Source organism: Chiloscyllium punctatum, chromosome 29, assembly GCF_047496795.1.
Source record: "Chiloscyllium punctatum isolate Juve2018m chromosome 29, sChiPun1.3, whole genome shotgun sequence".
NCBI lineage: Eukaryota > Metazoa > Chordata > Chondrichthyes > Orectolobiformes > Hemiscylliidae > Chiloscyllium > Chiloscyllium punctatum.
The window spans coordinates 6,962,710-7,034,798 of NC_092767.1; the positions used below are offsets into that span (position 1 = coordinate 6,962,710).

The following is a 72,089-nucleotide window of genomic DNA, read 5'->3' on the forward strand; positions in this document are numbered from 1 at the left end:
GAGAGAGGAGGTGAAAGAGAGAGAGGCGTGAGAGCGAGGGGTGAGTGAGAGCATGGGGTGAGAGAGAGAGAGGGGTGAGAGAGAGGAGAGAGAGAGGGCGTGAGAGAGAGAATGGTGAGAGAGAGAAGGTTCGAGAGAGAGGGAGTGTGTGGGGGGGTGAAAGAGGGAGAGGGGTGAGAGAGAGGGGTTAGCGAGAGCATGGGGTGAGAGAGAGAGGTGAGAGAGGGGGCGAGAGAGAGAGAGAGGGTGAGAGAGAGGGGTGAGTGAGAGAGATGGGTGACAGAGAGGGGCGTGAGAGAGAGAGGGGTGAGAGAGGGGGAGAGAGATAGGGGCGAGAGAGAGAGGTGAAAGAGAGAGGGCTGAGAGAGAGAGTGGGGGAGAGAGAGAGGGGGGGGTGAGAGCGACGGGGGGTGAAAAAGAGAGGGTGAGAGATTGGGCATGTGAGAGAGAGGTGTGAGAGAGAGGGGTGTGAGAGAGAGAAAGGGTGAGAGAGAGGGGACTGAGGGAGTGTCATGAGAGAGAGGGGTAGAGAGAGAGGGAGAGAGAGGGGTGAGAGAGAGGGGTGTGTGAGAGAGACAGGGGTGAGACAGACAGGACTGAGAGAGAGGGGGTGAGAGAAAGGTGTGTGAGAGAGAGGGTGAGAGAGAAAAGGAGTGAGAGAATGAGGAGGTGAGAGTGGGAGAGAGAGGGCTGAGAGAGAGGGAGCGTGAGAGAGCGAGGTGTGAGAGAGAGCGAGGGTGAGAGAGAAAGTGTGAGATATAGAGTCTGGGTGAGATAGAGTTGGCGAGAGGGTTGGGCGAGAGAGATAGTGGGCAATAGAGGGAGTGTGCGAGGAAGAGAGGGGGTGAGGAAGAGAGGGGGTGAGAGAGAGGGGAGTGAGAGGGAGAGGGGCTGAGAGAGGGGTGAGAGACAAGGGAGGCGGGTTGGAGAGAGAGGAGTTGACAGAGAGAGAGGGTGAGAGAAAGAGAGGCTGTGAGAGAGTAAGGGCATGAGAGAAGGTAGTTGAGAAACAGTGGGGAGAGAGAGGTGGAGGGAGTGTGGGCAGTGAGTGAGGGGTTGAGAGAGAGAGGCAGGGAGAGAGGGGGAAGAGAGCGCGAAGGGGAGAGAGAGTGAGGGTGTAAATGATTGAAGGGTTGATAGAGAGGGAGTGAGAGACAGAGAGGGAGTGAGAGAGACAGACGGATGAGGGAGAGAGAGGGCTGAGAGTGAGGGGTGAGAGAGGTAGCGGTGAAAGAGAGAGAGGGGTGAGAGAGAGAGGGCATGAGAGAGAGAGGGTTGAGAGAGAGGGATGAGAGAGAGAGGGGTGAGAGAGAGACAGGGGTGAGAGAGAGAGGGGTGAAACAGAGGGGTGAGAGAGAGAGAAGGGTGAGAGTGAGGGGGGTGATAGAGAGTGTGTGTGAGAGAGAGGGGGATGATAGAGAAAGATGGAGTGTGAGAGAGTGGGATGAAGAGACAGAGGGTGAGGGATAGAGGGGTGAGAGAGTTTCATTCATTGAAACAACCTGCATGCATTCAGTCATTGTATCAAAATTCTATCATCCATTCAATGAAACAAACTGCACACATTCAGTCAATGAAACCGTACTGCACGTGTTTATTAAATGAGTACAGCTTCGCTCATTCAGTCAATGTCTCGAGCTTTCATTCAGTGAAACAAACTGCATTCATTTAAAAATTGAGGCAAACTTCAATCATTGATTCAGTGAATCAGATTTTAATCGCTGATTCTTTGAAACAAACTTAACTCATTTGTTTAGTGAACCCAACTGCATTCAGCCATGCAGTCAAACAAACTGCATGCCTCCATTCAATGAAACCGAGTGCACGTTGTAATTCAATGATTTGAGCTTCTCTCATTCAATCAATGTATCGACCTTAACGCTTTCAATCAATGAAACAAACTGCATTCATTCAATCATTGAATCAAACTTCAACCATTGAATTAAATAAAATAAACGTTCTTGATTGATTCAATGAAACAAACTTAACTCATTTGTTTAGTAAGTCCAACTGCATTCATTCATACAACCAAACCGCATGCATTCATTCAATGAAATAGAGTGCACGTGGTAATTCAATGAGTTGAGCCTCTCTCATTCAGTCAATGAATCAAACTTCAATCATTAATTCAATGTATCAGATGTTAGTCGTTGATTCTTTGAAACAAACTTAACTCTTTGTTTATTGAATCCAACTGCATGCTTTCATTCAATGAATCAAAATGCAATCATTCTGTCAATGAAACAGACGCCACGTGTTAATTCAATGAGGAGCTCTTCTCTCATTCTTTCAATGTGGCAAGTGTAACTCATAAATCAATGAAACAAACTGCACGTGTTATTTCAAAGAGTGGAACATCTCACATTCATTCAATGCCACGAGTGCAACGCATTCATTCAAGGAAACAAACTGCACACGTTCATAGAATAAAATAGACTGCACGTGTTAATTCAATGCGTAGAGCTTCTCTTATTTATTCAAGATCTCGAGATTAATGCTTTCATTCATTGAAACGAACTTCATGCATTCAGTCATTGAATCAAAATTCTATCATTCATTCAATGAAACAAACTGCACACATTTATTCAATGAAAGTGGCTGCACGTGTTTATTCAATGAGTCGAGCTTCTCTCGTTTATTCCATGTCTCGAGCTTAACGCTTTCATTCAGTGAAACAAACTGCATTCCTTCAAACATAACGTGAAATTTCAATCATTGATTCAATGAATCAGATGTTATTCATTGATTCTTTGAAACAAACTTAACGCATTTTTTCGTGCATCCAACTGCATTAATTCATACAATGAAACAAACTGCATGCGTTAATTCAATGAAACAGAGTGCACGTGCTAGTCCAATGCGTAAAGCATTTCCCATTCATTCTGTGAAACAAACTGCAAAGATTAATTCAATGAAACAGACTGCACTTGTTAATTCAATGACTAGAGCTTCTCTCATTTATTCAAAATCTTTACCATCTACCGCACTCTCTGACTTTGACCGTTTAGCCAGTTCTCTATCCAACTATCCAAACCTCCCTCTATCCCATGCCTCCTGACTTTCCACATAAGCCTACCATGGGGAACCTTATCAAATACCTCACTAAAATCCATGTACACTACATCCACTTCTCTACCCTCATCCACATGCTTGGTCACCTCCTCAAAGAATTCTGCAAGACTTGTAAGGCAAGTTCTACCCCTTACAATTCCGTGCTGCTAGTCCCCAGTCAAGCAGTGTCTTTCCAGATACTCATCAAGCCTCTCCCTCAGTGCCCTTTCCATTACTTTGCCTACCACCGAAGTAAGACTACCTGGCCTGTAATTCCTGGAGTTATCCCTATTCCCTTTTTTGTACAGGGACACAACATTCACCACTCTCTATTCCCCTGGCGCCACCACCATTGCCAGTGTCGACGAAAAGATCATTGCCAACGGTTCTGCAATTTCCTCTCTTGTTTCCCACATAATCCTAGGATATATCCCGTCAGGCCTGGGGTACTTGTCTATCCTCAAGTTTTTTTTTCAAAATACCCAGCGCATCTTCCTTCCTAACAAGTACCTCCTCTAGCTTACCAGTCCGTGTCATACTCTCCTCTTCAACAATACGGTCCCTCTTATTTGTAAATACTGAAGAAAAGTACTCATTCAAGACCTCTCCTATCTCTACCGACTCAATATACAGTCTCCCACTACTGTCCTTGATCGGACCTACCCTCGTTCTCGTCATTCTCATGTTTCTCACATATGCATAAAGGCATTTTGGTTATTCTTGATCTTCCCCGCCAAAGATTTTTCATGCCCTCTCTTAGCTCACCTGATCCCTTTATTCAGCTCCCTCCTGGCTATCCTGTATCCCTCAAACGCTCTGTATGAATGTTGTTTCCTCAAACTTATGTAAGCCTCCTTTTTCTGCCTTACTCACTTTGTCACCGTCACCCTGACCACCTCACACTCACTCCATCACTGTCACACTGAGCCCTAACACTCACTCCATCACCGTCGCCCTGACCGCCTCGCAATCACGCCATCACTGTCACCCTTACCCCCTCACAATCACTGCATCACCGTTACCCTGACAACCTCACACTCATTCCATTATCATCAATCTGACCCCTCCACGCTCCCTCCATCACTGTCACCCTGACTCCCTCACACTCACTCCATCACCGTCACACTGCAACCCTCTCACTCATGCCATTGCAGTCACACTGACTCCTCACACCCACTCCATCGCTGTCACACTGACCCCTCACACTCACTCCATCAATGTCACTCTGACCCCCACACATTCACTCCATCACCCTCACTCGGAAACACTCACACTTACTACATCACGTCACCCAGAACCCCTCAGACTAACTCGAAAAATGTCACCCTGACCCCCTCACACTCACTGCATCACAGATATCCGGACACACTCTCACTCGCTACACAACCGACACCTGGACCCCTTCACACTCACTCCATCACCGTTACCCTGACACCCTCACTCTCACTCCATCACCGTCATCTTCACTCTCTTACACTCCCACCATCACCGTCACCCTGACACCATCACACGCGCACCATCTCCGTCACACTGAAACCCTCACACTCACGCTATCACAGTCACACTGAACTATTCACACTCACTCCATCACTGTCACAGTGATCTCCTGACACTCACTTCATCACCATCACACTTACCCCCTCACACTCACTCCGTCACCGTCACCCTGACCACCTCACAATCACTCCATCATCGTCACACTGACCCTCTCACACTCAGTGCAAAACTGTCACACTGATCCCCTCACACCCACTTCATCACCATCACCCTGACCACCTCACAATCAATCCATCGCCGTCACACTGATACACTCACACTCACTGCATCACCGTCACCCGAACACCCATACACTCACTCTATCACCATCACACTGACCCCCTAACATTCACTCAATCACAGACACCCTGACACTCTCACACTCCCACCATCACTGTCACCCTGACACCGTCACACTCACGCCATCTCCATTACTGTGACTCTCTCACACTCACTCCATCACAATCAACGGAATCCCGTCACACTTAGTCCATCACTGTCATCCTGACCCCCTCACACTGAAACCTTCACCATCATCCTGATCCCCTCACACTCACTCCTTAACAGTCACCATGATCCCCTCACACTCACTCCATCACTGAGACACTGAAACCCTCTCACTCATGATATCACATTCTCACTGAACCCCTCAGACTCACTCCATCACCGTCACACTGGTCCCCTCATACTCACTCTGTCACCGTCACCCTGACCATCTCACACTCACTCCATCACCGTCACCCAAACCCCCTCACACTCACTCCATCAGTGGCACAACGATCCCCTAACACTCATTCCATTACCGTCACACTGAATCCCTCACACTCACGCTATCACAGTCACACTGAACCCTTCACACTCACTTCATCACCGTCACACTTACCCCCCACACTCACTCCGTCACCATCACCCTGACCACCTCACACTCACTTCATCACCGTCACACTTACCCCCTCACACTCACTCCGTCACCGTCACCCTGACCACCTCACACACACTCCATCATCGTCACACTGACCCTCTCGCACTCACTGCAAAACTGTCACACTGATCCCCTCACAGCCACTCAATCACCGTCATCCTGACATGCTCGCATTCACTGCATCACCCTCACCCGAATATGCACACACTCACTCTCTCACCATCACACTGACCCCCAACACTCACTCCATCACAGACATGCTGACCCACTCACACTCACTCCATCACCGTCACTCTGACACTCTCACACTCACTCCATCACCATCGCACTGACCCCCAACACTCACTCCATCACAAACATGCTAACCCACTCACACTCGCTCCATTACCGTCACTCTGACCCTCTCACACTCCTGCGTCACAGACATGCTGACCCACTCACACTCGCTCCATTGCCATCACACTGACCCTCTCACAATCACTCCATCACAGACATGCTGACCCACTCACACTCACTCCATCACCATCACACTGACCCCCTAACACTAACTCCATCACAAGCATGCTGACCCACTCACACTCACTCCATCACAGTCACCGTGATACTCTCAGACTCACTCTATCACGATCACATTGACCCCCTTTCATTCACACCATCACCGTCAACATGACCCCATCACACTATCTCCATTACCGCCACCCTGACCCCCTCACACTTGCTCCATCACCATTACACTAAACCCCTCACACTCACTCCATCACCGGCACCCTGACCACATCACACTCATTACATCAACGTCACACTGACCCTCTCACACTCAGTGCAAAACCGTCACACTGATCCGCTGACACTCATTCCATCACCATCACCCTGATGCCCTCACACTCACTCCATCACCGTCACCCTGACCCCTTCACACTCGCTCCATCACCATCACACTGACCCCTCAGACTCACTCCATCAATATCACCCTAACCCCCTCACACTCCCCCACTCACCATCACCCAAATTCCCAAACACTCACTCGATCACCATCACACTGATTCCCTCACACTCACTCCATCACAGACACCCTGACCCACTCACACTGGCTCCAACACCATCACCGGGACCCCTTCACAATCACTCTATCACCGTCACCCTGACACCCTCACTCTCACTCCATCACCGTCACCCTGACCCCCTCACACTCGCGCCAGCTCCGTTACCATGACTCTCTCACACTCACTCCATCACAATCACACGAACCCCGTCACCCCCATTCTATCACTGACAACCTGAACCCCTCAAACTTCAAACCTTCACCATCACCCTGATCCCCTCACACTCACTCCGTCACTGTCACACTGAAAGCCTAACAATCATGCTATCACAGTCACATTGAACCTTTCACAGTCACGCCATCAGCGTCATAGTGATCCCCTCACCCCCTCACATTCATTTCATCATGGTATCCCAGACTCCTCACACTCATTCCATAAACATCACCCTGATCCCTTCACATTCACTCCACCACGGGCAACCTGACACTGTCACACTCACTGCATCACCGTCACCCTGACACTCTCACACTCACTCCATCACCGTCACCCGAACACCTGCACACTCACTCTATCACCAGCACACAGAATCCCTAACACTCACTCCATCACAAACATCCTGACCCACTCAAACTCACTCTATCATCGTCACTCTGACCCTCTCACACTCACTCCATCACCGTCACACTGATACCCTAACACTCACTCCGTCACCGTCACACTGATCCCCTCACATTCACGCCATCACGGTCTCCCAGAACCCCTCACACTCACTCCATCACCGTCACCCTGACCACCTCACACTCACTCCATCACCGTCAACAAATTCCCTCACACTCACTCCAACACCCTGACCCCCTCACACTCACTCCAACACCCTGACCCCCTCACACTCACCACATCACCATCGCACTGATCCCCACACACTCACTCCAACACCCGCACACTGACCCCCTTACACACACTCCATCACGGTCTCCCAGACCATCTCACACTCACTCCATCACCGCCCTCCTGACCCCTTCACACTCACTCAAACACCGTAACCCTGACACTCTCAGACTCACTCCATCACCGTCACCCGGACACACTCACGTTCATTCCATCACCGTCACCTTGACCCCCTCACACTCAATCCAACACCCTGACCCATTCACACTCACTCCATCACTGTAACCCAAATCCCCACACACTAACTCCATCACTGTCACACAGATTCCCTAACACTCGCTCCATCAGCGTCCCCCTGACCCTCTCACACTCACTCCACCACCGTCACCCTGACTGCCTCACACTCACTCCATCACCGTAACCCAAATCCCCACACACTAACTCCATCACTGTCACACAGATTCCCTAACACTCACTCCATCAGCGTCCCCCTGACCCTCTCACACTCACTCCACCACCGTAACCCAAATCCCCACACACTCACTCCATCACTGTCACACTGACTCCCTAACACTCACTTCAACACTGACATGATGACCCACTCACACGCGCTCTATTACCGTCATCCTGACACACTATCTCCATGACTGTCACACAGATTCCCTAACACTCACTCCATCACCGTCACACTGACCCCCTCACACTCACTCCATCAGCGTCCCCTGACTCTCTCACACTCACTCCACCACCATCACACTGACCGCCTCACACTCACTCCATCACCGTAACCCAAATCCCCACACACTCACTCCATTACTGTCACACTGATTCCCTAACACTCACTTCAACACTGACATGATGACCCACTCACACGCGCTCTGTTACCATCATCCTGACACACTCACACTCACTCCATCACCATCACCCGAACCCCCTCACACTCACTCCATCGGTCACCCTGATTCTCTCACACTCACTATATCACCGTCACACTGACCCCCACACGTTCACTCCATCAGGGTCACCCTGACCCCATCACACTTACTCTATTACTGTCACCGTGACCCCCTCATAGTCACTCCATCACCGTCACACTGACCCACTTGCACTCACTCCTTCACCGTCACACGAACACCCACATACACACTCTATCACCATCACAATGACCCCCTAACACTCACTCCATCAGAGACACCCTGACCCTCTCACACTCACTCCATCACCGTCACCTTGACATCCTCACACTCACTCCAAAACACTCGCACTGACAATCTCACACTCACGCCTTCACGTTCTCCAGACCCCCTCACATTCTTCCATCACCGTCACCCTGACACACTTACACTCAATCCACCACCGTCAACCTGACCCCCTCACACTCTCTCCATCACCGTCTCCGAGACCCCCTCGCACTCTTCCATCACTGTCACCCTGACCCCCTCACATCACTCCATCACCTCACCCTGACACTCTCACACTCCTTCCATCAACGTCACCCTGACCCCATCACATTCGCTCCATCAGCGTCAACCCTGACCCCTGCACACTCACTCCATCACAGTCACACTGATCCCCTAACACTCACTCCATCACCACCACCCGAACCACCACACACTCACTCGGTCACCATCACACTGATCCCCTAACACTCACTCCATCACAGACACCCTGACCTACTCACACTCGCTCCACCACCATCACCCGGACCCCTTCGCAATCACACCATCACCGTCACACTGACACCCTCACTCTCATTCCATCACCGTCACTCTGACACCATCACACTCACGCCATCTCCGTTTCTGTGACTCTCTCACGCTCACTCCATCACAATCACCCGAAACCCGTCATACTCAGTCCATCACTGTCACCCTAACACCCTCACACTCAAACCTTCACCGTCACCCACTTCCCCTCACACTCACTCTATCACCGTCACACCGACTCCCTCATACTCACTCCGTCAGCGTCAACCTGACTACCTCACACTCATTCCATCACCGTCATCCTGACACTCTCACACTTACTCCATCACCGTCACACCGACCCCCTCACACTCACTCCATCACCGTCACACAAATCCCCTCACACTCACTCCAACACCCTGACACCCTCACACTCACTCCATCACCATCGCACTGATCTCCACACACTCACTCCAACACCCTCATACTTACACACTCACACTCACTCCATCACCATTTACCAGACCCCCTCACACTCACTCCATACCATCACCCTGACCCCCCATACTCACTTCATCACCGTCACCCTGACACTCTCACACTCACTCCATCACCATCACCCAGACCCCCTCACACTCACTCTCTCACCGTCAAACTGACCCCGCACACTCACTCCATCACTTTCACATTGATCCCCTAACACTCACTCCATCACAGTCACCCTAACACTCTCACACTCACTCCATCACCGTCACCCTGACACTCTCACACTCACTCCATCACCGTCAGCCTGACTCTCTCACATTCACTCGATCACGATCACCCTGACCCCCTCACAATCACTCCATCACACTTACCCTGACAAACTCACACTCACTCCATCACCGTCACGCGAACACCCACATACTCACCATATCTCCATCACACTGACCCCCTAACAATCACTCCATCACCGTCCCCCTGACCCTCTCACACTCACTCCCTCACCGTCACACTGATCCTCCAACACTCACTCCATCACCGTCAACTTGACATCCTCACACTCATTCCAACACACTCGCACTGACCCTCCAACGCTCACGCCATCATGTTCTCCCAGACCACCTCACACTCTCTCTATCACCGTCACCCTGACACCCTCACACTCACTCCATCACCGTCAACCTGAACCCCTCACACTCATTCCATCACCATCACCCTGACCCCCTCACACTCACTCCATCACCGTCACACAAATCCCCTCACACTCTCTCCAACACCCTGACACCCTCACACTCACTCCATCACCATCGCACTGATCCCCACACACTCACTCCAACACCCTCACACTTACCCACTCACACTCACTCCATCACCGTTTACCAGAAATCCCTCACACTCATTCCATCACCGTCAACCTGACCCCCTCACACTCACTCCATCACCGCCACACTGACCCCATCACTCACTCCATCACCGTCCCCCGACACTCTCACACTCCCTCCAACACCGTCACACTGATCCCCTAACACTCACTCTATCATGGTCTCCCAGACTCCTTCACACTCGCTTCATCACCGCCACCCTGACCCCTCGCATTCACTCCATCACTGTAATTCAAATCCCCACACACGAAATCCATCACTGTCACACAGATTCCCTAACACTCACTCCATCACCGTCACACTGACCCACCCACACTCACTCCATCAGCGTCCCCCTAACCCTCTCACATTCACTCCACCACCGTGACCCTGACTACCTCACATTCATTCCATCACCGTCATCCTGACACTCTCACACTCACTCCATCACGGTCACACTGACCCCCTCACACTCACTCCATCACCATCACACAAATACCCTCACACTCACTCCAACACCCTGACACTCTCACACTCACTCCATCACCATCGCACTGATCCCCACACACTCACTACAACACCCTCCCGTTTTCCCACTCACATGCACTCCATCACTGTTTACCAGACCCCCTCACAATCACTCCATCACCATCACCTTGACCCCCTCACACTCACTGCATCACCGTCACACAAATCCCCTCACTATCTCTCCAACACCCTGACACTCTAACACTCACTCCATCACCATCGCACTGATCCGCACACACTCACTACAACACCCTCACACTTACACACTCACACTCACTCCATCACTGTAACCCAAATCCCCACACACTCACTCCATCACTGTCACACTGACTCCCTAACACTCACTTCAACACTGACATGATGACCCACTTATTCTATTACTGTCACCGTGACCCCCTCATACTCGCTCCATCACCGTCACACTGATCCTCTGACACTCACTCCATCAGAGACACCCTGACCCTCTCACACTCACTACATCACCGTCACCTTGACATCCTCACACTCACTCCAAAACACTCGCACTGACACTCTCACACTCACGCCATCACGTTCTCCAGACCCCCTCACACACTTCCATCACCGTCACCCTGACACCCTTACACTTAATCCATCACGGACTCCCAGACCCCCTCGCACTCTTCCATCACCGTCACCCTGACCCCCTCACACTCACTCCATCACCTCACCCTAACACTCTCACACTCTTTCCATCACCGTACCCTGACCCCATCACACTCACTCCATCACTGTCACACTGATCCCCTAACACTCACTCCATCACAGACACCCTGACCCACTCACACTCGCTCCACCACCATCACCCGGACCCCTTCGCAATCACACCATCACCGTCACCTTGACACCCTCACTCTCATTCCATCACCGTCACTCTGACACCGTCACACTCACGCCATCTCCGTTTCTGTGATTCTCTCACGCTCACTCCATCACAATCACCCGAACCCCGTCACACTCAGTCCATCACTGTCACCCTAACACCCTCACACTCAAACTTTCACCGTCACCGTCATCCCCTCACACTCACTCCATCACCGTCACACTGAAACCCTCACATTCAAGTCACACTGAACCCTTCACACTCACTCCATCACTGTCACAGTGATCCCCTCACACTCACTCCATCACCGTCACACCGACCCCCTCACACTCACTCCGTGAGCGTCACCCTGACTGCCTCACACTCATTCCATCACCGTCACCCTGACACTCACACTCACTGCATCACCGTCACAATGACCTCCTCACACTCACTCCATCACCGTCACACAAATCCCTTCACACTCACTCCAACACACTGATCCCCACACACTCACTCCAACACCCTCACACTTACCCACTCACACTCACTCCATCACCGTTTACCAGATCCCCTCACACTCACTCCATCACCATCACCCTGACTCCTCATACTCACTCCATCACCGTCACCCTGACCCCCTCACACTCACTCTATCACCGTCAAACTGACCCCGCACACTCACTCCATCACTTTCACATTGATCCCCTAACACTCACTGCATCACAGTCACCCTAACACTCTCACACTCACTCCATCACCGTCACCCTGACACTCTCACACTCACTCCATCACCGTCAGCCTGACTCTCTCACATTCACTCGATCACGATCACCCTGACCCCCTCACAATCACTCCATCACACTTACCCTGACAAACTCACACTCACTCCATCACCGTCACGCAAACACCCACATACTCACCATATCTCCATCACACTGACCCCCTAACAATCACTCCATCACCATCCCCCTGACCCTCTCACACTCACTCCCTCACCGTCACACTGATCCCCTAACACTCACTCCATCACCGTCAACTTGAAATCCTCACACTCATTCCAACACACTCGCACTGACCCTCCAAAGCGGACACCATCACGTCCTCCCAGACCACCTCACACTCACTCTATCACCGTCACCCTGACCCCCTCACACTCACTCCATCACCGTCACCCTGACAGACTCACACTCACTCCATCACCGTCAACCTGAACCCCTCACACTCACTCCATCACCGTCAACCTGACCCCCTCACATTCACTCCATCACCGTCGCACTGACACCCTCAACCTCACTCCATCACAGTCTCCCAGACCCCCCACACTCACTCCATCACACTCACACTGACCCCCTCACACTCACTCCATCACCGTCATCCTGACTCTCTCACATTCACTCGATCACCATCACACTGAGCCCCTCACACACTCCATCACTGTCACCCTGATCCCGTCACAATCATACCATCACCGTCACACTGACCCCCTCATTCTCAATCCATCATCGTCACTCTGACACCGTCACACTCACGCCATCTCCGTTACTGTGACTCTCTCACATTCATTCCATCACAATCACCCGAACCCCATCAAACTCAGTCCATCACTGTCACCCTGTAACCCTCACACTCACTCCATCAACGTCACCCTGACCCCCGCACACTCACTCCATCACTGTCACACTGATCTGATTCCCCTAACACTTACTACATCACCGTCACTTTGAACACCTCACACTCACCCTATCACCGTCACTTGAACGCCCACACACTCACTCGTTCACCATCACACTGATACCCTAACACTCACTCCATCACAGAGACACTGACCCACTCACACTCGCTCCACCACTATCACCGTCACCCTGACATCCTCATACTCATTCCATCACCATCACTCTGACACCGCCACACTTGCGCCATCTCCGTTACTGTGACTCTCTCACACTCACTCCATCACAATCACCCGAACCCCATCATACTCGGTCCATCACTGTCACACTGAACCCTTTACACTCACTCCGTCATCGTCACCCTGACAACCTCACACTCATTCCCTCACCGTCACCCTGACACTCTCACACTCAGTCCATCACCGTCACACTGACCCCCTCACACTCACTCCATTACCATCAACCTGACCCCCTCACAATCACTCCATTTCTGTCGCACTGAACCCTTCATACTCACTCCATCACCATCACCTGACCCCCTCACAATCGCTCCATCACCGTCACAGTGAACCATTCATACTCACTCCATCACCGTCACACTGATCCCCTCACACTCGCTCCAACACCATCACCCTGACACACTCACAATCACTCAAACACCGTCACTCTGACACCCTCACTCTCACTCCATCAACGTCAACCTGACCCCCTCACACTCGCGCCATCTCAGTTACCGTGCCTCTCTCACACTCACTCCATCACTATCACACGAACCCCGTCACCCTCAGTCCATCACTGTCACCCTGACCCCCCACACTCACTCCTTCACCGACACCCTGATAATCTCACACTCACTCCATCACGGTCCTCCAGAACCCCTCACACTCACTCCATCACCGTCACTCTGACCCCCCATACTCACTCCATCACCATCACCATGACACTCTCACACTCACTCCAGCACCGTCACCCTGTAACTCTCACACTCACTCCATCACCGTCACACTGAGCTCCTCACACTCATTCCATCACTGTCACCCTGATCCTCTCACAATCACTCCATCACCATTACACTGACCAACTCACACTCACTCCATCACCATCATGCGAACACCCACATACACACTCCATCACCATCACACTGACCCCCTAACACCTACTCCATCACAGACACCCTGACCCACTCATTCTCACTCCATCACTGTCACCCTGACCCCCTCACACTCGCGCCATCTCCATTACCGTGAATCTCTCACACTCACTCCATCACTATCACACTGACCCAGTCACACTCATTCCATCACCGTCACCCTGACCCCTCACACTCACTCCATCACTGTCACCCTGACCCACGAACACTCACGCCATCACCGTCACGCTGACCCCCTCACACTCACTCCATCACCGTCTCCCAGACTCCCTCACACTCACTCCATCACCGTATCCCTGACCCCCTCACACTCGCTCAATCACCATCACCCTGACCTCTGCACAATCACTCCATCACTGTCACACTGATCTGCTAACACTCACTCCATCACCGTCACTCTGAGCACCTCACACTCACCCCATCACCGTCACAAGAACCCCCACACACTCACTCGATCACTATCACACTGATCCCCAAACACTCACTCCATCACAGACACCATGACCCACTCACACTTGCTCCACCACCATCACCCGGACCCCTTCACAATCACACCATCACCGTCAGGCTGACACACTCATATTCAAACCTTCACCCTCACCCTGATCCCCGCACACTCACTCCATCACCGTCACACTGACCCCCTCATATTCACTCCTTCAGCGTCACCCTGACCACCTCACACTCACTCCATCACCGTCTCCCAAATCCCCTCACACTCACTCCATTACCGTCAACCTGATACCCTCACAATCACTCCATCACCGTCGCACTGAACCCTTCACACTCACTCCATCACCGTCACAGTGATCCCCTCACAGTCACTCCATCACCGTCACACTGACCATCTGACTATCGCTCCAAAACCGCCACCCTGACCCCCTCACACTCACTCCATCATCGTCACTCTGACACACTCGCACTCACTTCATCACATCACCCTGAACCCCTCAGACACACTGCATCAATGTCACCTTGACCCCCACACTCTAACCCTATCACTGTCACCGCATCCCCACAAACTAACTCCATCACTGACACATGGATGAACTCACACTTGCTCCACCACCGTCACCCAAACCACGTCACTCTCACTCCATCACCATCATCCTTACTCTCTCACACTCCCTCCATCACCGTCACTGTGACACGGTCACACTCACGCCACCTCCGTTACCATGATTCCCTCAAACACACTCCATCACAATCACCCGAACCCTGACAATCTCACACTCATTCGATCACCGGCACACTGACCCCCTCACAATCGCTCCATCGCTGTCACACTGATCCCCTCACACTCACTCCATAACCATCACCCAGACCCCCTCACACTCACTCCGTCACCGTATCCCTGACCCTCGTACTCGCTCCACCACCATCACCCAGACCCCTTCACAATCACACCATCACCGTCAGGCTGACACCCTCATATTCAAACCTTCACCCTCACCCTGATCCCCGCACACTCACTCCATCACCGTCACACTGACCCCCTCACATTCACTCCTTCAGCGTCACCCTGACCACCTCACACTCACTCCATCACGGTCTCCCAGATCCCCTCACACTCTCCCATCACCGTCACCCTGACCCCCTCAAACTCACTCCATCACCTCACCCTGACACTCTCACACTCCTTCCATCACCATCACCCTGACCCCATCACACTCACTCCATCACCGTCACCCTGACCTCTGCACACTCACGCCATCACCGTCACTCTGAGCACCTCACACTCACTCCATCACCGTCATCTGAACCCCCACACACTCACTCGATCACCATCACACTGATCCCCTAACACTAACTCCATCACAGACACCCTGACCCACTCACACTCGCTCCACCACCATCACCCGGACCCCTTCGCAATCACACCATCACCGTCACCTTGACACCCTCACTCTCATTCCATCACCGTCACTCTGACACCGTCACACTCGCGCCATCTCCGTTCGTGTGACTTCCTCACGCTCACTCCATCGCAATCACCTGAACCCCGTCACACTCAGTCCATCACTATCATCCTATCATGCTCACACTCAAACCTTCACCGTCACCTTGATCCCCTCACTCTCCCTCCATCACCATCAACATGACCCCCGCATACTCACTCCATCACTGTCACACTGAGCAACTCACACTCACCCCATCACCGTCACCTGAACCCCCACACACTCACTCGTTCACCATCACACTGATCCCCTAACATTCACTCCATCACAGACACCCTGACCCACTCACACTCGTTCCACCACCATCACACGGACCCCTTCGCAATCACACAATTACCGTCACCCTGACACCATCACATTCACACCTTCACCCTCACCCTGACCCCCTCACACTCACTCCTTCAGCGTCACCCTGACCACCTCACACTCACTCCATCACCGTCTCCCAAATCTTCTCACACTCACTCCATTACCGTCAACCTGACCCCCTCACAATCACTCCATCACTGTCGCACTGAACCCTTCACACTCACTCCATCACCGTCATAGTGATCCCCTCACACTCACTCCATCACCGTCACACTGATCCCCACACACTCACTCCATCACCGTCACCCTTACCCCCTGACAATCGCTCCATCACCGTCACACTGTTCACCTCACACTCACTCCATAACCATCGCCCTGACCCCCGCACACTCACTCCATCAATGTCAACCTGATACTCTCCCACTCACTCCATAACCGTCACCCGGACCCCCTCACACTCACTCCATCACCCTCACACTGACCCCGTCACACTCACTCCAACACCGTCAACCTGACCCCCTCACACTCACTCCATCACCGTCACACTGATCCACACACACTCACTCCATCACAGTCACACTGATCCGCTCATACTCACTCCATCACCGTCACACTGATCCACACACACTCACTCCAACACCGTCACCCTGACCCCCTCACACTCACTCCATCACCGTCAAACTGACCACAATAAATAGATAGATGGGATACAGTCGGGAGCCGAAACGCTAACAGGCAGACAGTGCAGGCATCTGCTGTGGCCTTGCCCCTCAGTAACATGTATACCATATTTGTTATTTTTGGGTGAGATGACTTCCGAGGTTAAAGCCATTGGGTATAGGTGTTTGGCACAGAGTTTGCCCTTTTTCTCAGAAGGGTGGGGGAGAGAGGAGGAGAGCATTTGTTAAAGGGACTCCATATCGATGGGAACAGATTGAGATTCTTTGGATATCGGGCAGACCCATGATTGGTGTGTTGTCTCCCAGCTACCAGGGTTTGTGATATCTCGCATCGTGTTTTCAGGATCCTTAAGGGAGAGGGTGGGCAACCCCAAGTCATTGTCCACATATGCACCAACATCGGTAATAAAAGTGATGTGAATGTATGGCAGAATTTCAGGGATCGAGGGTGACATCTTAAATCCAGAACAAACAGAGTTGTTCTCTCTGATTTGTTTCCCATTCTACGGCGTAGTGAGGTGAAGTGTAGGGAGAGAGCATTTGAAAATGTTGTTGGAAGAATGGTGCGGGAGGGAGAGATTCCGATACCTGGATAGTTGGGGCTCATACTGGAGTCGATGAACATTTACAAACAGAATGGTCTTCACCTGAACTAGAAGAGTACCAATACCCTGAGGGGATAATTTGCCAAAGCTTTTCATGAGTGTTTGAACGAGTTCAGCCACAGAGTGGGAAGCTGAATTGTAGCTCCAGTTTGCAGGTGGTTGTGAGTGGTTTTGTCATAAATACCGTTTCAGGTTTACAAGAGTGTACTGGTAAGGATGAAGGTGGCTTCAAGTGTGTTTGCTTCAACGCCAGAAGCATCTGGGATGAGGTAGGTGTCATGGGTTGTTACCTGGAACTTCGATGTTGTGGCCATTTCAGAGACATGAACGGAGGACTGAAGAGAATGATTGTTCCTGGTACCTCAGTTTCGATTTTTCAGTCAGAACAGGAGGGTCGCTTCAGAGGGGGAGATGTGGCATTATTCGTCAAGGACAGTAATATGGTAACATAAAGGATATTGGTGAGGACGCGACTGAATCTGCTGAGGTAGAATGTACTGAGATTAGAGTCAGGAAAGGAGAGATCACCACAAAAATGTTCTGGATTTATGGAGGAAAAGATTGCAAAGATGATTCTGGACAGGAACAAAAGTGACACGGTAGTTGTTATGGGGAGCATTAACTTTCCAAATATTGATTGGAAATGTTATCGGTTCAGCACCTCGGATCGGTCAGTTTTTGTCCAATGTGTGCAGAAGGGTTTCCTGACGCAGCATGCAGACAGGCCAACAAGACACAAAGCCACATTGGATTTGCTTATGGGTAATGAACTCAGCCAGCTGTTCTCTTTGGAGGTAAGTGAGCACTTTTTTCATAGTGACCACAATTCGGTTCCGTTTATTCAGTGATGGATAGGCATAGGTATTTATTGCAGAGCACGAGGTATCGCGGGGAGAAAGGCCATTATGATGCGATTAGACACGAGTTAAGATGCACCGCATGTGGAAAGTAACTTCAAGGGTTGTGCACACCTGAAATATGGAGCTTGTTCAGGGAAAAGCTACTGCATATCCTTGGTAAGTATGTATGCGTCATGCAGGAAATATGAGGTCGACACAGGGAGCTGGGTTTGCTGAAGAAGTTGAGTCTCTTGAGAAGAAGGAGAAAGAGGCGTATGTAAACATGAGATTTGAAGGCTGAGATAGGACGCTTGGGAATTAAAAGCTAACCAGGAAGGCCCTAAAGAGAGAGCTACTTTGAGTGAACAGGAGGCATGAGATGTCTTTGTCTGGCAGGAACAATCCTGAAGCTTTCAATTGATAGTTCAAGAATAAAAGAATGTCTAGCATATGGTTATGGCCTGTCGAGAACAGAAGTACGAAGTTGTCAGCGGAGTCCAAGGATAACAGAGACGCTGAATGTATTTTTTTTATCATATCAAAAATGAAAAAGACAATATTGTCGAAGAGAGTATTGAGATGCAACCTATTAGAATAAACGAAATTGTCATTCATAAAGAGGAGTTGTTAGCAATTCATGAAAGTCTAAAAATAGGTTTGTCCCCTGGACTTGATGGGATGTATCCGAGGACTCTCTGCCAATCGTGGGAGGAGATTGCAGAACATTTGACTATAAGTTTCATTTCGTCAGTATTTATGTCATTAGTGCTAGAAGACCCGAGTTTAGAAAATATTGTCCCCTTCTTCACGAAGTGGAGTAGAGACAATGCTGGTAATTATAGAACAGTGATCCTTAGCTTTCTTGCAGCGAAACTTTTGGAACAGATTATGAGAGATAGGATTTATGATCATCGAAAAAGGAAGAAGTTGGTTCGGGATAGTGAGTACGATTTTATGAATAGCAGGTTGTGCCTCACAAACCTTATTGAGGTCTTTGAGAAGGTGAGCAAACAGGTGGATGAGAGTAAAGTGGTTGATGTGCTGGATATGGTTTTCAGGATGGCACTGTCGTCTATTGCATGAAATACAGAGTTATGGGATTGAGGATGATTTAGCAGTTTGGATCAGAAATTGGCTCGCTGAAAGAAGACAGAGTGTGGCAGTTCATAGGAAATGATAGTCCTGGAGTTCAGTAACTGATGGTGTACTACAAGATTCCTTTTTGTGTCCGCTGTTGTTTGTCATTTTTATAAATGACCTGGATTAGGGCATGGAATGATGGATTCATAAATTTGCAGAAGACATTAAGATCAATGATGATGTCAATAGTGGCAATATCTGCTGACGGTTTCAGTGGGACATGGATAATCTGCAGAACTGACCTCCGAGGTGGCAAATGGAGTTTAATGAGGAAAAGTGTGAGATAATTTACTTCGGAAGGAGCAACAAGAGTAAAGAGTTCTTGGCTAATTGTTATATTCTTGGAAGTGTAGATGTGCAGAGCGATCTCGGTGCCCATGAATATAAAACTCGGAAAGTTACCACCCACGTTGACAGGTTTGTTTGCAAGGAGTACGGTGTATTAGTTTTTCTTGGGAGAATGATTCAGTTTCAGAGTGAAATTATCACTTTGCAGCTCCAGAAATTAACTGGGGTGGCCGCACTCATAGAATTGCGTGCATTTCTGGTCACCTCATTATACGATGGATGTGAAAGCATTGGAAAGGGTACAGAGGACATTTTCTAAAATGTTGCCTTCTATGGGCAGATGGTCTTACGAGGAAAGGTTGAGGGACTTGAGGCGGTTTTTGATAGTGACAAGAAGTTTGAGGGGTGAATTTAGAGAGACATAGAAGATGATCAGAGGTTGCCATAAGGTGGACAGCGAAGGCATTTTTCTTCAAACGGTAATTTTGGCACAAGGGCACATCGATGTAAATTGAGGATACCGAGGTAGTTTCCTTTATCAGTGAGTAGAAAGGATGCTGAACGCCTTGCCTTCAACACTCGTAGACTCAACAACTTTCAGGGCAATGAAATGGTCATTGTATAAACTTGCGGATTATGATGGTAAAATACTAGTCAGATTGGTATCACAGGTCGATGCAATGTAAGGGCCACAATGAACTTTATTGCGGTGTAATATTCGGTGTTTGAACTGTTCTTCAGCTTGAAGTTGCAATCATCTCTGGTCACTATCAGTAAAACCAACACCTGGCGAGAATCAAATGTGCAACTTTGGCACCTTACGCACTTCCAGTCTGTCGTGCAATTACATCAAACTGACGAATTGCACCACTGGAGCTGCCGTGTCCTGATGACCAATGGGTACTGATCTTACCACTTGGGCCCCTCAAACCAATTACTCCTTTTTTGCTGAAGATCTGAAATGAAACACAGCGCAGAGGAGGTTATACTGATGATGGATCATCGATTATGGAGCATCTGGTTCAGGAAAATGAATAGTAAAATGTGGTGAAAATAGGCATAATTGAAGTCTGTGTTCGTTTACCGTAGCTTCCTGCGTTGATCACAGGCAATGTTATGTCGCTACTGTACTGGGATTTTCCTTCTATCGGTATCAATTCGTCAGAGAATTCGTTTCACTGATACTTCACCAGCATCCTTTGAAATGTTCATACGGCACAATGACCCACACTGTACCCAACGTCAACAATCTTCTGCATTACTACATCCAAGGGCACGTGGCAGAGTATTTTTATAAATAGTGAAAAATTAATCATGTTATGCAAGGTCAAAGTGAATTTTAGTTTAATTAGTAAAGTCGCAAGAATCCAGAGTAAGTTTTAAAATGTCAAAAAATCACGTTCATTACGTTGGCCAGAATTCTAGCCCAGCAAGAGGGAAGTCTGTCCTTCAATCCCCAGCATCCATGTGATCGCTTGCTCCATGTGTCCACTTGGAAACCTACATGAAGGGATGTTAAGCCTGACAGAGAACTTGTGAGTATCCTCCACTGTCTGACCTAAAGCTGAAACAGGAGCTATCTATTCCAGCTTGGAGGGTAGCAAAGTTGAGGTTAGACAGAAAATATTACTTGGTGTAGATTCACATTGTTCTCATTGTGATTGTTTAAAAACCTGGGCCAGAAAAGACTCAAGCAGAAAGGAGCAGAAGTAGTCCATTCTTAACACCGCTCCTGCCCCGTCACGCCATTCTGTACCATCATAGCTCACACAGCACTTTTATGTCTTTTTCAAGCGCAGCAATATCATTGTATTGCCAAGTGGCTAACTCATATTTATCGATCTCTACCATAAATAGAGATCGAAGTTATTCATTACTGTGAGGAAAATGTTGCATTTCGAGACAGTTGGGTTTCTGCATGAATGTCAGAGCAGCCGAGTCTGGTCTGAACACCTTTCAAACCATAAACTAAAACTCGACTCTGATGTGAGTTGCATCCACATCTTTTGAATGGCAGTCTTAAGAAAGACTTAGAATTTCAATGCGCTTTCCATTGCACCACAGAGTCGCGGCCTCACCCAGTTTTCAGCACAATAGTTTGCCTTCGAACGATTTCGTTCGGGACACCCATCTCACTTCTGTCTGACCTCGTCACACTTTCCAGTATCTGGTCCTTATCCACGTGTGCACTGGATCTTTAAGTTTTCAGCTACATACTGCTGAAATGTCCTCATAACACTTAGCATTACCGCACGTTCAAATAAGAAATTCCAGATGAACAACACTCTATGGGTGAAAGCGTTCTTCCTAAATCTCCTCTAAATCGCTTTTCTCCTGCTTTTCATCTATGTCACTGGTTATTATTCCTTCCCGAAAAGCCTTATTCCTGTCATACATATCTATCCTCTCCATAATATGTGCATGTTAATCAGTTTCTCACTCAGCCTTCTCTGTGCTTAGTTACACAGCCCCAGCTTAGCTCATCTACCTTCACAATGGGAATGGTCCAGCCCTTGGCATTATGTTCATCTCCTGTGAACTTCTCCTCCTGCAATCAGACGGTTCCTGCAGTCTTGCGATTACAACGGAAAAAGAAATGCTCTTTGATGAAATGCCAAAATGTCTGAACAAAATCAGCAGCTCTTGTCCATCTATGATGAGAAAGGACAGTGAACGCTTCGAGTCCAATGATTCGTGTTCGGAACTGATGGGATGTATGGGTGGGTGAAAAATGGGGAAGAGGGCGGACTGGATCCAAAATGATTGAACTCGATGTTGGGTCCTGAAATCTGCATGGTCTTTCAGTAGAAAATGAGTTGCCCGATCTTTCAGCTTGCTCTGTGCCTTGAAGAAGAACTGCAGCAGACCAGAGACTGGTATGATGGCTTGGGTACACAATGCAATGTTAAAGTGGCAGGACACTGGAAGACTGGGGTAATTTTTGTTGATTCTGGACAGAACCTAAGTGATCTCAGCTTTGTCACCGACTCTGTTTTCCTCTCTCCATTGTGGAGAGATCACATTCTCAGCAGGAACTACAGTTTTCTGGATTGAATGAAGTGCAGACAAATCACTGGAAGATGTGTTTGGAAGTTTCCACAGTGAGGAGAGACATCGGAAAACAGCAGGAAATGTATCTTACAACATAGAACGTTACAGTGGAGTACAGGCACTTCGGCCCTCGATGTTGCACCGACCTGTGAAAATAATGTGATGTCCATTGCAATGGAAAATTAAAATTTCTTTTGAAACCAATAAAAACACAGGGAAACAAAAAAAAGAAAGGGCCTGACATTGCAGAGGGCAAATGTTGCAGACAGAAAGAAAATCTATGCATATTTAAACCGAACTAATAGCAGACTGACAAGGCCAGCAAACTACCATATCAACAGCCAAGGAATTAGAAAAAAACAACTCCATATCTGGAAAGGAACTCGAATGTTTCAGGCCACTGACCTTGAAGTGTTGATAAGAATAAGGGAATTGAACTTTAAAGGGAATATGTAAAAGCTATCAGGCGGCCATTACATGAGGCGTTTTGCCAATGTATTACCTGGGACACGGGAAACCTGAATTTGATGGAACTCCACGCGCTACATGCTGAAAACTTTCTGGCCCAAGAGAAGGAAAAACGGAAATTAAAGATGGAACAGCAAACAATTAAAGCTCAGCTTACTATGATGTAAATGGTCGCCCAGCCGTTGGAAGGAGGTGCTGCGTGAAAAGAAGGGCTGGCAGAGGTAAATCTGGCGGGTGCTTTGTTTGCAGAGCAATGGACCACTGAGTGAGGCAGTGCACGACCAGACAGCCTCAATCGGCCCTGGAGGCTGGGCAGCAGGGTGACTAATGGAGGAAGGCTGAGGGGGAGGTGGACAGGCCCAAAGTTACAGGTAAGCCTATTTGCTTTATGATTGGCAACGAATACTCGCTTATGCTCATCTCTACTACTAACCTTATGGGCACTGAAACATGTCCCACCTCTATACTGAGCATTGAGTTTGCGAAGCGTGAACTATATTTTTCAGGACAACGATGATGCATATAAGTCAATGCTTACATCTATGTTATATGTGGAAGGTGCACCTCTTACTTTTTTGGAAGGTACAAGGGCAACATATTCAGTTCATAAATCAAGGCAGTTCAGAGAGTCGACGCAAATAAAGATGAACGGAAGCTTCCTGAACTTAATGGGCGCATCAGGAGTCGTGACACGAGAGAGATTTACCGCACCCCTATTGTGCGAAACCAGTAATGGGGAAACATTCCAATTCTCATTTCTGTGATCGGAATTCTGTACTTTAAATCTGATGTCTCGGGATCTCATAGTGAGACTGGGGTCCGATTTGCGCAGTACCCCGACGGGCTTGCAGGTAATACAAAAAGAAGATTTAACAGTGCAGGCTGGAAAATACGAATCACGACCCCTGATGCATGTCAGAGAGCGATAGTTTCCGTGAGCGATTCACTTACCCAGGAAGCAAGTAGCCATGTTAATCCCATTAACACAGATTTTCTTGCTGGAGCTATGCTGCACTGCACAGCAAACATACACCACGATGGTCCTGACAAATCATAAGAGAAGGATTGGTTCAGGAGATTGGTTAAACCAGATCAGTTGTTATTGTGCGAATTTTATTGGAATGATCACAGATGTTCTGTCACTTTAAACTTTTTTAAGTATCTGTGACGGTAAGTAGACCCTTTTTTTCATGTGGAAGGCTCTTTTCCTCACGGATCATTGGCGAAGGCATCCAGCGACAGGTGTCAGAATTTGGGACCATGGGTACTACAGGCACAAAAAAACGCAAGATTGTATCTTCAGGATCGGTGTGGGTATCTGATTCAATGCAGTTATAAGGACGTATAGGAAGAAACTAAATTGGCTAACTCAGGCAGACAGGGCAGTCCAGGTAATCCCCGGCAGGAGTGTCGTCTGGCGTTTACCTATGGTAGATGTCTCGGACCCAAGATTAAGAAGGGTCCCAACTGATTTCAGGGCAAAAGGCAAAAACGATGTGGGGCTCAAACGAATCCTTAAGAATAACCCCGAAGTCTGAGTATAGTCCTGGCAAAGCAAAAGAGCCGTTAAAGCCCGAGGCTGTGCAAGGAATTACTCCAGTCTTTGAATCTCTCTTCTAGGCTGGAGTGATAATCCCCCGTGAATAATCACTGGTGAGAACACCCATTTTTTTCGTTCAAAAAGGCAAACATTCCAGGTGAATCGGGGGAATCGGGAGGTTTGGTCATGACCTGCAGGTTATCAAGAACGCTGTTGTTCCGCACACCCCAAATGTTCCCAACCCCTATATTATATTGGCTCAAATTCCGCTGGATGTAAATGGCTGTCTATTGTGGATTTAGCAAATGCCTTGTTTTGTGTACCGTTACACGCCGACAGTCAATTCTGGTTCACTTTTCCATTCAAAGGCAAATGGTATACTTTCACGTGACATTTTCAAGATTACTGTGAGTCCCCACCATAATTAACGAGGCTCTCCACAGGAGTCTGGAGACTCTTGTTTTAACCGGGGAAGGGGTGGGGTGGGGGAGAGGGGGGATGTCAGCGCTTCTGCAGTATGTAAACGAATGCTTAATCGCAGCATCAACAGAGAAACAATGTGAGAAAGGTAGTCTTACGATGCTCTGCCATCTAGTCTCGCAAAACTACAACTTGTGGAACAACGGTTGAAGTTCTTAGGTCACTTAATATCTGAACAAGGAAAGGCCATTGGTCAAGACAGAGTTCAAGCAAACCAGCAAAATTCAAATCCTCACATGAAGAAACAATTGTTATCCTTTTTGGTCATGTGATCCTACTTAGAATGTTTAACCCGCATTACGCAAACCTTTAGGCGCCTAAAAGTGTCATAGTTCATGGTTCAGATTTGCAGAGCTAGGGTCCGTTGCAGTGACCCCTGAGGCCTAGAGTGCCTTTGTTGAAATGTTGAAATGGCACTCCCAACTACACCGACACTGGGATTCCAAATCCAAACAAGCCTTTTGTACATACAGTGGATGAGAAGCGTGCCTGCATGACATTTGAGCTGATGCAGAATTGTGCGTAGAAAATTGACGCCATAGCTTATTTTTCACCTCAACTTAGATCCCGTAACGGCAGGATTGCATAAATGCCTCTGTGTCGTGCCTGCATTTGAAAAGGCTGTTGTAGCTTCCAGGGACATAGTCGGCTTTGTTGAATTAAACCGACTGGTCCCACATGCAGTATCCTTACTGCTTTCTGAGCACAACACAGCACACATGTCGGCTGCACGTTGGCTCACATACAATGCTATGCTACTGGAGAAGCCTAACCTGACAATAAAGCGATGTAACGTCCTTCATGCTGCTTGACTTCTCCCCAGAGAAGGAGACGGAGACCCACATGATTGTGTCGCTGTAATTAATGACATTTGAAGCCCGAGAGCAGACGTGTAGGATTCACCAATTTAGAATCTGGATACGGGGTTTTATTGTGGATAGGTCAGCATTCAGAAGCAAAGAGATAGGCCAGTGTCTGGTATGTTGTAGCAACTACCCACGAGGTAGTCAAAGCGGGATCACTTCCTTCTCATCTGTCAGCGCAAGCAGCAGAGCTGATTGCCTTGATTGAGGCATGTAAATTGGCCGAAGGAAGAACAGTGAATATTTACATCGACAACAGATATGCATTCGGGGTTGTACATAATATTGGATCCCTGTGGAAAAACAAGGGCTTCTTGACCTCCACTGGAAAGCTAATCACATAATATGGCCTGATCTCTGACCTCCTGAAAGCAGTCCGATTGCCTAAATGAATCACTGTATGTACATTTGAAGCCCACAGGAATAATTATGATTCAAGTTCTCAAGGCAATGAAAATGTAGACTGAGCGGCAAGGACACAGCAGCCAATCAGCCGCCAAGTGATGAGTTTGACATGTGTATGTCACATATTTGTAATCCAAAGCAGACTTATGGGAGTTACAGTCTCAGACCACATCGAAGGAGAAGCGTGAATGGACAAGGGCAGGGTGCAGAATGAGGGAATGGGTGTGGTGTGGCCCCAGTGAGAAACCCTGTCTACCACGATCTTTATTCCCTTTCTATGCCAAAGTAACACACGGTAAGGACCATGTGTCAAAAGTGGGGATGTACGACAATATTTCAGCATGCTGGTACAGAAAGGAATTTACTCATTACTCATAAAAATAAGGTGAATAATGTGTTATCTGTGCCACGAATAATGTGGGGAGGGGAATACAAATGAATCAGGCAGAACACCCCCAATCCCAACTAACACCCAGCGAAGGGAAAAGGCATTGTCTGGTAATATTTGATGTTTTCCCATGGGGTGGAAGTGCTCCCATGTCTAAACAGGATGCCAGTGCAGTAGCCAAGGCTTTGCTAACTGAAATAATTCCGAGATGGGGCATCCTGAAAGGCTAAGCAGCGACAATGGAAACCCATTTATAAATATTTCCCTACAGCAGATCAGTGATTACTTGGGAATAAAGGTGAGGCAACATTGTGCTTACCACCGAGCGAGCGGTGGGGCAGTGGAAAGAGAGAAAACTATCATTAAAAATTAATTGGCAAAATGTTGTGAGAAACTAGAGGTGACATGGACAAAGGCATTTCCAATTGTGCGAATATATATGAAGGAGATGAAGAGTAAATATTAGGACGTTTGAGATTTTGTTTGGAAGGTGGCCCAATACAGGAATTGGCCGAGACCGATTGTAAAACAGATAACAGACCACTGTGAGGACGAGATATTATGTTACGGTATAAATCTCTCCACACTTCTGTCTCAAATACAGAATCAAAAGAAGGGCAGCACAACCCCAATCAGCAGAAGGGAAGATGCACAATCTAGAACCTGAAGCCTGGATAGTGGTGAAAGACTTCAGGAGCAAAAGCATGAAGGCGAAGAGCTGGCTGGGACCGTTCCAAGGGCTCCCTACAACACAGACAGCTGTTAAGATCGCCGAAAGAGCCACGTTGATACACGCCAGCCGTTGCAAACGTGTAGTTGACCTTGAGGAGACATCGGACAACACCCGATCCAAATAAGTGTAAGTAATGATTAGAAGACTCATAGAAATATGGGACTGCATGGCAGGACGAGTCGTGAAGGCAGGGGGTGTCTGGGATACAACAGCAGACGGTAATCTTAACCAAGGATGTTAAGTTGACCTTTACATGCCACCCATGCCTGTTTGGTAACCAGGACGACTATAAATAAGGCAATTAATATTTCCACAGAGATCCTTGTGTACCCAGTTACTGGCATTGAGTAGTATCCATCACGGCTACAGGTACGCCTGACACGGGATATCGGTTTCCTGTTATCAAAGAAGGAGGTGCCTTGGCAAGGGTAATAATAACCAAGATTCAGAAGAGCGATGAGGAAGCCTGGTGGCGTGGAATAGATAGACCCTTCTCCGATATCTATAGACAGGTGAATATAGTGGTAAAGCCTCGCACCCACCCCACCCGAGATGCAGTGCAGAAGGTCCTCCAAGAAATAGTAGCTCCTGGACTCGAAAAGATGAATGTCCAATGACCCGCACTGCAGATGGGCGGAAAGGCCTTTTCCAAGCTGACAGAAATGGAAGAAAGAAATAAACTGAATGTGCAGCTAAAATGATCACAAATGAAAAAAACATACAGCACCATACTTCACTTTCCGTGGAAGTCTACTGTTCAGGACCCAGTGGTCTCACTGCTGTAGCAATGGGGAATTTCCTCTGTCAATATCCCTCATTTTTCATTTCTACTCTTGGAAAAGTGTTAAAATCGGAGGCTGTTCCGTGGCTTTCTCCGACCCCCGGCCAGAGTGTGTAGAACTGGGCTCACAGACTCCAAATAATGTCTGTGTTACTTAGGTCTGAGATCAGGTGACATTTGTTCACTCAAAACGTTATTAGCTTTTACAATTCTAAATAGTATTCTTAATAGACCAGAAAAAAAAGCAGTTTCACTCCAATTATAGGATTTCTATGATGCCATTGCCGTTTGCCAAAAATCAATGAATGGTGACAGCGGACAATAAGAGCTATTATCTCATTGGATGCGTTATTAATACAACATTGTCCTGCAAGTCTGCAGTGTCTCCTGCGTCTCTTCATTATTCCCAAAAAACTTGAAAAGACGGACGGAGAATAATAGTAGAAGAGATAGACAAATCCTTGTCGAACAGAGTAAAAATAACTCTGCGTTGAATTAGCAGGATAGAACATAGACTAATGGGTCCACATCAGGAGGTAGGGCTTGGTAGCACGAAATAATAACGGTCTGAGCTCAAACACAAGAAGCATGGTGAGCCGTTACTTTCGTGATGTTAGCGAAACAATACGGCTTTAACAAGAAGTTTAAACAATGAACTTGCAATGTACAGAACATTTGACAGCATTTGACACCATTAACGTCTGTTTATTACCATATGATTTAACTGACGAAACCACAGACACGGTTCTTCAAATCAATAAGGGCATTTAATGAAATATTTGATCACAGTTATTCGGACCACCTTTCTGTAATAAAGCTGCTCGATGATAATTTATATCAATGTCCGCTTGTGCAGGAAAGAAGTTCACAGCTGGTGACTGTCCACTGAAAATGTATAGGAAGAGGCAATCTCTTCTTGCTTTGATTTCAAACTGATGCTTTCACCTCTTTAACCTGACAGGATAAACAGTATGCGTTCATCCTCTCGGGGACGATTTACCGCCTGAATATGCACAGAGGGAAACTCATACCAAGAGACCAGGGTAATTGTGGTGAATTTACCAGGAGTGGTGTGTGAATTGGTGTTAACAGTGGGCAGTAAGGGCTAAACCATTAGCACTGACATTGATCCTTGTACCAACAGCTCCTCACTCACTTTCAGCCTCATTCAACTCATTCACCATCATCTTTCATTTTATCCTACTTTCCCTTCGATACTTTACTTTTGTTGCCGACCACTTTCGGATGTCCACTTGGAAACTGCAGTTTTTTCAAACGAAATTCTGGAGAATGCACGTCACTCTTTGGGATAGGCTTCACTGCCCAACCATAATTACTCAAGAGATTGAGATGGTAAGTTACGTTACATCGTCCTCGAAGTGCTCAACAGAGTGATACAGCCATGATGTCGATAGGGAGGGAGTTCCAAGAATTAGACGTAGCGACATTGAATGAACAGCGAGATAGTTTCAGCTTAGAAAGGCGAGATCCTTAGAGGGGATTTGCAGTGACGATTTATTCGTGTATGTGCTGCCATGGCTGCCAGAGGATGTGGTGGAGGCTCGTACAATTGGAACATTTAAGAGGCATTTGAAATTGTATATGAGTAGGAAGGGTTTGGAGGGATATGGGCCGTATGCTGGCAAGAGGGACCAAATTGGGTTGGGATTTCCGGTCAGCATGGACAGGTTTGAACGAAGGGTCTGTTTCCCTGCAGTACATCTCTATGACTCTATGATTCCAGTTGTTTGCAATCAATCACTGGATTCCTTCTGGCAGAACCGGGTCTGTGTTCTCTGTTGAAGCAGAAAATGGTTTTCATTCAGATTAGCCACAAGAAGAGAAATAAATCTTCATTTCCTGACTTGGAATTTTTTCCAGGCCTGGGGGATTCAAACCCAGACTCTGAAGCAGGGACTCCACTGAAGTTGACAATAACCCTTTCGACCTAACCTGTACAAACTCTTGTGCCTATCGTTCTTTGTCCTCACATTTTGAAGCACCGATCCTTGCCGTGGGTGGTGAAGGAGCTAACTACTGCCTCGAAGAAAAACCGTGGGGTCAGAGACCCGATCAATCTGTCATGCAGCGGGGATTGCATTGCTCAGAACAGACGTGTTTGCTGTGTGGGACTGAAATTGAGCTCGATCACACACAGATATGGTGTAACAGCTGCCAGCAGATGTGGAGACGGTTGGGACAGTTTCATTCGCACTCTGGGAAAAAGACTGGATCCTAAATTCAGGGGAGCTAAGTGTCACAAATAGAAGGCTGAAAATTTGTTTGGGAACGATATGAGTCATGACCGAATGGCGGGCAGACCAGACGGGCTGAAAGCTCTAACTGTCCTCCGATGCCTTCTGGTCTCCGACCAGCCTGTATCTTGGGAAATAGAAACAGAGTTAATCGTGCATTTCGAAGTCCTCCTCTCATAACTCGGCGAGGTGAGAGATGGAACAGTTCTGCTATTAAATTTTGAGACTGGAAGAATGTTTGGAGATGGAATAATAAAAGAGAAACTGAGTATAAAGTTGAGAGTCAGGAGATATTCAATGAAAAGGTAGACGGAGATGGACATGGAGTAATAAGTGTCACTGGTCTTGAAGACTTAACTCGGTTTTCCATTCCAAGATTCTACCAGACCTGCTGAGATTTTCCTCCAATTTCTTTTGTTGGTACTGAAACAGAAGGGAAAAGTCTGATCCTGGACCAAACAGCTATGTCTGCTCTGTGGACGAACAAATCACTTCTAACTCACACGGAAACCTCACTATCCTGCATCACCCCCGTCCCCTGTTACTGACAATAAGCTGTCCATTACGTAGACACATGTGGGTACACATCAGCATCATTTACCGAGTGAACTGGGAAAATTTCAGGGAGATTTCCATTCGGTTTCCATCAGAGCATTCTCATTCAGTTAATTCTATTGCAGCACCATTTGACATGCAGCTGTCACTGTCATGTGGCCATTCGCATTCGACGTCTCTGGACATTTTGGTTGGGGCACGTTTGGAATGGAACCTCACGTTTTGGAAGGGACATCGTTTATAGCATATTCAGCTGAACTGATAACCTTGTCTGTTGCACCTGCAGTACAGTGGAGACAGTTTTCACTCAGAAACCAAGAGATGATCAAAAACGGAGGAAAAAATGTGTAAACAAAACAAGCTTCAGCGAGCGATTTTGCTCTTGCAACATTAAAGGAGAGCGGCAAACCTATTAACAAACAACAGCGCCCTGCGTGGGTCTCGACCCCACACCATTGAGATTAAAGGTCTCAAGCTCTACCGACTGAGTGTACCAGGATAGGATTGGTGTTGGTTAATTTATCATTTCATACCGAGTTTCATTCAGCTGACACGACAATTTCCAAAATCTCGTTCATTCCTCCCCATTGCAAATAACATGATCCAAGTCTTTCAATTCTCAGATTTATTCCTTCAGACCATGACAATCCATTTAGGCCTTGCCCCTGGATTTACGATTCTCTGTTAATATTTTCAAATTTTGAGCCTGTTCCTTAGGTCGCCGAAGTGATTCCCAGACACTCTGGCAGACTGCAAATCAATCGGGAAAATACCTCAGGAAACCAAATCATTTCTGATTTTGTGTAGGGAATCCCATCTGCTGAAGAGACAGAGTCCTCACAATCAACACTTTCTTTGTTCGACTTGCCTACAAAGTTTACCACTTCTAATATTCGAGAAAGGAATTCTGATTATAAAATGTTTTAAAAACAGGAACAATCTTCTGAAGCCATTTCCAGTTTGAATTAGAATGTTTTACCCTTTCACACGGTAACAGCCGTTCCTGAGGAAGGAGTTTCCATGAGCTGTGTCCCAGGGCTGGGCAGGAAGCCGCTGATTGAAACTGCAGTGGCCCCTTTCTGTTGGCAGCTGGGGCTTGTAGAGAGTGGGGTCACATTTTGCTGCACGTGACCGTCTCACTCATTGAGGACTCAGGGTCAATCATGGATGAGTTCTCGTGGTTGTATTGTCAGCACATGGTCGCTCTCAATACTTGATGTGAAATATTTGATGCTCTGTGCTCTTTTTGGGCTAGGACAACCAACATTTCAGCCAAATGCTCTGACCATTTGAGACAAAGCAACTGGCAGCAAAATTGTGCGTGTACACATCCAAACGCACAGTGATCGAGAGGATGTGGACAGCAGTAGTTCTCATTATTTTAAGAATCAGTTGCTCATGTTCCCGTGTTTATCGCAGAGAGGGTGAGAGACCCGAGGAGTAACAAACACACCCATAAAGCAATATCAGGACCTGCGTAGCTCTGTCATAAAAAGCTGCCTGCAGTTGTTCTATTGCAAAGTTGGGTTTCAAACCCACGACGCAGTAGAGACTGGATCCTAAACGCAGTACATTAAACCTCTCTGGATTAATCGTGCTGGAAGAGCACAGCAGTTCAGGCAGCATCCGAGGAGCAGTAAACTCGACGTTTCAGGCAAAAGCCCTTCATCAGGAATACAGGTTTTCGCCCGAAACGTCGATTTTACTGCTCCTCGGATGCTGCCTGAACTGCTGCGCTCTTCAGCACCACTAATCCTGAATCTGGTCTCCAGCATCTGCATTTGTTGCTTTTACCTACATTAAACCACTCGGCGACGCTCCCTGACGATAATTAAGCGCCAAACCTGTCAAGACGAATGTTTCAGCATCGCTTCACTTCAGGCAATTTCCCCTGGCACTTTCTATATATACCTTAGCATAATTTAAAAAAATATTACAACGATTTGAAAGGTTTGCATGGTGTGGACATTATTGAGAAGCTGAATATTCTTCGACAGTTTTCCCCGGAGCTTCAGGCCTGAGGGATGTTCTTGGAAAAGTTTACAAAATCATGAGGTAGACGAACAGAGAACATAGTCAATCTACATTTTTTCAGAAGTCACATGAATTTACAGTGAGATAGCATAGGTTTAATGTGAGAGCCGTACAATTTGAAAGGGACGTGAGCGACACTTGTTTTTAATACAGACATTTTTGTGCGTGTGGAATAAATTGCAACATTTAGTGGCAGAGTTTGGTGCACTCACAACACTTCAAAGGCATCTAAATGGGTATGCAGACAGGAATTGTTCGGAGAGATAAGGGACAAATATTGACAAATATGTTTAGATTAGTTACGGTCATCTGTTCAACAGGTGCAAGGTGGATAGGAAGGTTTGCTTCCTTGCTCGGTAATTCTGTGACACTCCAGTACCTGACAACAGTTTGAATAGACCACTTGCAAAAACGCATGCTGTTTGTTATTAAGTCAGCGTGTTTGAATTTTATTTTATTCTTGAGGCGTAATGTTTTGAAATGACACAGAGAGGAATGTTTTCCAGACATTTACAGACAATGACCATTCTCCTTGATACATTCCCAAGTTCTCCATCAAATAATTTCGTTGACTAAAAAAAAAACCTCACAAATCGTGTTATCCCCTTAACTCTCCAGTGAATCCAAAAACTGACAGCTCTTAGCGTGGACCAGGTGCAAAACTCAAAAGGCAGAGTCATTATCAGACACGCAAACTCATTACTTCTGTCTGTGGGGCAGTGCGAGACGTGTATGTCAAGAGCTGCTCACACAAATAACACCGAAGCAATTCCAAACGGAGCTTCCCGACATTCTGGAGATTTAGTGCATTGCCAAGTAACAGAAAGTGCTCAAGTAACATTAAACAAAACAGAAAAATGTACCATGCAAAGTGAATATGACCAATTACATTCTCGATTAAATTAGGTCAACAATGCGCTGGTGCCTCCATCTGATCGAGCGAGCCAATCTCCAGCCTCCCTCACCACGACAGTAATGAAGGAAATGAGAGAAATATAACAAAGTTTCACGTTGCGATTGCCCACCTTTTAGCCACAACAACAAAAAACGAGGGACCAGACTCAGTGCAGGATCTGGCTTCACAGCAGCGGTGAAATAACGACGTCCACTCACTTTCAGGGAAAACTGTGAACAACTCACATTGTCCAGAATATGAATACACAGCGCAGGCTGTTTAGTTCCCATATTCTACTGCTGCCCCGACATTCATACGATAATGTACCTTTCAAAGAGAGCGTTTGTAGCTGTGGAATGACAGTGGCAGCTGTTTCCCCTCGCTCTTACTGCCGCCCTTGGTCGTGTAGGGGCTGCAATTCTCATATTACACGCGGTAGTTGAGTGTGCAATTCTCTGTTGTGGAAAAGCGGAGTGTTTTGGAGCAGAAAGATGTGAAGTTCGGATGCTTCTGGAGTTCTTGTTAAAAAGTTCGGTGACGCTAGGAAGATGGTTTGCAGACTTTTCGTCCCTTTCTGGGTGACATTCTCAGCGCTGCAGAGGTTCCTGTGAAGCGCTGCTCTCATGTTTTGGTACGAATGCATTTGGTTTCATTCCTGCTGCTGCCGTTTGTTGGGATTGCAGATTGGGTCCAACGGATGGAATCCGTGGATGAGTGCCCTGTTTCCATGAATTGTCTGCCTGTCTTGTGCTTGCCCTGTCCTATTATTGTTGTGCTATTGTAGCCGAATGTGTGGCCCCTGCCGTTTGTACGTATTGCTACTAGGGACTGCTGGACTGACGCCCACACAAATTCTTTGCCAAGAACCAATATTCACCCACCTTCATTCGCAAATGCATGGCATACAAAGTTTGCAACGTGGATTTGCTATGAGGTAATTTTTAAATCATGCTTCCCTGTGTTAAAAACAAATTCTGCAATATGATATCCAGATTCCTCCGAACACTCGGACATATAACAGCACAGAAACCGAGGGACTCACTCAGACAACAACTCACGAGAAAACAACGCCCAATACCCCATCATGTGCATTTCAAACGTGGTTGACGAGATTCCACGCATGGACTGCACGAAACACGACATAGGAGAAAGAGGCTGACAACTGGAGAGCTGCATTCATAATTTCATCTGGACTGTAAAAACGCCTTGGACAGCTGTTCCTTGCAGTTATAAACAGAATATTGAATGTCTCTGATTCCAGTGCTTGGAATTCGGATGATATGACAATCTGCAGCACTGGTTACTTCCTTGTGTGAGGTAACTCCTGATGTAACACATGTCACACTCTATTGCTCATTGAGAAATACATCCAAAATCGGAGCTTAGAGCAGCATTTCTGTTGTCCTTCTAGTGCTGTCCTTGTCATGCCCTGTGGCATTGCACTTATTCTGTGTTTCCTGAGGGTTCAGCACATGGTTCCACGATCGTTTTATAGGCAGAAATCTGCATTTTAGCTTCAATAACGGGTGTATGAAGCTTAGGCCCACAATTCTCCATTTCATTTTTCTCTTCTTATGGACAACTGCAATACAATAAAAGATCAATTGATATTGAAAGATGATATAAAGAGGCGTGTGAAATACCGAAGTTTTAATGACATTTATGTAATGGTGAGAGAATTACCTTGATTCAGGAAATAAGGATGTAAAGTCTGTTTGGCTGGAGTTGAGGAACAGTGAGGAATGGACTCACAAGCATGTGTAGTTTACAAGCCCACTCGCAGTAACCACAAAGCGAAATAAATCGTACAAGGTGACAAAAATGGCAGTAGTCATGCGTGATCTTAACTTCCCATCTAAAACTCTCGGTTCTATTGTAAAAACGTTTGGAGAACCAAAATAAAAAAAAATCCCACATGTCCCATAAAACATCACGAGGGATATCCTGGTAATTGATTACTCTACTAGTGACTTAATTTTCCTATTTTCTTGCAAACCATCTCTTTAATTGTGAGCATCAGAAAAGGCTTTGTTTTGCCAGCAAGAAATAAATATGTGATTAACCTTTGTTCGTTTCATGTATAAGAACACTGAGACTCCTCTGCACCGCACTTCTTTTTTTTTCTATCGATTTTAACACTAGTGTGTCTTTTGATTCTTCCCAACAAAGTATATGACCTCGCATTCCCTACATGAAACTGCATCTGCCAAGAATGCTCTAATTGTTGGAGGGAATCCTGAGGAACAGAATGTACATGTATTTGGAAAGGCAAGGACTAATTCGGGATTATTAACATGGCTTTGTGCGTGGGAAATCATGTCTCACAAACTTGATAATTTTTTTGAAGAAGTAACAAAGAAGATTGATGAGGGCAGAGCAGTAAATGTGATCCATACGGTCTTCAGTAAGGTGTTCAATAATGTTTCCCATGGGAGACTGATTGGCAAGGTTAGATCTCATGTAACAGCAGTGGACCTAACACCAACCCTTGTGTTACGGCGCCAGGACCTAAACACCAAGAAGAACATGTTCCATCAACGACAACACTGTTTTCTATTGGCAAGCCAATGACTGATCAAAGCTGGAAACTCTCCCATAATTCCATTCCTCCGCATTTTGTATAACAGCCTATTGTGGGGAAACTTATCGAACAACTTGCTGAAACCCATATACACCACATCAACCGGGTTACTGTCATCTACCTGTTTGGTCACTTTGTCAAAAAAGTCAACGAGATTCGTTAGGCAAGGCCTAACCATCACAAAACTGTGCTGACTGTCCCTGATCAGATTATTCTTTGCGAGATGGTCATAAATCCTATCTATAATAACCTTTTCCAACACGTTACCAACAACTGCAGTGAATTCACTGGTCTGTAATTACCAGGGTTGTCTCTACGAAACTTTTTGCACAAGAGAACAACATATGCTATGCTCCATTCCACGGGCTCTATTCCTGTATACAACGATGATTTGACGATCAATTCCAAAGGCTCATCAATCTCTTCCCTTGCATCCCAGAAGGTTCCTAGGACAGATCCCATTCGGCCCAGGGGACTTGTCTGTTTTCACAATCTTCAGTATTTCTATTACCTAATTCTTGTGAACCTCAATCTCTACTACACTAGACGCAAGTATCTCTGTATCTTCCTCGCCAACGTTTTCATTTTCTATCGCGAACACTGTCGAAAAATATAAATTCAGTGCTTCCCCTATCTCCTCTGACTCCACACAAAACTTCCCACCATTATCCTTGATTGTCCCAAATTTAACTCTCGTCATTCTTAGAGATAATGCTTTAAATACAGAACATTTCTGATGAAGAACTCGAGTTTACCAAGTCTAATCAAATTACCGGTCTGGTTTGCAAGATAAGCTTTCTGAACTTCGAGTAGAAATTGTTCCAGTGGGAAAGCATTCATAACGTACGTCAGCAGGACACGAGCCTACGTGGGGAAACCCCCAAAAAACTTCTAATTATTCAGCTTAAACACCCGGCCATGACTACAGACAAAGCTGTAACGTTGAGCAGTGACCAAATCAGCCGATATCTCATTGAAAGCTGCCGCTGAGTTGAGTTACATGTTTCCATCTCCATTCAATACCTTTGCTGTCATTTGTAAGGTGCGAGACACCAATGTAAAAGAAGAAAAGCACAAAGATAGGACAAGATATTTGCAGCAAAATTGATTCAACATTATTTATTGAAAGGAAAATCACACTTGGCAATTTGCTAGACCTCTTTGCGAACATGACCAGCAGAGGTAATCAAGGGCGCTATTGATCTGAGTATTCTTGGACATGAAACAAACAAAGGTTAGTGACATATTCATTTCTTTTTTCAGCAAACGAAATGGTCTTTCCTGATGGTTACAATGAAAGAGATGGTTCCCAATAAAAGACAGAGATTAAGTCGCTTGTAGATATACTTCAATGTGATACGATTCACTTTCAGCCCCTAATTACCCGAGAGATGGAGGGGGTGAGTTACTTTTCTTCACTCTTCAACTCGACAGCATGGAGGTACAGACATGAAACCGCTAGAGATGGAGTTCTTGAATTGAGAACCAGCGACACTGAAGGAACTAGGCAAAAGTGAGGACTGCAGATGCTGGAAACCTGATTTTAGATCAGAAAATGTTGGAAAAGCACAGCAGCATCCGAGGAGCAGGAAAGTCGATGTTTCTGTTGCCAGTCTTTCTGCGTTCCGCAAACAATTTTCGTTTTTGGCTCAGATTTCCAGCAACTGCAGCTATTCGTATTATGTTAACATTCATATTGTTTTGGACAAAACCAATGACCTGCTAGCATCGGAAAATCCGCAGAAGTACTGGTACACCGACATGTTAGCTGAACAATACCAGCATTCCATGAGCCGGAATACGATCCGGGCCACGGTTCTGAGAGTATCGAATCCTCACAAGTAAATAACAAGACAAGGCGATAGATACTGTCGTATTTGGTGTAAATAAAACACCCTTTACGAACATTTTCCTTGCAGATTATTTTCAACTTGTCTTCGTAGACTTACAAAGTGGGAAAAGGCCATTCCGCCTGTGTGCATCGCGGCTAATCAGAGAGCCAATCATTCCAGTCGCAGTTTCCAACTTTGGCCCAAAGTCTCGTGTGTTCTAATGTTCCCAATGCAAATGTCAATGACTTTATCCTGTGTTCTTAAATGGCACAATAATGGGGCAGATGTGTGACCTTTGCACAGCGACTTGTAACTCTTTGGAGGAACTTCTGCTCATTTTCACCCACAAAGGGAGACACACAGAAAGATACCCCCAAAGGGACAGAGGTCTCCGTTGTGGTGAGCTGGAATTTGAAATGGAAAATAGGACAAATGCAAGTTTCAAATGTGGAAGCACAGAAGCGACGTCCCGGCAGGGCATCGTCAACGTGGGGCACGGTTAAAGTCAGACATTCCCCTCGAGGCAGGTAGGACTCGAACCTACAATCTTCTGATCCGAAGTCAGACGCATTATCCATTACGCCACTGGCCCAACAGACACGCTCCCCCCTGGCAGAATGTCGATATGTAATGCCATGGACTTTCACGGAATCAGAATTAAAAAGGTGAACAAGCAGCGAAGAAAATCACCAACACTGCTTCACTTCGAAGTTTCCAATTTGTGAAGCAGTGCCTTTCACTGGCAAAGGAGAAACATTTGTCCTCAGCTGCCTGCTTCAGGGTCGCCTCCTTCTCTGCCGGAAGTTTCCATCGTTTTATTCGCAGTCCCGACGCGATTTCATGATCCACACCAGTGTAAACGTGTCATGGTGTCGTCTAAGCAAGACCCTGCCGAAACTCTGCGAGAGACATCTGGTCATTTCGAGCTCAGGATGTGGAATTAGACGAGCTGCGTGACACCTTTTATTGGCGCCGCCTCTTCACTGCAAATTAGCGGCTCAAAACGAGCCGTTGTTAGCATCAGCTTGATTTGTACCTTCCTGTCGTGCATTTGCTGAACAACATCAGATAGATCCCGTCCGGCCCAGCTGACTTATCTATTTTCACACTCTGCAGTATTTCTAATATCTCTTCCATGTGAACCTCAATCTCTTCTAGTCTAGACGCAAGTATCTCTCTATCTTCCTCGCCAACATTTTCATTATCTATAGCGAACTCTGTCGAAAAATATTTATTTAGTGCTTCCTCTATCTCCACTGACTCCACATACGACTTCCCACTATTATCCTTGATTGTCCCAAATTTAACTCTCGTCATTCTTTTAGTGCTCACATACCTATGGAAAGCCTTAGGGTTAACCCTGATCTTATCTGCCAACAACTTCTCATGTCTCCTCCTGGTTCTTCTCAGCTCTCTTTTTAGGTCTTTCCTGATATCGTTGGAACCCTCGAGCGCTCGAACTGAGTTTTCACGTTTTCTCCTAACATAAGACTTCTTGTTCTTCTTGACCAGGGTTTCCACTTCCTTAGTAAAGCACGGCTCACGCGTTCTATATCTTACTCCCTCCCTGACAGGTACATACTTATCTAGGACACACAGGAGCTTTTCCTTGAATAAGCTCCACATTTTTAATGTGCTCACCCCCTACAGTTTCCTACCCCACTCCACGATTCACAAATGTTACCTCATTGCATCGTGATTTCCCTTCCACCAGCTGAAACTCTTGCTCCGTGGAGTACACCTATCCCTTTCCATCAAGAAAGTAACCTGAGAGAATTGTGATCGCTGTCTCCACAGTGCTCATTCCTTCCAAATCTAAAACCTGGCCAGGCTCGTTACCCAGTACTAAATCGAAATTGGCTTCTTCCCTTGAAGGCATGTCTACATACTGTGTCAGGAAGCCCTCCCGCACACAGTGGACAAAAACTGACCCATCTATAGTACTCGTACTGTCGTGCTCTCAGTCAATATTTGGATGTTGTCTTGAGTGTTCGAGAGTTTTTCATTATCCCACAGTCCAGATGAAGTTTGTATTCCTCGCGTACGGGAGCGAGAATTCTTTCAATGTCTCAGATCAGTTCCTGTGCCGAGAAGATCAGAGTCAATGTCCCTTCCTCTACTCGGACTGACAATTTACACTTCTTCAATCTCCTATGATTCCATTTCCCAAAGGGTTTCTCAAGATTTCCAAAGCTGGAGCCTAAATTATATGGTTTGCTTCCTAAACATATTTCCAACTGCAAACTGACAATATTTTCACAGTATCTCTTCACAATCCTCTGGCTTGCACCATGTCCAGGGATGAGAAGTCCCGTTTGGTGGAGAGAGTTCCTAGGCTGGTGAGTTTCACTTTGGAACAAAGATGGTTAAGTGGCAATTTCCTGCGGTCGTTTGTAATGATGGGAGAGGGAGCGGTGGGGAATGAGCACTCTGACGAGCAGGAGGAAGTGTTGCCAATGACCAGAGTCAGAGAACAGAGGACAAGGGATGTAAGGAATCTAATGAAAAGCAGCACTTCTGCTCAGGGCGTTCAATAACAACTGCAGAAACCCGATGTGTCGAACAGTGTATCTGGAAAGACAAACAGAGATAATGTTTCAAATGTGGAGCATTTCTGATGAAGAACTCGAGTTTCTCAAGTCTAATCAAATTACAGGCCTGGATTGCAAAACAGGCTTTCGGAACTTTGAATTGTTCCAGCAGGAAAGCATTAATAACGTAGTCAGCAGGATTCGAACCTACGTGGGGAAACCCCAATGGATTTCTAATCCATCGCCTTAACTACTCGACCATGACTACAGGCAGCGCTGCACTCTGAGCATTGACCAAATCAGCCGTGATCTCATTGAAAGCTGCCGCTGACTTGAGTTACATGTTTCCATCTCCATTCATCCCTTCGCTGTCATGTGTAAGGTGCGAGACACCAAAGTAAAAGAAGAAAAGCACAAAGTTAGGAAAAGATATTTGCAGCCAAACTGAGTCAAAATTATTTATTGAAAGGAAAATCACACTTGGCAATTTGCTAGATCTCTTTGCGAACGTGACCAGCAGAGGTAATCAAGGGAGCTATTGGTCTGAGTATTCTTGGACATGAAACAAACAAAGGTTAGTGACATATTCATTTCTTTTTTTAGCGAACGAAATGGTCTTTCCTGATGGTTACAATGAAAGAGATGGTTCCCAATAAAAGACAGCGATTAAGTCGCTTGTAGATGTACTTCAATGTGATACGATTCACTTTCAGCCCCTAATTACCCCAGAGATGGAGGGGGTGAGTTACTTTTCTTCACTCTTCAACTCGACAGCATGGAGGTACAGACATGAAACCGCTAGAGATGGAGTTCTTGAATTGGGAACCAGCGACACTGAAGGAACTAGGCAAAAGTGAGGACTGCAGATGCTGGAAACCTGATTTTAGATCAGAAAATGTTGGAAAAGCACAGCAGCATCCGAGGAGCAGGAAAGTCGATGTTTCTGTTGCCAGTCTTTCTGCGTTCCGCAAACAGTTTTCGTTTTTGGCTCAGATTTCCAGCAACTGCAGCTATTCGTATTATGTTAACATTCATAATGTTTTGGACAAAACCAATGACCTGCTAGCATCGGAAAATCCGCAGAAGTACTGGTACACCGACATGTTAGCTGAACAATACAACCATTCCATGCGCGGGAATGCGATCCGGGCCACGGTGCTGAGAGTATCGAATCCTCACAAGTAAATAACAAGACAAGGCGATAGATACTATCGTATTTGGTGTAAATAAAACACCCTTTATGAACATTTTCCTTGCAGATTATTTTCAACTTGTTTTCGTAGATTTACAAAGTGGGAAAAGGCCATTCCGCCTGTGTGCATCGCAGCTAATCAGGGAGCCATCCATTCCAGTCGCAGTTTCCAACTTTGGCCCAAAGTCTCGTGTGTTCTAATGTTCCCAGGGCAAATGTCAATGACTTTATCCTGTGTTCTTAAAATGGCACAATAATGGGGCAGATGTATGACACTTGCACAGCGACTTGTAACTCTTTTGAGGAACTCATGCTCGTTTTCACCCACAAAGGGAGACACACAGAAAGATACCCCCAAAGCGACAGAGGTCTCCGTTGTGGTGAGCTGGAATTTGAAATGGACTATAGGACAAATGCAAGTTCCAAATGTGGAAGCACAGAAGCGACGTCCCGGCAGGACCTCACAGGGGAGCGTCAACTTGGGGCACGGTTAAAGTCAGACACTCCCCTCGAGCCAGGTAGGACTCGAACCTACAATCTTCTGATCCGAAGTTAGACGCGTTATCCATTACGCCACTGGCCCCAGAGACGCTCTCAGCACTGGCAGAATGTCGATATGTAATGCCATGGACTTTCACGGAATCAGAATTAAAAAGGTGAACAAGCAGCGAAGAAAATCACCAACACTGCTTCACTTCGAAGTTTCCAATTTGTGAAGCAGTGCCTTTCACTGGCAAAGGAGAAACATTTGTCCTCAGCTGCCTGCTTCAGGGTCGCCTCCTTCTCTGCTGGAAGTTTCCATCGTTTTATTCGCAGTCCCGACGCGATTTCATGATCCACTCCAGTGAAAACGTGTCATGGTGTCGTCTAAGCAAGACCCTGCCGAAACTCTGCGAGAGACATCTGGTCATTTCGACCTCAGGATGTGGAATTAGACGAGCTGCGTGACACCTTTTATTGGCGCCGCCACTTCACTGCAAATTAGTGGCTCAAAACGAGCCGTTGTTAGCATCAGCTTGATTTGTACCTTCCTGTCGTGCATTTGCTGAACAACATCAGATAGATCCCGTCCGGCCCAGCTGACTTATCTATTTTCACACTCTGCAGTATTTCTAATATCTCTTCCATGTGAACCTCAATCTCTTCTAGTCTAGACGCAAGTATCTCTCTATCTTCCTCGCCAACATTTTCATTATCTATAGCGAACTCTGTCGAAAAATATTTATTTAGTGCTTCCTCTATCTCCACTGACTCCACATACGACTTCCCACTATTATCCTTGATTGTCCCAAAGTTAACTCTCGTCATTCTTTTAGTGCTCACATACCTATGGAAAGCCTTAGGGTTAACCCTGATCCTATCTGCCAACAACTTCTCATGTCTCCTCCTGGTTCTTCTCAGCTCTCTTTTTAGGTCTTTCCTGATATCGTTGGAACCCTTGAGCGCTCGAACTGAGTTTTCACGTTTTCTCCTAACACAAGACTTCTTGTTCTTCTTGACCAGGGTTTCCACTTCCTTAGTAAAGCACGGCTCACGCGTTCTATATCTTACTCCCTCCCTGACGCGTACATACTTATCTAGGACACACAGGAGCTTTTCCTTGAATAAGCTCCACATTTTTAATGTGCTCACCCCCTACAGTTTCCTACCCCACTCCACGATTCACAAATGTTACCTCATTGCATCGTGATTTCCCTTCCACCAGCTGAAACTCTTGCTCCGTGGCGTACACCTATCCCTTTCCATCAAGAAAGTAACCTGAGAGAATTGTGATCGCTGTCTCCACAGTGCTCATTCCTTCCAAATCTAAAACCTGGCCAGGCTCGTTACCCAGTACTAAATCGAAAGTGGCTTCTTCCCTTGAAGGCATGTCTACATACTGTGTCAGGAAGCCCTCCCGCACACAGTGGACAAAAACTGACCCATCTATAGTACTCGTACTGTCGTGCTCTCAGTCAATATTTGGATGTTGTCTTGAGTGTTCCAGAGTTTTTCATTATCCCACAGTCCAGATGAAGTTTGTATTCCTCGCGTACGGGAGCGAGAATTCTTTCAATGTCTCAGACCAGTTCCTGTGCCGAGAAGATCAGAGTCAATGTCCCTTCCTCTACTCGGACTGACAATTTACACTTCTTCAATCTCCTATGATTCCATTTCCCAAAGGGTTTCTCAAGATTTCCAAAGCTGGAGCCTAAATTATATGGATTGCTTCCTAAACATTTTTCCAACTGCCAACTGACAATATTTTCACAGTAACTCTTCACAATCCTCTGGCTTGCACCATGTCCAGGGATGAGAAGTCCCCTTTGGTGGAGAGAGTTCCTAGGCTGGTGAGTTTCACTTTGGAACAAAGATGGTTAAGTGGCAATTTCCTGCGGTCGTTTGTAATGATGGGAGAGGGAGCGGTGGGGAATGAGCACTCTGACGAGCAGGAGGAAGTGTTGCCAATGACCAGAGTCAGAGAACAGAGGACAAGGGATGAAAGGAATCTAATGAAAAGCAGCACTTCTGCTCAGGGCGTTCAATAACAACTGCAGAAACCCGATGTGTCGATGAGTGTATCTGGAAAGACAAACAGAGATAATGTTTTAAATGTGGAGCATTTCTGATGAAGAACTCGAGTTTCTCAAGTCTAATCAAATTACAGGCCTGGTTTGCAAAACAGGCTTTTGGAACTTTGAATTGTTCCAGCAGGAAAGCATTCATAATGTAGTCCGCAGGATTCGAACGTACGTGGAGAAACCCCAATGAATTTCTAATCCATCGCCTTAACTACTCGGCCATGACTACAGGCAGCGCTGTAATCTGAGCATTGACCAAATCAGCCGTGATCTCATTGAAAGCTGCCGCTGACTTGAGTTACATGTTTCCATCTCCATTCATCCCTTCGCTGTCATGTGTAAGGTGCGAGACACCAAAGTAAAAGAAGAAAAGCACAAAGTTAGGAAAAGATATTTGCAGCCAAACTGAGTCAAAATTATTTATTGAAAGGAAAATCACAATTGGCAATTTGCTAGATCTCTTTGCGAACGTGACCAGCAGAGGTAATCAAGGGAGCTATTGGTCTGAGTATTCTTGGACATGAAACAAACAAAGGTTAGTGACATATTCATTTCTTTTTTTAGCGAACGAAATGGTCTTTCCTGATGGTTACAATGAAAGAGATGGTTCCCAATAAAAGACAGCGATTAAGTCGCTTGTAGATGTACTTCAATGTGATACGATTCACTTTCAGCCCCTAATTACCCCAGAGATGGAGGGGGTGAGTTACTTTTCTTCACTCTTCAACTCGACAGCATGGAGGTACAGACATGAAACCGCTAGAGATGGAGTTCTTGAATTGGGAACCAGCGACACTGAAGGAACTAGGCAAAAGTGAGGACTGCAGATGCTGGAAACCTGATTTTATATCAGAAAATGTTGGAAAAGCACAGCAGCATCCGAGGAGCAGGAAAGTCGATGTTTCTGTTGCCAGTCTTTCTGCGTTCCGCAAACAGTTTTCGTTTTTGGCTCAGATTTCCAGCAACTGCAGCTATTCGTATTATGTTAACATTCATAATGTTTTGGACAAAACCAATGACCTGCTAGCATCGGAAAATCCGCAGAAGTACTGGTACACCGACATGTTAGCTGAACAATACAACCATTCCATGCGCGGGAATGCGAACCGGGCCACGGTGCTGAGAGTATCGAATCCTCACAAGTAAATAACAAGACAAGGCGATAGATACTATCGTATTTGGTGTAAATAAAACACCCTTTATGAACATTTTCCTTGCAGATTATTTTCAACTTGTTTTCGTAGATTTACAAAGTGGGAAAAGGCCATTCCGCCTGTGTGCATCGCGGCTAATCAGGGAGCCATCCATTCCAGTCGCAGTTTCCAACTTTGGCCCAAAGTCTCGTGTGTTCTAATGTTCCCAGGGCAAATGTCAATGACTTTATCCTGTGTTCTTAAATGGCACAATAATGGGGCAGATGTATGACACTTGCACAGCGACTTGTAACTCTTCTGAGGAACTCATGCTCGTTTTCACCCACAAAGGGAGACACACAGAAAGATACCCCCAAAGCGACAGAGGTCTCCGTTGTGGTGAGCTGGAATTTGAAATGGACAATAGGACAAATGCAAGTTCCAAATGTGGAAGCACAGAAGCGCCGTCCCGGCAGGACCTCACAGGGGAGCGTCAACTTGGGGCACGGTTAAAGTCAGACACTCCCCTCGAGCCAGGTAGGACTCGAACCTACAATCTTCTGATCCGAAGTTAGACGCGTTATCCATTACGCCACTGGCCCAAGAGACGCTCTCAGCACTGGCAGAATGTCGATATGTAATGCCATGGACTTTCACGGAATCAGAATTAAAAAGGTGAACAAGCAGCGAAGAAAATCACCAACACTGCTTCACTTCGAAGTTTCCAATTTGTGAAGCAGTGCCTTTCACTGGCAAAGGAGAAACATTTGTCCTCAGCTGCCTGCTTCAGGGTCGCCTCCTTCTCTGCTGGAAGTTTCCATCGTTTCATTCGCAGTCCCGACGCGATTTCATGATCCACACCAGTGAAAACGTGTCATGGTGTCGTCTAAGCAAGACCCTGCCGAAACTCTGCGAGAGACATCTGGTCATTTTGAGCTCAGGATGTGGAATTAGACGAGCTGCGTGACACCTTTTATTGGCGCCGCCACTTCACTGCAAATTAGTGGCTCAAAACGAGCCGTTGTTAGCATCAGCTTGATTTGTACCTTCCTGTCGTGCATTTGCTGAACAACATCAGATAGATCCCGTCCGGCCCAGCTGACTTATCTATTTTCACACTCTGCAGTATTTCTAATATCTCTTCCATGTGAACCTTAATCTCTTCTAGTCTAGACGCAAGTATCTCTCTATCTTCCTCGCCAACATTTTCATTATCTATAGCGAACTCTGTCGAAAAATATTTATTTAGTGCTTCCTCTATCTCCACTGACTCCACATACGACTTCCCACTATTATCCTTGATTGTCCCAAAGTTAACTCTCGTCATTCTTTTAGTGCTCACATACCTATGGAAAGCCTTAGGGTTAACCCTGATCCTATCTGCCAACAACTTCTCATGTCTCCTCCTGGTTCTTCTCAGCTCTCTTTTTAGGTCTTTCCTGATATCGTTGGAACCCTCGAGCGCTCGAACTGAGTTTTCACGTTTTCTCCTAACATAAGACTTCTTGTTCTTCTTGACCAGGGTTTCCACTTCCTTAGTAAAGCACGGCTCACGCGTTCTATATCTTACTCCCTCCCTGACAGGTACATACTTATCTAGGACACACAGGAGCTTTTCCTTGAATAAGCTCCACATTTTTAATGTGCTCACCCCCTACAGTTTCCTACCCCAATCCACGATTCACAAATGTTACCTCATTGCATCGTGATTTCCCTTCCACCAGCTGAAACTCTTGCTCCGTGGAGTACACCTATCCCTTTCCATCAAGAAAGTAACCTGAGAGAATTGTGATCGCTGTCTCCACAGTGCTCACCTACTTCCAAATCTAAAACCTGGCCATGCTCGTTACCCAGTACTAAATCGAAAGTGGCTTCTTCCCTTGAAGGCATGTCTACATACTGTGTCAGGAAGCCCTCCCGCACACAGTGGACAAAAACTGACCCATCTATAGTACTCGTACTGTCGTGCTCTCAGTCAATATTTGGATGTTGTCTTGAGTGTTCCAGAGTTTTTCATTATCCCACAGTCCAGATGAAGTTTGTATTCCTCGCGTACGGGAGCGAGAATTCTTTCAATGTCTCAGACCAGTTCCTGTGCCGAGAAGATCAGAGTCAATGTCCCTTCCTCTACTCGGACTGACAATTTACACTTCTTCAATCTCCTATGATTCCATTTCCCAAAGGGTTTCTCAAGATTTCCAAAGCTGGAGCCTAAATTATATGGTTTGCTTCCTAAACATTTTTCCAACTGCCAACTGACAATATTTTCACAGTAACTCTTCACAATCCTCTGGCTTGCACCATGTCCAGGGATGAGAAGTCCCCTTTGGTGGAGAGAGTTCCTAGGCTGGTGAGTTTCACTTTGGAACAAAGATGGTTAAGTGGCAATTTCCTGCGGTCGTTTGTAATGATGGGAGAGGGAGCGGTGGGGAATGAGCACTCTGACGAGCAGGAGGAAGTGTTGCCAATGACCAGAGTCAGAGAACAGAGGACAAGGGATGAAAGGAATCTAATGAAAAGCAGCACTTCTGCTCAGGGCGTTCAATAACAACTGCAGAAACCCGATGTGTCGATGAGTGTATCTGGAAAGACAAACAGAGATAATGTTTTAAATGTGGAGCATTTCTGATGAAGAACTCGAGTTTCTCAAGTCTAATCAAATTACAGGCCTGGTTTGCAAAACAGGCTTTCTGAACGTTGTTCCAGCAGGAAAGCATTCATAACGTAGTCAGCAGGATTCGAACCTACGTGGGGAAACCCCAATGGATTTCTAATCCATCGCCTTAACCACTCGGCCATGACTACAGGCAGCACCGGCCCCTGAGCATTGACCAGGGAGGGAAGTAAAAGGGGAAGGAGTTGCATTCCTGGTCAGGGATGATCTCATGGCTGTGCGAAAGGAGGACACCATATAGGGCTTGGGTCGTGAGACACGATGGATGGAGCAGTGAAATAAGAAGGGTGAGGTTAGATATTTGGGGCTGTATTACAGAGAGCGTGAGGTGTAAGAAAAAATAGTTAAATAGACCATGGAAAGACGTAGAAGCAATAATTTAGTGTTGATTGGAGATTTCCGTTTTCCCAACATTGACAAGGATACTCTTAGTGTCAGAGGTCTGGATGGGATACCATTTGTAAGAAGCCTCCAGGTGAGTTTTCTGGAGAGGTATATCAATAGTCCGACGAGGGAATAGGCCATATTGGAACTGATATTGGGGAATAAGCCAGGGCTGGTGATTGCAGTTGCCGTGGGTGATTTCTTTGGGAAGTGTCCAATATTCTGTAAGTTTTAGAATACTCATTGACAAAGATGAGAGTGGTCCTAAGGAAAGAGTACGAAACTGGGCCAAAGCTAATTATATCAAAATTATGCAGGAGGTCGGAAATGTGGATTGGGCACAGCTATTTGTAGGAGAGTCCACAGTTCATATGTGTCAGGCTTTCAAAGATAGGTTAAATATAGTGCAGGATAGGCATGTCCCGTTGAAGGCAAAGGATTTGAGAACTGTTGATGACAGGACAATTGTACGACTCGCCAAGAGGAAAAGGGAAGCACACATATCGCCTCGGCAGCTCACAACATAATGGTCCCTGTAGGAACATGAGAAGAGTAGGACAAGTCTTAAACGAGGAATCAAGGGTGTTGAAAGGGGTCATGAAACAACTCAACGCTAGCACAATTAAGGAGAATCCTAAAGCCATTATTCATATATAAGATGCAAGCAGGTAACCAGAGAAAGGATTGGTACACTAAAGGAAAATTAAGGAAGGCTGCATGTCAAATCTGAGAGAGTGGGTATGATTCTGAATGATTATTTTGCATCAGTGTTCACTGAGGAGAGGGACATGATGAATGTTGAGTCTAGAGGAAGACATTTGATTAATCTGGATCATGTTGACATAAGTAGGGAAGCTGTATTGGGCAGGCTAGGAGTAATTAATGTGGACAAATCCCTAGGAACAGATGGGATCTATTCCTGGTTCCTGAGTGATGTGAGAGAGGAAATACCTGGGGCCCTGACAGATATCTTCGTGGAATCCTTCAGCACAGGTGAGGTTCTGGCCGACTGAAACGTTGCTCATATTGTCCCCTGTAAAAGAAGGATAGTAGGGATATTCCGGATAACTACAGAACAATGGGCCTAACATCAGTGTTGGGAAAGTTGCTGGAGAAGGTACTGAGTGATAGGATCTATTCATATTTAGAAAATAATGTGCATATCAGTGAGAGGCATTGAGTTTTTCGGGGAAGTGCCTAAGTTGATAGATGAAGGAAAGGCTGTTGATGTCATATACATGCACTGCAGTAAGGACTTAGATAAGGTTCCCCATGGTAACCAAATACAGAACGTAAAGTAACATGGTGTGCAGGGTGTTCTAGACAGGTGGATAAAGAATTAGTTGAGCAATAGGAGACAGAGTGGCAGTTGAATGGAGTTTCTGGAAATGGAGAAAGATGACCAGTAGTGCTCCACAGGGGTCAGTGTCGTGGTCACTGCTGTTTGTGATATACTTAAATGATCTGGAAGAGAGCACTGTTGCAATAATCAGAAAGTTTGCAGATGACACGAAGATTTCTGGACTAGCAGAAATTATAAGTGACTATTAAAGAATACAGGAGAATATAGATATACTGGAAAGTTGGGCAGAAAAGGGGCAGCTGGGGTTCAAAACAGGCGAATGTGAGGTGACGCATTTGGGTCAGTCTAATTCTAGATGGGGTTATACAATGAACGGAAGAGCTTTGGGGGAAAAAGTTTATTGGTAGAGAGATCTGTGAGTGCAGGTCCATTATACACTGAAGTTTGCTGCACAGGTGGATAGAGTGGTCAAGCAGGCATAGAATATGCTTGGCTTCATGGATGGGGTATTGAATAAAATGGCTAACAAGTCATGTTATATCTGAACAATACATTGGTCTGACCGCACTTAGAATACTGTGTAAATTTGTGGTCGCCACATTACCAAAAGGATGTGGACGCTTTGGAGAGGGCGTGTAAAAGGTTTCAGCGGATGTTGCCTCATATGGATGGTGCAATCTAGGAAGAGAGGTTGAGTAGGTTATGTTTGTTTTCATTAGAAAAAAGGAAAGTTTGAGGGAGACCTTTTTGAGGTTTACAAAATCATGAAGGGTACAGACAGGGTAGTTACAGAAAAGTTTTATTTCCCAGGTTGAAGGATTAAATACCGACAGGTCACGCTTTCAAGGTGAGACGTGAAAAGTTTAAGAGGGATACACGCGGCAACGACTTGACACAGCAGGTGGTGGGTGTCTGGAGCGCGTTCCCAGCAGAGACGGGAGAGGTAATTACGGTAGATATATTTAAGAGGCGTCTGGACAGATGCATGAGTAGGTGGGGAGCAGAGGGATACAGATGCTTAGGAATTCGGTGACAGGTTTAAACAGTAGATTTGGATCGGCTCAGGCTTGAATGGATGAAGGGCCTGTTCCTGGTCTGTACATTTTATTTGGTCTTTCTTCTTAAATTACGCCAATTTCATTACAAAATTTGCGAGGTCTTAGTGTCTGAAGTGAATCCATGCTGAAACACTAGTCATAACAAATCTGAGTGCTGGCTTTTATATGTTAGTGTGGTCGAGCGGTCTAATGTGTTGGATTTTCAGCTTCAGTTTCTATCGAATGGTGTCTTCAAATACCAGCATCGTCAGTGAGCAACTATGTGAGAGAACTGCGCATGTGTGGATGCCTTTTAATTTGAGTGTTTGCAGTTCCTCAGTGTGCTTACCCTCTCGGTGATAAAATCAGCGACCGTCTCTGAAAACAACGCAAGTTCCTGCTGTCGGACAGATCCTCACATCCCGTCGGTAACTTTGCTTTTGGATATCTGCGTTGCCAGTTTCTGTATCTCAAATGGTCAGTGCATTTGGCTGAAATGATGGTGGTTCGAGCCCACCCAGGGAATAAGCCACAAATATTTCGGCACAAGCATTTACCCCGACCATGTATTGATATTATAACCGGGAAAACTCATCCATGATTCACCCCAAGTCCGCAGGGAGTGAGACGTTTACACGCAGCAGAATACGACATCACTTTCTCCAAGCTCCCGATGCCAACAGAAAGCGGCCACTGCAGCTTCAATCAGCGGCTTTCTGCCAAGCCATGGGAAACAACTCGTGTAAACTCCTTCCTTAGTAACAGCTCTTTCCGTGTGAAAGGAGCAAAACTTTCACTTTAAATTGGAAAGGGCTTCAGGACATTGGAACGTTGCTCCAGTTCTTGGAACGTGTTATAAATAAAACTCCTGACTTGAAAATAGGAAGTGGTAAAGGTTTTAGGTAGAAAGAACAAATAAAGTGTTGATTGAGACGACTCTGTCTCGTCAGCAGATGGGAAATGCCCAAAACTGTAAACGGAAATGATTGGGTTTCCTTAGGTAATTTCCCAAATGATTTACTGTCTGCCAGAGAGATCGGAAATCACATCAGCGACATAAAGGTGAGGGTAAAAATGTGAAGATATTAAGGTTGAATCTTAAATCCCGGGACAAGTGCGGAATAGATTGTAATGCTTTGAAGGAATAACTGAAGTGAAAGGTGTGAATGATATTTTTGTGATTACGAAGAATGAACCTGATCCTAACAAATTGCTGATGAATTATGCTCGCAATGTAATAGCAAACTAATCCACAGTGCACCGTGCTTGGTTAGCTCAGTCGGTGCAGTGTGAGATGCTTAATCTGAGGGTGGTGGGTGCAAGCCTCACAATGGGCGCTTTCACTGCTTCATACAATTCCGGGTCTTCGTTCCACGTGCAGAATTGCAACCCTTCGCAGGGGAATGTTCTTGCTGCTTTCATTGACACATCTGTCAACCTGCTTTTGATCACACGTCGGTTTCTGAGTGAACACTGTTTCCATATTCCTGGTGGCGCCAGAGACAACTTTATAAGTGAAGGCGAAAATACAATGAATGATGTCCGTTTGAAAACGTGAGGTTCCAAACCAACCGTGCACCACCCGAAGTGTTCAAAGGCACGGAAAGCGAATGGCCACTTACGAGGGGTCTGACAGAGACGGATCAATGTCACATGGGTCTTGAACCAATTTTCAGTGATTCAGATCGTTCTGATGGAAACCGAAGGGTACTCTCCCTCAACGTTTTGCAATTGTTCTTCTTGTGTTTAACGAAATGAGCAGTATATTGTCAGTAACGAGAGTGGAGGTGCGGCAGGATCGTGAGGTTTCAGTGTGGGACATAGACACAGTAAGTTAATTATCCCCAGAGCACGGGAGAGCTGTTTGGTCCAGGATCACTGCCATCTTCTGTTTCTAAAGCAACAAATGAAATTACTGGAAACTCTCAGCAGGTCTGGGAGCATCTTGGAAATATAAATTGACTTCAGACTTCGGGACTCGTGACACTTCTTTTCCATGTCCATCTCCACCTGCTTTTGCATACTCTTCCTTTTTATTGAACGTCTCCTGACTTCCAACTTTACATTCAGCTTCTCTTTTATTACTTCCTCTCCAACAATTTTCCCAGTCTCCAATTTTGTATCAGAACTGTTCCATCTTTCACATTGCCCAGGACTTCGAACTGAACAAATAACTCTGTTTCTATTTCCTTAGATAGCAGATGGCCAGAGACTGGAAGGCAGTGTGGTTCCGAAAACTCATCCATGATTCACCCCGCGTCCACAGGGAGCAAGACAGTTACACGCAGCAGAATACGACACCATGTTCTCCAATTCCCCCGATGCCAACTGAAAGCGGCCACTGCAGCTTCAATCAGGGCTTCCTGCCAAACCCTGGGACACAGCTCGTGGAAACTCCTTTCTCATTAACTGCTCTTCCCGTGGGAACGGAACAAAACTTCCATTTTAAATTGGAAACGGCTTCAGGAGATGGGAAGGTTGTTCCTGTTCTTGGAACGTGTTATCAACAAAACTCCTGTCTTTAAAGTAAGTAGTGGTAAACATTTTAGGCAGGAAGAACAAAGAAAATGTTGATTGTGAGGACTCTGTCTCATCAGCAGATGGGAAATTCCCAATACTGTGGACAGAAATGATTGGATCTCCTAAGGTAATTTTCCGACTGATTTGCTGTCTGCCAGAGTGACTAGAAATCACTTCATATGAAAATATTCGGGTTGAATCTTAAATGCCGGGACAAGTGTTAAATAGATTGTAATGTTTTGAAGAAATAACAAAAGTGAAAGATGTGAATTATGATATTTGTGATTGGGAGGAATGAGCTGGATCTTTGCAAATGGCTGTGCCAGGTGAATTGTGCTCAGAATAAAATAGCAAACTAATTCGTCGTGTGCCAAGCCTGGATATCTCAGTTCGGTGAAATGTGAGGTTTTTAATCAGAGAGTCGTGCGACCAAGCTCCATAATAGTCGTTTTCACTGTTTAATAGAGTTCCAGCTCTTCGTTCCACATGCAGAACTGCAAACCAACGCTGATGGAGCATTCTTGTTGCTTTCGTTGACACATATGTCCTCCTGCTTTGATCACATGTCGGTTTCTGAGTGAAAACTGTCTGCACTTTACTGGAAGCGCCAGAGACAACTTTATCAGTGCAGCTGAAAATACTATGAATGATGTCCATTTCAAAACGTGAGATTCCACTACATCCGTGCACCAACCAAAGTGTTCAAAAACACAGAACGCGAATGGCCATTTGTTAGTGGTCTGACAGAGATGGCTTAATGTATCATTGGTCCTGAACAACAATTAACTGATTTATAATGTGCTGATGGAACGTAACGGAGCTCTCCCCGAACGTCTTGCAATTGTTCTTGTTGTGTGCTCATGTAAGTTGATGTAATGAACAGTTTATTGACAGTAACGAGGGTGGGGGTGTGGAAGGATTCTGAGGTTTCAGTGTGGGACAAATGTGATCTGATCGAACGGGTAAGTCAAATATTCCTAGAACATTGGAGAGCTGATTGGTCCAGGATCACTCCCATCTTCTGTTTCAAAATCAACAAATGAAATTTCTGGAAAATCTCAGCAGGTCCGGTCGCATCTTGAAAATGAAAACCGAATGAGATTTCGGGACTGGTGACACTTCTTTTTCCATCTCCATGTCCCTCTGCCTTTCTGCAAACTTCCTTTTTATTGAATATGCCCTGACTTCAAACTTAATATCCAGCTTCACATTTATTGCTTCCTCTCCAAACATTTTCCCAGTCTCTAAAATTGTATCATGCTTGTTCTATCTCTCACTTTGCCCAGGACTTCCAACTGAACAAATAACTCTGTTTCTATTTCCTTTGATACCAAATGGCCAGAGATTGGAAGACAAAGGAGGACGGTTAGCGCTTTCAGAATATCTAGTCTGCTTCACCATTCGATCTTGGCTAATATCGTTCTTAACCCCATTCTCCAGTCCTCTCCCTGAACACTTACTCCCCAGTCTTAGGATCCAGTATTTTTCCCAGAGTGGGTCCTCATCCGTCCCAAAACCCACCACATGTGTTGGCAGCTGTTCCACCGTGTCTTCGTGTTATCAATCTCAGTTTCAGTGATTCTCGGCAAACACGAACTGTTCTGAGCAGCTCGATCGGGTCTCTGGCCCCACTGTGATCCTGTGGTGGAGCAGTAATCATCTTCATCTCCTACGGAAAGGATCGGCGCTTCAAAAAAAAACGGACAGAAAGAAAGATCGGCTTGTGTGTCAAGATATGTGGAGGTAATTACTTTCTGACCCGGTCAGTAAACCTTACTCTGTATATCCCCGCACATTTTAGCTGTTGTGGTGAAAGGGAATATCAGTCCAATTAATTTCCATCTTCGATTTAATTCGATATGTTTTCTTCCATGTTCTGAATATGTAGGGATGTTTCCAGCACTGATGGTCACCATTTCTAAGTTTGCATGCCGCGAGCCCTGATATTTTCTGGAGAGTAGCAGTATCAATTTGTGCGAAAGTGGCCCAGTACAAAGCTTAGAAGAAACATTGTTGCTTCCTCTTTACGGACGGCAGTCTTTCATATCATGATTGATGGGGCTTTATTGCATACTCATCAGCAAGCCTTGTTTTGAATTTACTCGCCCAATACTACTGTAGCGGTGGAAAGAATATAATTCCGAACACCTGCTGCGTGAATTTCATTTTCAAATTTCTATTCGCAGTGGTCCTTGATATGTGGCGATGTTTCTATCACTGCTGGCCATCCTGTTTAAGAGTGCAGTTACATATGTTCCTCTGTCTTGGCGCTGCAGGCAAAATTGTCTGCGCCTTTTCAGCCAATATTTCCTGGACATTTCAACATGGAATTCTTTATTTTTTTCGATCATGTCCACTTTAAGGACACAGTTACCGGGCACTGATCCTTTCTGTAACAACAGTACCGCATTTGCTTGACATGCGAAGGTGGCCTGGATCAGTAACAAGGAGAACATTTATTTCCTCCTGTCACAGAGAACACTGGATTCATGATGTTAGTCTCTGTCAAATGCATCCGAAAATGTGCTCTGAAAGCTTCATTTGAACGCTGTCTGGCGTTTCTCAACGTGTGTCAACCAAAACCAGAAATCCTCATTCATAGTTTGGAGCAGTTCACATATTCGAGTTTCGAAGTAGCAGACACGGATACAGTTCATTCAGAATGAAAAGATTTACAGGTACAGATGAACTATCGTCTCTTGTTCTCATACTGTGTCTAATATTACCGTGTGGCCTGAAGTCTAAGCCATGTTGCAACTGAAAATGAGGAGATCACAGACAGGCTGCCAAATGACAGTATGTACTTTGTTTTCTTGTTCTCAGAGTTCCAGGAAAGTATGACAGCGAGGGAGAGGATTGCAAGTCACGTGCAGCTCTGGTGAAATACCTTCTGTCTGATTCAGTCATCAACAAGAAACGAGAATGCGACTAAAGCGGGACGCCTTTTCACAACTCGAACAAAGCGCAATCACGAACAGTGACCACCTCTTTGACATCTCAGATCGCTTTTGACCTTCCCTGAATATGTATAGGAACTAATTTTTGCACACCTCAAAGTGAGAACTGTTTGATTTACCCACCATAAGTGAGTCACATGTCCTTGATTCCCACATAGGTTTCCAACTCAGCTTGCAGCCAGGTGGCAGTTGTTCATGGCTCTGCTGGATAATGCACTATTATGGAGTAATAACATGAAAGTTGGAACTCTTATTGGCTCTGGGTTTCGAATAATCTTGCTACGTGTTCTGCCATTCTCGATTCCAGTGCTAAACAAGTTTTTCAGTTCATCTGAGCAGCAGGAGAGTCGGCGTTTCTGGCAGGAGCAGAATTCATCATCTCCAGTGATCACTTTATCTGAGGGGAGAAAATGAGTAAAGTTTTATACAGCGAGTAATCGGAATTGCATTCCGTTTCAGCATGGCAGCAGATATGGGCTAGCAAATTCAAAGCCATAGTTTCTGATGAGAACAACAAGTACGACCGATCAGATAGAGCAATTCCTCCTCACCGCTTATTCTGCAGAACTGGTACAGTTGCTGTGAGTATGCTGCATGGTATCATCAGGTACATGCTCTTGGGATTCTGGTTTTGGCCTATGTGCTCGCTTGGCTGAGCAACCTGAGACTCTGATTTCAGATTCCACTTCTTAACAAGGCTTAACAAGCCTTGTGTTTGTATCCCAGCGCGGCCACGTGTGCTAATGGATTAATCTGGCAACGTTTTGCAGGGATGAGTTTTGTTAAAGTTGAACAGAAAAAGTAGTCATTTCTACGAACCTGGCTGTGATGTGGCACAGCAGAAAACAACCAACATGTCAGTTCCCACGCTGGTTTCCCCTTCTGCTGTAGTTGTCACGTTCCCCTCCAGCTCGAAAGGCCACCAGCATAATATGCGACTTAAAAACAGGCTGCGCCAAACTTTCATATTCCAGACAATTTGCATTTTTCACAGTTTCTCTGGAAGTGAATGGAGATATTTATTTCCCTGTTGATGTGAAATTAGGTTCTACATTGAGTCTGCTCACAGTTTTCTGTTGTTGTTGCGAAAAGGAGGGAAATTGCGATACGAAACTTGGTTACTTTTCCATAATTTCCTTAATTTCTGTCCTGATGAGAGAGGCTGGTGATTGGTACTCTAGATCCGGTGGAGACATCAGCCCAATTGTTCACCTCGTCTAATCGAGACTAATTGGTAATCTTCACTTTTAATGGTTCATTGTTAGTCAGTTCTGATTCATGTTACTTGAGCACTTTCCTGGCAGTATTGGTGCTCTAAGGCGCCAGTACGTTGAAAGCACCATTTGGAATTGACTCGCTGCAATTTGTGTGAGCAGCTCATGACCCAGACGACTCGCTCTGCCTCACAGACAGCATTCATGAGTCCGTGTGTATGAAAATATGTTCTCTTTGTCAGTTCTGTTTCTGTTCATGAGTTGTCAGTTTTTGGTTTCGCTGGAGACACACACACAGACAAAGACCCACACACACACATATATTTTGTGTGATGATTTTTTTTGGTACTTTCAGAGTTACATTGCACTTTGCTCAGAAACTACATACATTCATGTAGAACTCTGAGCTCAAAAACTGCATGAAATTACGTAAAACTCTGTTATCTCACTTTTTGGATTGGAATCAATCTAAACATCAGGTCATAGACAGAGAACGCAGGGGCTAACGCCTTCAACATATTGTCTAGCTATTACCATTGTTAACAGCTAACCCGAGAATGCAACTTTTAAAAAAAGGCTTAACAGACAATCAATTCTTCAATGTATAATTTCAGTTACATCACACTGCAAATCTTTGCTATAAATTCTGTGTTACGATCGAGCCCTCCACAAACACCTAATGAAGGAGCATCGCTCCGAAAGCTAGTGTGCTTCCAATTAAACCTGTTGGACTATAACCTGGTGTTGTGTGATTTTTGACTTGGTACACCCCAGTCCAACACCGGCATCTCTGAATCACAACTTATTCCCGACAGCTTGCAAGTGTTCCCTTAGAAACTGCAGCTTTTGGAAACGTATTACTGGGACAAAGTCATTGCTCAATGTGATGGGATGCACCGTCAATCCCTAATTACTCGAGAGATTGAGATTTTGAGTTACTCCACAGAACCCTGGATGTCCTGAGTAGCGGGGTACAGGCATGATGACATGAGGCAAGGATTTGGATGAAGTGACTTTGAAGAAGCAGCGAAACATTTTCAACTGGGAAACGCGAGAACCTTGGAGGGGTAATTGCGGTGATCGCTTTCGCTTGTATTTTTGCCATTGTCCTTCCAGACAGATGCTGATCGATCACTGAATTGTTCTGGCAGGATCCGTGTGTGTGTTCTGGGTGCAACCAGGATTTAGTTTTCCTTCGGATAATTCACAAGAAGAGAATTAAATCTTCATTTCCTGGCATGGAATGAAAGCCTGTTCTGGGCAATGCAAACTCAGACTCGTATGCAGGGATGTCCATTGATACTGCAGTAGCCTTTGGGACCTGTACAAACTCTAGTGCCTGCTCTTCACGTCATAATCGTCTTCGTCAGCAGTGTTTCTCTCTCCAAGTTTCCAAGTCGGTTCATATTATCACCCTTGGTTTCAATGTGAAGAAGGCAATGCTGTGATAATCTGATGTTGTTCAGCAGATATATTGCAGCAAGTTAAGTAAAGACTGATGCTAACACGAGCTCGTTTTGAGCTGCGCTGATGTGTTGGCAGCAAGAAAGGCAACGTTCAACTCGCCTCATTCCGGATGATGGGCTCGAAATGACCAGTGGTTTCTCGCTGAATTAGTTCAGGCTCTGGAATGTAGAAAACTTCAAGTATGAAAGTACAGTGAAAGGAAATGTTTCACAGAGTGGGGCATTCCAAGTGAAACAGTGACGGTGATTATGTTTGCTGATTTTTCACCTTGTGAAAGCTGTTTCCCTGAGGTGGACGTTTACATTGCCTATAGACAAACTGTTACAGCCAGACCTGGTCTTTGGGTCAGTGACGGAATTGGTAACACGCCTGACGTCGAATTAGGGATTGTCGGTTCGCATTTAAAATCATGAGGATGCAGCGTGCTAGTCCATTCCTGTTGTCTGTCAGGAACGGAAGGGTTTGGGTTTTCGAATTTACAGTTTCTTTCGTCCACTTCAAATTCTAGCTTAGAGCAACCTCTCTCATTGTCTGTAGAACTGGCTTTGGTTTAACCAAAAGCTGCCTATTGGCGGTGGAACTTGCATGTTGGAGCGGACATCTGAAGTGAAGCCCAAGGAGCTGGTCAAATCCAGAGAACTATGGACTCTCGGGGAATGTGTCTGTGTGTCTCTTTCTGTGGGTAATAACACAGTGTGCCTATGTCAAACGTCAATCCCATTGTTGTGTCATCTAAGATCAAAGCGAGAACCTCACTGCCATTTGCACTGGAAACATCAGAACACATAAGGTTATGGATCAAAGCTGGAAACTGGGAATAGAATAGATGAATGTCTTTAAACCAGACTGCACCATGGGCCAAATGGGATTTTCCATTCTGCAAAACTTGAAGACGATTAGAAACCCATCTGCAGTGAAACTGATCATAAATAGAATGGAAAATCCATTTCATTGAGAATAAGTGCAAGAGCGTCTGTCTTCATTCCGTGTAATCTCGTAGTTAGGATTTGGAATTCTAACCGCAGTCGTGTTGGTTCTATTCTCGGACAGGGAATGCATGTTTTATTGTGCAAATATATCGTGGTACCAGTATTTCTTACCACTGGTCAGAACCTGGTAATGCTTGGTTTTGTGCCAGGTTATGAAAAATCAAAAAGATACAGGTTTTGGAAATATGAACTAAAAACGAGAATTGATAGAGAAACACTCTTCAACTGGCAACATCTGTGGAGAGAAACAGATTTTTTTTTTCCTTAAGATGGACAGGAAACAGGTTTGTTATAGATTTCTAGATTATACTGTTGGGAAAATGATAATCTTACCTGTCAAATCAGGATATTTATCAAAGTCACTCTTGAGCTTACAAACATCGAATTTACAATCTTAAAAGGACTTAATCAGCTGTCATGCTACTTTCATTTTCCTGAGCTGGTGGAAGGCTATGTTTCAATGGCCACTTTTTGGATTGAGGATTGGCTGTCTAACAGAAGGCAGAGAGTTGGGATAAAAGGTTCTTTTTCAGAATGGCAGCCGGTGACGAGCGGTGTCCCGCAGGGTCCGGTGCTGGGGCCACAGCTGTTCGCATTATATATTAATGATTTGGATGAGGGAACCGGGGGCATTCTAGCGATGTTTGCCGATGATACGAAGTTAGGTGGACTGGCAGGTAGTACTGAGGAAGTGAGGAGGATACAGAAGGATCTAGACAGGTTGGGAGAGTGGTCCAGGAAATGGCTGATGGAATTTAACGTGAGCAAGTGCGAGGTCTTGCACTTTGGCAAAAAGAATAAAAGCATGGACTACTTTCTAAATGGTGAGAAAATTAATAAAGCCAAAGCACAAAGGGATCTGGGAGTGCTAGTCGAGGATTCTCTGAAGGTAAACATGCAGGTTGAGTCCGTGATTAAGAAAGCGAATGCAATGTTGTCTCTTATCTCAAGAGGGTTGGAATATAAAAGCAGAGATGTACTACTAAGACTTTATAAAGCTCTGGTTAGGCCCCATTTGGAGTACTGTGTCCAGTTTTGGTCCCCACACCTCAGGAAGGACATACCGGCACTGGAACGTGTCCAGCGGAGATTCACACGGCTGATCCCTGGAATGACAGGTCTAGCATATGAGGTACGGCTGAGGATACTGGGATTGTATTCGTTGGAGTTTAGAAGATTAAGGGGAGACTTAATAGAGACGTACAAAATAATACATGGCTTGGAAAAGGTGGATGCTAGGAAATTGTTTCCGTTCGACGAGGAGACTAGGACCCGTGGACACAGCCTTAGAATTAGAGGGGGTCATTTCAGAACAGAAATGCGGAGACATTTCTTCAGCCAGAGAGTAGTGGGCCTGTGGAATTCATTGCCATGGAGTGCAGTAGAAGCCGGGACGCTAAATGCCTTCAAGGCCGAGATTGATAGATTCTTGTTGTCTAGAGGAATTAAGGGCGACGGGGAGAACGCTGGTAAGTGGAGCTGAAATGCGCATCAGCCATGATTGAATGGCGGAGTGGACTCGATGGGCCGAATGGTCTTACTTCCACTCCTATGTCTTATGGTCTTATTTCCTTTTAGTTTCCGTTATTTAGCAGTCAGGCCGAATGGAGAATTGTTTCTTTCAGTGTCTGCCTCAATATGTGTCTTTGTTTTTTTTATATTTGTCTCTGTATCCTCCTGGGCCTTTTTCACATTCTCCGACTCTCTGGCTGTCCATATCCCTCATTTCCCATTTCTGCTCTTGAAAAGCCTGACATTCAGAGACAGTTTGAGATTCGAACTGCTGAGAGGCTTTCTGACGCCTGGCTGGAGTCGGTCGAAGTAGTCTCACATTCTCTGGATCATGCGTCTGTCACTTCGACCTGAGGCAAGGAGACATTTCTTCCTCAAAATCTAAAGACTCTTTTCGAAGTTAAAGTTGAATTCCTTATCCAACAGAAAAAGAAAGTAATTACATGATAGCTGAAGAAGAACAACGATGCATTTACTGTTGGTGCACAACGAATGAATGGTGACAGCAGAGAATGAGGGTGATCATGTCGTGGTGTCAGTGCCATTACCACAACATTTCCCGGGAATGCTGCAGTGTCTCCTGCCCCACCACTTAATTTCCACAAAACTGGGAATGAAGGAATGAGAATAAGAGGATGAGAAGCAGAAGTGCTTGTGGAACGGCGGGAAGAATCTCCAGGTTAAAATACTAGTTAAAAAGAGCAACCTACACTACTGGATGTAAACCAGGAAAATGAAGCCGGAACACGAAATCAGAATGTACAGCAATTCAAACAGGACACTGAGTTTCTCGATCAGCAACACAATACTTGCGAGTAATAACGAGCTTTCAATACAATGAGCAGGCACCAGTGTGATGGGAGCTGCTTTCACCAGCTAAGCCATGGCGCCATGTTAAGAGCCAGATTTCTCGTCCATATGTGCAATGCCTGAACCACTTGATCACAGGAATTCGAAAACGCGTTTTCTGTATTAATGTTGCTCAGTATGAATGGCAATCAAACTCTGCTTGTGCAAAAACAGACATTTCAATGCTGAGCATGCCCCACTATAAAGGCACAGAAAAAGACAGTATCCTCTTGCATTGGCATCCAACAGATATTTTCGTCTGTTTAAACTGACAGAATAAAGAGGATGTGCTCATCTCCTCTCGCGTCTCATTAACCACGTTAATACACACACAGGGATTTTCAAACCAAGATGAACAGGCTCATTGTTGTGAATTGACAGCAGTGGTGTGTGAGTCATTGCGAACAGTGAGCAATAAATGCTGAACCAATAGCACTGACACTGAGCCTTGCACCATCAGCTCCACACTCACATCTTGTGTCATGTCTCCTAGGCATCAGTGCATTTGACTTTAATTATTCTACCCTGCACCTCTCCTCAATTTATTCCCGACCGCTTGCAGTGTCGAATTACAACATGCAATTAGTTTGGAGGGACTGACAAGAAACCACTAGAGATGGAGTTCCAGGATTGCGGAGAGCAGACAGACCCCAAACTGCTAACGTAACTCACCCAGGGAAGAGCAGATGGACCCCACTCTGTCAATGTAACTCAACCAGGGGACGGAAGTCTGACATCACACGATCAATGTGACTCAATGAGGAAATTATGGCCTGACCGCACTCTGTTAATGTAACTCACCCAGGGAAGAGTAGACTGACGCCACTCTGTCAATGTTAGTCTTCCAGGGAAGAGCAGACGGACCCAACACTTTATATGTAACTCACCCAGCAAATGGCAGACTGACACCACTCAGAGAAGAGCAGGCTGTACCCATTCTGTCTCTGTCACTCATCCAGGAAAGAGCAGGCTGATCTGATTCTGTCAATGAAACACAAGCTGGGAGACGAGCCTGACCCCACTCTGTCAAAGTAACTCACTCAGAGAAGAGAAGACTTTTTCCATTCTGTCTATGTGAATCATCCAGCGAAGACAGTGATCAAACCATACTTGCTGTTAAACTCAGACAGAGAAGAGCAGACTCTCACGATTCTGAGAAAGTAACACGCCCGTGGAGGAGCAGACAGACACCACTCTCTTAACGTAGCTCACCCAGGGAAGAACAGACTGAGTGCACTCTGTGATATTACTCACTTAGAAAGGAGCAGACTGACCCCATTCTGTTAATATGACTCTCCCAGGGAAGAGCAGACGAAGGCCAATCTGTCTATGTGACTCAACCAGGGAAGAGCAATCTGACCTCACGCGATCACTTTAACACAACTAGGAAATTGCAGACTGACGCCACTCTGTCAATGCAACTCACCCAGGGAAGAGCAGACCGATCCCACACTGTCCAAATAACTCACTCCGTGAAAAGGAGACTGACGCCACTCTGTCCATGTAACTCGAACAGGAAAGAGTAGACTGATGCCACTCAGTCAGTGATACTCACCGAGGGAAGGGCAGACTGACCCCACACTCTCAGTGTAACTCAGCAGACTGATCCCACATTCTGATATTCTGCATTCATCCTGGTTTTTACCTAATCATATTTCTGACTTTACAAACTACGTCATAACAGGTTGACAACTGCAGAATGAGCTTTGTTCCGTTCCCCACTGATGTTTGCAGTATTCATTCAGCATATTCGAGTAGGACTTGATGCGCTTGAGGGTGGTGTATTCGCGGCATTATGGCTTTTCTTTTCGTTTTCGGTCTACTATTACGAGTTCATTGCGCAGACTTCTGAAGAAGACTTTTTGGAGTCGAAATGGTAACTGTGTTTTCTCTTGAAAGACAGACGTAGCTTTATTTCTGTTCTCTTATAAATTGATCTTCTTCTGATCTTTGCAAGTGAAATAGGGTGCATTACTATTGCTCGGTTTTAGTTTCAAAATCAAGAGAAACATGAAGGAGACAATATCAAAGAACACAAAGTTCTGATTTGTTAAGAGAATTTTTGCAGCAATGGTGGACATGAAGGTCAAATTAAGATAACGGTTCAAGAACATTTAGTCTGGAAGTAATATGTGACTTTAATTCCAAATATATGTTTCCGTTCTTCCAGTACATCTTTTTGACTCCCAGAAAACATTGATTGTTTTCTGTATTCACTTTGTTTCACGATATCCGTCTTCTGGTCGACCAGAGACAACTTCAATTTGCGTCAGCATTGAATAAGATTTCGCTCTTTCTTTCGAGAAGCCATCCTATGCATTACGTAACATTTATCATGCTGATGGCTAAGAAGTTCAAAATGAATTACGGTTTATGGATCGTGAGCAAGAATGAAGTGATCCACTTGCGAACAGATGTCACCACGCCCTATTCCTACATTGGGCCTGAACGGTCCAATGGCAGAGTCTGCAGAAAGGAAATGTCTAAGGGAACTAGTCCTTTGTTCAGTTTGATTTGATACCAATGGTAGTGCTGTGCTGGGGCAGAAATGTGTCAACATCTCTGAAGTTAGAGTCAAAATTTAAGTCACATCTACTCCATGGAGTGTCCTCTCATATCGGAACATGCTGACATGAAAACATCTAGCACTGATAGCAAAGGTTTTTTCATTAAATCGGGAGTCTGTTTAACTGAGCAATTCAGACAGCCAAGATGAATAATTGGCACTTGGTTCTTCAAGCTGAGCTCTCCACACCAACTGCTCCAACGGAGGTCGTGGATAAGATCCCCATCGATTATTTTGGTCAATTTTAGTCTCAGCAACAACCTATTTTTCTGAACAATACTACACCACAAACAGAGGGCTAAGTCTGATTTTCATCGTTAATTTTCAATTTCAGTTCTGAATGCACAGTTTCTTACGAATGTGGACAGCAGAAGACTGTTAACATTCCATTTCTCATATATCCAGAAAATTCTACTCCGCTGATAACGCCTTGCCTTATCACACCTCAAGCCAGGAACCTGGACCAGTCGAGTTCCTTTCCACACATCGAGTTGTTTTTTCTAATTCATTGACTGCTGACATAATAGATAATTGCCCTTGAGAGTCAGCTGTAAATTAGGTTGAACTTTCTCAGCTTGACTTTCAACTGATCCTAAAAAAAACTCATCACCTGCAGGTAAATGTATTGCATTGCTTCTTGTTTTGCTTAATTTCACCCCCCCCCCCAACGCCTCCCGCCTCCCGAACATCCAAATTTCACGATAGTTCGACAAATGTTTGGAAACTGATTCGTGTTGGAAGTTGATGGCTTTTTGTGTCTCGACATATAATTTATTCAATTAGACATCTTGAAGTTACTTCGGATCTTCACAGTTGAAAATTTACTTTCGATTGAATGCAAAGCTCAAGCTCCACGAAATCCAAGTTCTGCAAAGGAATTAATTACTTTTAAAAGAGTCAACGCTGTGAGCAGGATTCGAACCTGCGCAGGAAGACCCCACTGGATTTCAATTCCAACGCCTTATCCTCTCGGCCATCACAGCTGCATCCACATTACCAATTTTCATAGTAAAAGAACTGAATTCATGAAATACGAAATTTGTTTGAAGAATAAATTGTCAAGACCCAAAGATTTCGCCAAATCCTTTGCAAAGACCCAGACGAACGTTACCTTAGCAGATTGACAGGCTTTCACCGCAAACTAGATCCTGACACAGCTGAAGTTGTGGAAATGATTCTTCATTGAATTATAGAGTCACGGATGTACACCACACGAAGTGAGGATCATTGTCTCACTGCGTCCGATCGATTTTGACTCAATTGCTCGTCATCTGGTGCCGAAGTAGATATGCTGTTGTGTTTTAATATTCATCGAAATATAGTATTAGAAATATTGATGCTAAGTCCATAAACACTAGCTACATTCGTAAAAAAAAAATCGGAATTAGAAAGAATGCAGAACCAATTTACAGAAATGGATCCAGCAACTAATCCGTAAGTTCTGACATCAGGTAATGAACTTGTGAGCACAAGAGAGGAATATTGACCGAAGATTTGGAACTTGAAATCGTCTTGACGGAATTATTTGAAAAGTTTTTGCGATTGTTCTAGAGTCATCAAGTTCTTGAACAATACAACATGGAAAGTGGCCCTTCTTTCCAACTTGACCATGGTGGACAGTTATCCCAAATTAATAGGTCCCATTTGCCAACATTTGGCCCACAACCCTCTAAACCTTGTTACTCATATATCCATCCAGATGCCATTAAATGTTACAGTTGTATCAGTCTCCAACAATTTCTCTGGCAGCTCATTCTGGACACGACTGAAAAAGTTGCCCCTGACGTCCCTTTTAAATCCTTACCAACTAATTTTAAAACAATGTTTTCTAAATTTTGACTTCCTCACCAGCAGGAAAACACCTTGATGAGTCAACCTATCCATGTCCCTCATGATTTAATAAATAGCAACGATTTGACTTTATCACACTTGTCAGGAGGGAAATGTGTGGAGATTATTATCGAAGGTTTGAAGTAGAACGTCTGATGTGCAGATTTTTGGAATTGCATCTTGGAGAAGTGTTTAATAAGTCAATGAAATCTAGTAGCAGTTTTAGAAGTCTGTTGTGAAAGCTGCAGAAGGATTTCAGAGCACGAGAACAAAGTATTATTTCCAATGTATTGTGGCTCAGTTCGACCGCACTTGGCCTACAGTATGAGGAATTATAATCCTCAATTTAGGAAAGATACTAATGCCATATGAGGAATACCACGAATAGCGATTAGCCTTGATATCATGGATGAACATTAGTCCTTTGTATTGAAATTGGGAAAATCCGGTCTTTTTTAACAGTTTCAAAACAAGAGAGGTAATCTCATTTAGAGTTGCAAAATATTTGAAGTGATAAACCGGGTGGTGCAATTGAATTTTGTTCCCTCATTGGTGAATCGAGAAGCAGGAGAGGACAATTTTAAAATGAAGCATTGTGAATTATGACCAGGATGAGAACTATTGATTTTTGTCTTCGCCTTGAGAAGTCTCGCTATTCAGCACTACAGTGAGCCTTGGATATTTGGTCTTTGAATGCATCACTATCAGCCTGACCCGCCGACACTTCCTGCATCACTATAGACCTGACCCCTCGCACTTACCGTCTTAATATCAGTGTGAACCCCTCAAACTTACTGCATCACTATCCATCTGGCGTCCTCACATTTACTGCGCCACTTTCACTTCGAGACCATCATTTTGACTGCGTCACTATCAGCCTGACTGCCAAACACTTACTTTGTCACGATCAATCACGCCCTTAAACTTCCTATGTTACTATTACCCTGACTCCTGACACTTACTGTGTCACTATCAGCCTGACTCCATCACACTTATTATGTAAGTACCAGACTGACGTCTCACACTTACCGTGTCACTACAACACTGCTTCCTCAAACTTACTATGTCACTATCACCTTGACCCTCTCACATTTACTGCGCCACAATCACACTGACCACCTCACACCTACTGCTTCACTATGAGCTTCAACACTCATACTGACAGCGTCACTAACATCCTGACCCCCTCATGCTTACTGCGTTGGTATCTCTCTGATCCCCTCAGAATTACTGCATCATAATCATTCTGACCCCCTCATACTTAATGTGTCACTATCCCTCTGGCACCCTCATACTTCGTGCATCACTCACACCCTGACACATGCACACCTACTGCATCCCTATGAGCCAAACCCCACTCACTAACAGCGTCACTCTCTCTCTAACCTGCTCACACTTAATGCATCACCATCACCTTGACGTTCTCTCACTTAGTGCATCAATATCAGCCTGACCCCCTCACGCTTACTGCATCACTACCAGCCTGATCCCTTCAAATGTACTGTGTCACTATCAGACTGACCCACTCATACTTACAGCATCACTATCACCTTGACCCCGCAAACTTAGTGCGTCCAGATCACACTAAACCTTTCACTCTCCTTGCGTCACATTCAGCCAGACTTTGCACACGATCACTCTGACCTCCTCATTCTTGCTGCATCACTATAACTCTATCCCATTCACGCCGTGTGTGTCACTATCACCCTGACAACTCATGCTCACTGCACCACTATTATCCTGACTCCATCACAATTAGTATATCATTATCAGCCTGACCTCTTACACTTACTGTGTCACTCTCATCCTGTCCCCTCACATTTCCTGTGTCACTCTCAAACTGAAACCCTCAAAGTGTCTGTGTCACTGTCACCCCGAAAACGTCACACTTACTGCATGGGTGTCTACCTGAAACCTCATGCTTATTGCATCACTATCATCCTGAGCGGCTCACAGTTACTGCGTCACTAGCACACCAACACTCTTACCATTACTGCGTCACTATTGGCCTGACACCTCACACGTACTGCATCACTATTAGCCTGACCCGCTCACACATTTTGCGTCACCACTACCCTGACCCCCCTCACAATTGCTGTGTCGCTATTAGCCTAAGCCCCTCACTATCATGCTGATCAAGCTCATAATTACAGCATCACTATCAACCTGAACCCCTAACACTTTTTCTGTCATTATCACCCTGACCCTCTCACATGTAATGCGTCACTGTCACACTGAGGCACTCACATTTTCTGCGTCATTATCAGCCGGACCCGCCGGCACACAGCGTCACTATCAACCTAACCCCTCACACTTGCATGCCTCAATATCAGCGTGAACCCCTCACACTTACTGCATCACTGTCCATCTCCCATTCTCACACTTACTGCACAGTTTCACCTTGACATCCTCATTTTTACTGCGTCAGTATCAGCCTGACAGCCACACACATATTGCGTCACTATCAGTGATGCCCTCGCACTTCCTAGGTTAATATCACCCTCACTTCTAAAACCTACTGCGTCACTATCAGCCTGACTCCGTCACACTTTTTGTGTCAGTACCAGACTGACGCCTCACGCTTATCATGTTACTAAAACTCTGCCCCATCACACTGACTGCGTCACTGTCAGCCTGACCCCTCAGACGTATTGCGTCAATATCACCCCGACCCACTCACACTTTTTGTATCAGTTTCAGTCTGACGCCTCACACTTACTGTATAACTAAAACTCTCCCCCCTCACAATGACGGTGTCATTCTCAGCCTGACCCCTTCATACTTACTGTGTCAATATCAGTCTGACCCCTCAGACTTACTGTGTCACTCTCACTCTGATCCTCTCTCATTTACTTCGTCACTCTCACCCCGACCTCCTCACATTGATTGTGTCACTATCACCCTGGCCCACTCACACAGTCTTTGCCATTTTATTGCGTCCCCATCAGCCTAACGGCCACACACTTGTTGCGTCACTTTCAATCGCGCCATCACGCTTCACATGTTACTATCACCCTGAATCCTTACACTTATTGTGTCATTATCAGGCTGACCCCTCACACTTACTGTGTCACTATCAGCCTGACTCCATCACATTTATTGTGTCGGTATCAGACTGACGCCTCACACTTATCTTGTCACTAAAACACTGCCCCGTCACATTGACTGTGTCACTATCAGCCTGACCCCCTCACACTTACTGCAACACTATCGCAATGCCCCTCTCTCACTTACGACTTCATTTACACCCTGACAAACCCACACTTGCTGTGGCAGTATCACACTGAGGGCCGTACACTTAGTTTCACGGTCATCCTGACCCCTTACACTTACTGCATCACTATCACACTGGTATCTCACACCCACTGTGTCACTATCATCCTGAGCCGCTTACACCTATTGTGTCACTATCACTTTGACCCCAACACACTAACTGCATCAATATCAGCCTGACCATATCACGCATACTGCGCCAGTACCAGGCGAACTCCCTCACATATACTGCATCACGATCAGGCTGACCCACTCATGCTTACTGCGTCACTATCTCCCTGACTCCCCACTCTTACAGCGTCAAGAGCATTGTGCCCCACACACTTACAGCGTAACTATCATCCTGACAACGTCACACTTACTGCGTCAAGATCAGCCTGATGCCCTCAAACTTAATGCGTCACTATCAGCTTCGACACTCACATGTACGGCGTCACTTCCAGCACTACCCCTGCACACTTACTACATTCCTAACTGCCTTACCCCCTCGCATTTACTTCATCACTATCAGCCTGAGACACTCACACTTCCAGCTTTACTACAACCTGGCCCTATGAGTGCATCTACATCACTGTCACCCTGACCCCTTGCCCATACTGCGTCACTATAAGCCTGGCCCCTCAAATGTTCTGCATCACTATCACACTGATATCTCACACTCACTGCGTCAGTATCACCCTGACCCCTCACAATTACTGCATCACTACAATCTGACCTCCTGAAAGCATCTGCGTCACTGTCACCCTGACCCCATCACATTGCCATGTCACCATCACAA

General features: G+C 45.8%; 6 non-coding genes across 6 annotated transcripts; all 6 read right to left on the minus strand.

Moving 5' to 3' along the window:
- Nucleotides 1-39,838: 39,838 nt before the first annotated feature.
- trnar-ucg (transfer RNA arginine (anticodon UCG)) lies at nt 39,839-39,911 on the minus strand. Its single transcript has one exon. It is a non-coding gene; the product is annotated as a tRNA-Arg (tRNA).
- Nucleotides 39,912-42,036: 2,125 nt separating this feature from the next.
- Nucleotides 42,037-42,118, minus strand: trnas-aga (transfer RNA serine (anticodon AGA)). Its single transcript has one exon. It is a non-coding gene; the product is annotated as a tRNA-Ser (tRNA).
- A 1,434-nt stretch (nt 42,119-43,552) lies between these two features.
- trnar-ucg (transfer RNA arginine (anticodon UCG)) lies at nt 43,553-43,625 on the minus strand. Its single transcript has one exon. It is a non-coding gene; the product is annotated as a tRNA-Arg (tRNA).
- A 3,640-nt stretch (nt 43,626-47,265) lies between these two features.
- Nucleotides 47,266-47,338, minus strand: trnar-ucg (transfer RNA arginine (anticodon UCG)). The gene has a single exon. It is a non-coding gene; the product is annotated as a tRNA-Arg (tRNA).
- A 2,121-nt stretch (nt 47,339-49,459) lies between these two features.
- On the minus strand, nt 49,460-49,541 carry trnas-aga (transfer RNA serine (anticodon AGA)). Its single transcript has one exon. It is a non-coding gene; the product is annotated as a tRNA-Ser (tRNA).
- A 17,568-nt stretch (nt 49,542-67,109) lies between these two features.
- trnas-uga (transfer RNA serine (anticodon UGA)) lies at nt 67,110-67,191 on the minus strand. Its single transcript has one exon. It is a non-coding gene; the product is annotated as a tRNA-Ser (tRNA).
- Nucleotides 67,192-72,089: the final 4,898 nt, after the last annotated feature.